Source organism: Nipponia nippon, unplaced genomic scaffold (genome assembly GCF_047370975.1).
Source record: "Nipponia nippon isolate SJK-2023a ecotype South Korea unplaced genomic scaffold, ASM4737097v1 scaffold_3, whole genome shotgun sequence".
Classification (NCBI taxonomy): Eukaryota; Metazoa; Chordata; class Aves; order Pelecaniformes; family Threskiornithidae; genus Nipponia; species Nipponia nippon.
The window spans coordinates 75,119,629-75,179,586 of NW_028262347.1; the positions used below are offsets into that span (position 1 = coordinate 75,119,629).

General features: G+C 40.3%; 1 protein-coding gene across 1 annotated transcript; it reads left to right on the top strand.

The window, feature by feature from the left end:
- The first annotated feature begins 11,740 nt into the window (after nucleotides 1-11,740).
- On the top strand, nucleotides 11,741-59,688 carry GYS2 (glycogen synthase 2). Its single transcript, XM_009465092.2, has 16 exons — nucleotides 11,741-12,311; nucleotides 21,778-21,959; nucleotides 24,778-24,969; nucleotides 25,793-25,978; nucleotides 36,657-36,801; nucleotides 41,520-41,637; nucleotides 42,041-42,161; nucleotides 44,647-44,753; nucleotides 48,025-48,084; nucleotides 48,735-48,813; nucleotides 49,463-49,576; nucleotides 51,726-51,852; nucleotides 53,702-53,797; nucleotides 55,322-55,485; nucleotides 56,624-56,704; nucleotides 58,263-59,688. The coding sequence occupies exons 1-16, from the start codon at nucleotides 12,191-12,193 to the stop codon at nucleotides 58,482-58,484; spliced, it is 2,115 nt and encodes a 704-aa protein (XP_009463367.1). The 5' UTR covers nucleotides 11,741-12,190; the 3' UTR covers nucleotides 58,485-59,688.
- Nucleotides 59,689-59,958: the final 270 nt, after the last annotated feature.

A 59,958-nucleotide genomic window follows, 5' to 3' on the forward strand; every position in this document is an offset into this window, starting at 1 on the left:
GATAACTGCTATCCTGTGCTTTAGTGAGTGTTGTGTAGTTAGTGAAACAGCATGCATGGGATGCTGGTGACAGCATTATTTACAAAGGGTGTCCCAGGGAGACCCTAGGAGATATTTTATTCTCAGTTGCAGGCTAAGTGCCAGACTTTACTGATAGGAGAGCGAAAATTATAGTTTCTGCTTTCATGACTCAGTTGGAGATCTTACTGGAAGGCTTTCCACACTTGGATAGAGTAGCTTAAATACCTGCTAAGAACTGTTCATGATCAGCTGTCATGAGGTAAATGGCACAAGCTGCTGCTGTTTGCAGGACATGTACATGAGCAATTTTCACATAAGCACATTTTGCTGGCTACCCTGCACAGTTCCTTCCGTGCTTTGTTCTTACTCTGTTCTCAGGTAATGAAATAATTCAAAGCAGGATTTTTGAGACTGATGTGCATGAAGAGGCATCAGTTGTCTTAGAGGACAGGGAGTGGGCCCTTTTCCCTTCTGATAGTGAATCTTTATTTTTAAAGATCACTCAGCTACAATATAATTGGGTTTTGTCCCTGATTGCAGCAGTGTGCATTCCTCACCCATGAAAGTGTAGGGTCATACCTTGTTCTGTGGTCAGCAAACTGAGATCCAAAGGAGGCTGGGATGTCTTGAAAGGAAGATGGTAATCGGTGCCTGAGCTGGGAAGCTACTGTCACCTAGTGTCTGTCAACTACTTTAGTCCCTTCCGAGTCCACAGAGGGGTTTTTTGTCAGTGATCATAGACTCAACAGCAGCCTTTTGTGCCTAGACATTAAGCAACCAGAAAGCTAATGACAATCTCCACTACAGAAAAGTGTGGTCTACTACAAAAAAGTATGGTTTGTTACAAAAAAGAGTGGATACAGATGAAGCAGGGAACTGAAGGACTGAGGAAAGCATATTGGTTTGCGTGATGAGCATTTTTCTTAGCACATCAGCAGCCTTGCTGCACCAACTTCTACTTTTGGGGAGATGATGTCATGAAGGAAAATTCTAAGAAATTTTAACAATGAAGTGGCCTCGTGAGTGTTATGGGGGACTGGTTCAAAATTGTTAAATAGGAATGAGTATCAGGCTAAGGGATTTTGAGATTTTATAAACAGGCTCTTCAGATTGTTTTTTGCATTTACTGATGTTTGTAAGCCCTATGCAAGCACATTCATTATATTGTAATTATTTTTATTAGGAGTCTTATCACACAATCTTGTATCTTCATTGCAGTCGCATGGCTGTAGAATAGCTTCCCTATGTATGCTTACACATCAGCCTATTACCTTCTGTTACTTGGAGTCTATGCATTATATAGTCTTATATCAACCATATAAATTCCTTAATAACTATATTGCCATAATGCTTTATCTCTAAAAGATATCTGTGGGTGTTTTTCTGAACATAATAAGCTCATGTTTATCTTGTATATGCTTTCTTTGTACAGTCCATTGATACATGAACTTTGTTCTTGTTTTATGCCATGAAAGGTTTTTAGCCACATTCCTATGTGTCAAGAGGTACCTTTGTCACTCCTTGGTCTAACAGAAAACATTGTGGTGCTGTTGGACGGAGTAGTACAGCCAGTAAGAAGCAGCACAGCAGAACACTTCAGAAAGCGCTGAGGACCAACTTGCTCGACTCACAAGAGGTAAGACCAGTAAGGTTATTTTAATTGCTGTAAGGACCTAGACCCCCTTGCATTTGCAAGTATATAGATGCAGGCTACAGAATAGAAAGTCAGTCTGACTACCCTGCAAATGTCAGACAACAGACAACAGAGAGAGGAGGGATACTACTGGCATGGTTGTGCCAGAGGACCAGAACTCAGTCCTCTGAGTTACGCTCAGCCTCAGATATATGCTGTTACCACTGTATTTGTATCACGGCCCTACAAAGAAATGTACGTGAAGGAGAGCGAGCTTGAGTTTCCCACCTGCACAGCCAGAACATTCAGATAAATGAGTAGCATCCTTTGCTTTATTATCAGTCTGCATAGCAACTGTCTGCAAGCTTAGTGGAACAACAGTGCTGTTAGTGGTAATCAGCCATCACCCGAGCAAGAGGTGGGCTTGTTCTGAACTCAGATGTAGTGGTAAATCAGCTGCTTTTTTAGTAGTCAAAGGATAAAAATGGGGCAGGGAATTGAGGGCAGGTTTAAACAGCAAAATAGCGTTAAAAAGAACACGTAGGTGTAGAGCGATGGAAATGTTTTATATATGCATTTTGCTAGGCTAGTAGTGCCTATATGACTTTCATACCAGCTAACTTAGAACTGCGTTTTATGATAAGTAGGTGACTTATGTCTTAAGCTGCTCACAGAGTTCCTGTTATCGTTGTGTTTACGTACTTCATGTCAGCCTTGTGCTGTAGAGAAATGCTGTTTTCCCCAATTTACAGATATAAATCAGAGCAAACAAGCCACAAATTCTCAGTGGAATGTAGATGCTGAACTCTCACTGATGTCAGTGTGACCAGGAGCCCAAAAACATTTAAGAGTCAGATCCTTATATTGTGCTCCAGACTGACACAATGCCATAGTGTAACAGCCTCTCGGGGCAATCTCTGATTTTGGGCATTTCTTTCTTCTATGAACAGTTCTCCTCTAATGCACATCTGTGAATCCAGCCTTATGTAAGTCAAAACTTTCAAACCTTTTCAGAGACTACAGTGGCCAAAGTCTTCCTAAAATCCACACCAATCACTGTGATGTACTACATCTTTATAAACCATTCCTGAGATACCATTGCTATGTGAGTTATTATTCTGTGCAAGCAGAGGAGTCGTGCAAATAATTAACTTAGATTGGTCTACTGGAGAGGTCAGACTCAGGAGGGCTGGATTTGCTCAGTGTCTGAAATGAATAATTTATCTGCAAACATAAGCAACAAAGCACAGTCTGGCCCAGGCAGCGGCTATGCAAAGTAAGATTTCAGGGTAAATATTTTCTCCCTTATTCTCTTCTCTTTAATAGCTCTTCGAGATTATTTAGACATGTTTACACATTCAATATCTGAGTTAAAAAATCCAGAAACTTTGTCAAAATAGCATCCACCAGTGAAGGTGGATTTCTACCAGCATTGATTTCTGGAAGGGAATATTCATCATTCTTGCTCTGTGAGATGTGCTAAATGAAAATACAAAGGGAAGAAAAAAGATATTTTGCTTGAGATACAGTTTTCTCTGTGCTGCTAATTCTGTATTTCAGACAATAAGGCAGAAAAGTAATGATTTCCAAAGTCTCTGTTTATTCAGCAGTCTCCACCAGTAATAGATACTGGAATACTCTCCCAGTATCATAATAGATACTGGAATACTCTCCCAGTATCACTGGCAATCAGGCATGATTACCATGTCTAAGAATCACATCAAACTCATTTTCCTACCCACATATGACAATAGAGTAGTCCCTGATACTCTCAGACTGAAGATCAGTCTAGAAGAATATTTGTTGACCTTCTGTTCATTTTACTGAGTTTGTTTTTCCCATAGCAACTTGTTGTGCAGTAGAAGGAAATAAGTATTTTTTAAATTCATAGAATCGTACAATGGTTTGGGTTGGAAGGGACCTTAAAGATCATCTGGTTCCAACCCCCCTGCCATGGGCAGAGACACCTTCCACTACACCAGGTTGCTCAGCGCCCCATCCAGCCTGATCTTGAACACTGCCAGGGATAGGGCATCCACAACTTCTCTGGGCAACCTGTCACAGTGCCTCACCACCCTCACAGTAAAGAATTTCTTCCTTATATCTAATCTAAATCTACCCTTTTTCAGTTTAAAGCCATTACCCCTTGTTCTATCACTATGTGCCCCTGTAAAAAGACCATCAATTACTTCTATACTTGGCTGATTCTGAATGCTGCAGTATTTTTTTTTTTTGAAAGATGAAAGTCAGAAGAAGAATAAACAGAAATATCTCTTTTGACATGCTTCAAGGGCATTCAAAGTCAGTAGAATGGTTCTCAGACAGAAAAGAAGTTAAGACCACAGTCACCTTAGATCAAGTGCCTATATTCCACTGAGTAGGATTTATGCTCTAAGTGGTTTGTTGAATGGGGTTAAATTTCAACACGTTAAACTTCAATCTTAATGCTGATCATGGGATAACCGGTTTTTTATTAAGTCCTTACTGTACTGAAATTCCTTACTATACTTACATAGCTGGATGAATGGAAATGCCTCTTTCAGCACTACAGCTTGGAGTTTGCAGCATAGTCTTTCAAAGCACAGACACCTTTGTTTGCAGCCAGAGAAGTAAAATGATGCAGTCCTGGCTACTTGAGGAGATGCAGATAAGCTCTGTGAAGCTGAGCTGCCAGCCCTGATAACAATTCCTCCAAGGTCACGCAAGATAAGAGGTGTACTAAGAATTCATAACTAGCCTGAACTTTTAACATTTCTAACCAAAAAACTCAAACCTACGAGAGTTCCCTTTAATGTAACAGAAAGGCAGAACAATTATGATGAGAAAAAGAAAAGTCCCAGAATATTGGGCAAGCGAGGCTTCAGTCTCTCTGTGATTACCACTTGCAGTTAAGGAGAAAATACCACAAGTTACACCAACACACTGACAAATCCCCATGCTAAATATGATACAAACACTGTGCTGACCACAGAAAACAAATAAATATCAAAGCAAATATGCGTGTGTATATCTAGAAAAGTGTTTGTGAGTGTCTTTGTACATGAGTCTGAATTACAGGTGGGGGCATGGCACTGTACAGTAGAAAAGACAGGCAAAACAGTGTCTTAGTCTTGCATTTTACTTTTACAAGTTACAGCCGTATCAGACATCACACAGAAAATCTTGGTGTTTCTCAGAAACTGTGTTTGCATGTCCCTGTGCATTTATTTCCCAAAAGAACTAGTGGGTTTTTTTCAGTCTCTAGCGCCTGGTGCCTGGCTGGAGATACAGAAAGGGAGGCTGTTCTCAGAGAACATGGGCTGTATGTCCATCCTTTGTGAGGAGATCACTTCAGGTGCCTGTGGTGAGGTGACTTAGAAATGGGAACATTCCCAAATCTCTACTCACATGGGAAAATGGCATACATAATTTGTAACGTAGCCTTTATGCATTTAACAGTCCTGTCCCTCAGAGGGATACTTGGTCATCGCAGCATTTATTTTAAACTTCAAATAGGACGGTAGCATTCTGATGCTTATCCAAGTTGCACGATCCAGCTTAGCGGCCAAGCTACCCTGGCATCCTTTTCCAAAGCCAAGTCCAAAAGGATTAACATTAAACTTGCCCCTGGTGAACTGACACCTGCAGGATGGCTAACTCACTCTCCTGAATGAAGCAGCAGAGGCCACAATGCTCTGCAGAGCTGGGAACTTCAGCCTCTCAGAACACCTGATAGGAATGTAATTTGTTTGGTGTGTGATGGAGTCCACGCACTCCCTGCCTATTTGGGACAAAACATACACCAAACGTCACTGAGAAAAGTCCATTGTGTCACATCACTCCCCCAAACTTAAAACATTTCATAGCCTCTTCTCCCTGCTGGCCATTTCACAGAGCCACTGTACAGCCCTCTTCTAACTGGAAGGAACAATGAGATTTGGAGCATTTTTTGGACTTGCACAAAGCAGGGGTGAAGGCCGTCGTCGCTTCACAGCTGGAATGATCTGAACTTGCTGAGTTCAGGCAGGCAATCAGGGCTGGCCCTAGGGCATTTCTGAACAACTCCCTGATCTTCCCTAAACTCTACAGTGACCCTAAATGACCAATGTGCTAGAAAATGAGCCATGCTTTCAGTGAGCTATTCTCTCTGCAAACAGCTTTGTCCTCCAACAGCTTTCTGGTATGGTGCTAACAATGCCGGGAACCCTCCGCTGACCGCTCGGGCAGCCTCACTTCTCATGGCATTTGCACAGCAAAGCTAGCAGCTCAGGAGAGCCCAGGCAGTAACAGGTAAATGGCAGCAAAAAAGGAACAGTCTAGCTGATGGGTCTGAGTCCTCAGCAGCTAAGGCCCTTATGCTCATGCCTAAAGATGGCAGCCCTTGCAAAAAGAGCGGTCAGCAACACTCCTAGGAGTTCATATGCTGTTCTGAAGCATGAATTCCTTTTACTTTCATAGGTATTCTGCTGTGGTAGGAAAATAAAATTGTTTAGCTATATTTATCATGCCATGCAACCGCTATTATTGTCTCATCAGTAATTACAGCTTTGAACAGGCAGTTTTCTCTCCAAAACTAAATTATTCCTTTCATGGCAGCCTAAATGCCACGAAGACCTGGATATTTTTGATTACTATTTTAACAGATATATACAAAATAGTTTGTAGTGCTGATATAAACTGATGTCAATCAGTCTGTGGCTTTAAGGGGCTTATAAGTATATACAATTACCCTTAATATGTTTGGGATTCAGAATTGAGGAAGTCTCTACCAATTTGGGAGTATCCTTTAGCCAGGAATTTCTCAATAACCATTTACCCTAGAATGCAGGGGTCTGAGGCCAAGTTTGAGGCTCAAGTCTTCTACCAAGGTTAGAGTGAATAATAATACATTATTTTCTAGCCTACAGTATCAGGAAAGTGAGATCACAAGGCTGATAAACACTTATGATCCCTCAAAACATCTGAAAAATCAACTAATTGGTAGGGGAGTATACATCCCCACCAACTGATTTTTCTAGAGTTCCCTTGGGTAAGCAATTTACCATGCATATTGAATGGAGCAAAATCATAGCTATGTCTCAACTAGAGAAAGAGAGAAGGGTAGCTGAGCTAACAGACATGTGTCTCCCACCTTGTCAGAACAGGTCCTGATTTTATCAGCTACTAGGACCTGGATGTAAAGTTCCCAGAATTTTTTCCCAGACACTTTTCCAATAAATTTGACTAGAATTTGACCACACGCTGAGTGCCAAATGCAACATCTCAGTCTTACGCGCACCTCTCCATCCATCATAATCCAGCTCTCCCGTTGGGTTTCAGAGCACGTGACAGCTTGGCAGCTGGCCTGCAGAGCTAAGACACCTGATCACAAAGCCTCTTTAAAAAAGGAGGAGGATGCTGGTGAACAATTTAGACACGTCACTTAGGCAGGTTTGCTTTATTATTCTGATTTTCTCTACCACTTTGTGATTTATAATGAGATTTACTGGATTCTGAAGCAAAATATAGTAAGACTTTATGCTTTTCTCGTTAGAAGGGTTAAAAACAAGTACAGCTGACATCCTGCTGTGGTTGTGTATCACAAAACCAAGCCATAGAAAATAAACATTTCTACCTTAAAATTCTGGAGAAGATTTTCTTTAATTAAGTAAAAATCTGATTTTTTTTTCTAAAATGCTTCTAGGGAGGTTCATTAGCACACATAAATTGCAAAGCTAACAAACAGCGAGGCCTTCCAGTGGGGTCAAAAAGACAGCTACACCACATGGAGATTAAAGGAATACCTTTAAAAGTTAGGTAACTGAAGACAGAAAATATCACAATGAAGTTCAAAAGGGGAAAAGAAAGAAGGGAACAAAAATCTGGGGTGAAGAAAAAAAAATAGAAATAGAATGTTATCATACCGCTTTTTTTAAGTCAACAGCATCCTCAGCAAACAAATGTCTGTAATGTGTCCTTTTAGAAGAGTGGATATTACTTGTAGGCGTACAAAATAAAGCTCAGCCTCTATCTCTAAGTTCCTTAAGATTCTTCATAAGGGTTGCTCTAGCCTTGGCAGCCCACACTGCTGGGTACTAAGAGCTCATTTTATTAAGGATCCCGTCATTGCTCTTCTTTTTCTCTCTTCCCTGTGTCTCTCAGCCTGAGGCAAGGGCTTTTCTTCCAGATGGAGATCCCCCATTTTGCTGATTGTGTTGCTGTTGACTCTGTTTCCACAGGCTTCATAAAACTAAGGTTTGTCATGAACCAGCATTTAGTGAGAGGGATAAAACAGCCTTTTGGTCAGACAAAACAATAGACACCGGCGAACTCATGTTAATACCATCAGTGCCACCTACTGCTCTATTTCTGAAGTACAGCGTGTGTACACCAGTCATTGCTACAAACCATTGTAGCTTCCTCCTGTACAATTTGCCTCAATGTGTATGAGCATTTTTAACATCTATGCTTTTTTTTTCCCCCCTACAGTTAACGTAGGCAAACCTTGAAACCGCAGTTATGTTTAGAACAAGCCAGACCTAGACAGTTACCTCATTATAAACTCCCACACGTTGAGAGCGTTTCTTCCCCTAACACGCACTTTCGCACTTGCAGCCGGGGAGGCTGAAGTTGATTTTCCAACAAAAAAGATTGTCTGAAGTGGTTCTTCTGGCGGGCCTGTGGTGTGAAGACAACATCCATGACTCACTTCCCGGGGTGATGTGCTGAGTTAGTGTTTGCAGAAAACTTTGCTCTACCCCAATAGACAGCATTAGATCAAAGCGTGCAGAGAAGACAACGTCCTGGGAGGCAAAAGTTTCAAAAAGAGTTTTATGTAGGGCAGAATGCACAGCATTGTCCCTGCATTGCTATCTCCAGAGAACTGTAGGAAATTTGGGAAAAACAATACACACTTTGTATGATTTCTCTTCAAAGACCTTGCGGAGTCAGCATTCTTATTGTCCAGTATCCTCGCAAGCAACATTATTTCACTTCTGTGGGCTGAAAAAGAATTTAGTGGGATAATAAATGATGTCTGGCAGAATTGAGTCACACTGAATAATGCATTACCAGAGGGCATTTGTATACTTTGGTGATAAGAGCAACATGGGAACCTAGATAGGCCAGACTCAAAACCAGTTTCACTGGTTTCCAGATTTCTGGAAAATATTTTAATCAATGTTATATTTTAAAACCTACTATTTTGGTCCCACTTCAGCAGTTGTCCCCTGGTTTGCTAAAAAGGAACAAACTGTACAATCGTAGCCACAACCTTTCCCTGTCTCTATGACAAAAACGACACGTTCTAGTGTTAGCAGATTGTCCCTTTCACCACTTGCACTTCACATGGAGGATAGCTAGTGGCTGCTCTTCTGTTCCTTTCTGCTCTTGGTGACTGCCCCTCCACTGTCGGTGCTAAGTTTGCCTGTTCTTGCTGTCAGAATATAGCTTTTCTCTTGGCGAGCTCATTTTGCTGTAGGCGCACAGCTACAGCCATTACCTCCTTTACGGCACTAAACATACACAACTGTGTGCATCGCAGAGACCCCACGCTTAATCCTGGCAGGCCATAAATATAATGAATAGGGCCCTTTGCCCTCTAGCAATTAAGAGCATTTGCAGGGATGAAAGTTTTTGGACTGACTGTCGGATCTAACCTTTCCTAGGCCCTTCATATGCTTTTCCCTCACTAATAACAAAAGAGCAGGAATCGGGGATGGCACTGTGTGAAAAAAAGCTTCTTTAAGACATGCAGATTGGATAAAATGAAATGTACTCTGAATATGAAGGAATACTAACATTCATAGTCCTATTGAGCACTTTTCATCAGTTCAGACACATTTAAAAAAACCCTGAGTATTATCTCCAACGTGCGAAAGATGTGTTACGTGAGTTGCCCAGGTTCACCGAATGGTGGTGTTGCCAGTGCTTGTGAAATTATCTTGTGGTATCTGACGATTCTTTCAAACCCGTTTGCCAAGGTTTAAGGGGTTATACCGTCTTTTGTCAAATTCAAAAAGTAAAAGAAGTATCCTCTCCTTATAAAAGCTGGAAAAACGTGACACCCAAGAACTGAAAACCACAGACTATATAAAGAGCTTAACAATTTTATTATTACAACTTCAGTTCATTGTTTATTTGCATGTTTTTTAGGCTTTTGAATGCTTAGGGACAGTGATCTGTCAAGTGAGCCAGTGCCACTGTTTATCTGGCATCACTGCGACAGGTTTGCTTGTCATGCCTGGAGAGGTAACTGGCGTGGGCAGTTTGACTTCAGCATCTTGAATGAGGTTCAAAGGACGGTGGAGGACAGTGGTACCCAGCCAGCAGCGACGTCGGGGCCCACGCGCCTGCAAACCCATCCAGTTTCCCTCTGGGAAGCTGCAGCTTGCCGTAGTTACTCGTAATGAGAGTGAGCAGGCACGAGTTCCCCTGGCAGGGGTCTCATTTTTGCTAAATAAAAGTTCGTATGTACCGCCTAACACTACAAACAAACCCACCGACAGCTCTGCCGGGGAGATACCCCCGCTCCTCTGCCCGCCATCATGGCAGTAGGTGCAGCAGGCCGAGGGGCGGGTGCGCCCTGACATGGCGGCCGGTGGGCAGAGGGACACGGCGCGAGGCCCAGCGGGGCGGGAAGCAGCCCCCGGCTGCGGGGCTCGGTCCGTCGGCCGCGATGAGCGGGGCCGGGCGTGGGCTAACCGCCCCTGCCGTCCCCTTCGAAATGCCTGGTTTTGTGGTGTACGCGCTGACACGGGGCTGACGAAAGCCCCTGGGATTAGGACGGGCTTGTGGGCTGCTTTGTTCTTACCGTCTCCACGTGTCGCCTGAGGTGGCGTTTGTGAGACTGGCGGCTTTCAGCCTCGGCCTCAGGGTTTCCAGGGAAAAGTGTGAAAACGAGACTCGGGCAGATTTGATGGTTCAGCAAGGAAGTGAGCCTTAAAATATTACCGTTTTTTCTTTTAAGTAACATGATTTTTAACCTATAGGATGATATGGTTTCCTACCTACTCCAGGCAGTAGGAACTACACCCAGCTGTGCTGCTCCATCCCCTCTTGCCAGGCTCTTTGCTGAGACAGCTCTAGTTCCTAACTTGGCAAAAAAGTTTTCTGCGTCCTTAGGTTAGTTTGGTGAGCTGTATCCATCAGCTCAGGGATGGGTCTGACCGCTGTAAGTGCAGAGAGGGCATGGGAAGTGAAAGTGGAAGAGCAAGTCTTTTGGGGGATGGTTAGCCATTAAAGTAGGCTCAGCTGTATTATATTATGTCTAGGAGACTTTTATGCAGATGGGTTGCCTGTCTTCTAAACCAATTGCCGTGAAGCCTTTCCCTCTGTGCTACTATGTGGTCCATGCCTGCTGGTGCAATGTTATTCATCACAGTGCCAGAGATGCCCTGGATCTCACCTGGAGATTTGCTCACTGCTGAGCTGCGAATTTGGGGCAGGTTGTTCTCTAAGCTCAGAATCAGATTCAACTTACACAGCTGTCCCAGAGCCAGTGGCCTCTCAACCAGATGCGTAAGCCCATAAGCATCTTCCAAGCAGGCAGCTGCTCTGGGGAGCTTTGAGGATCTCGGGTTGCAAGTTAGGGACCAACATCTCTGCAGATGTGTGTGCACCGCTTGCAGCGTCCCGGCTCTGTTCTGGAGCAAGATGGGGATATACTGTTCCCTGAGTTACTAGTTTCCCTGGGCAGAGGACATAGGCCCAGAGGCCAGAAAAGAGCTGTGGCATAGAAAAAGAGAAACCAGGCAGAAAATCAGGGACCAGGACTGCAGGGAGAGCTGAAGTGTGTGCCAAAGTAGGGATAGAGCCTTTGTAGCTCTGTTTGTAGAAGCTTTCAGGGCTGCGGGGTTGCTTAACAGCAGAATGAAGCCAAGAGCTTGCACAGAGCCCTGGGGATGCAGCTGGAATTAATTGTGGGGGAAGGGTATGAGGTAAAGTCATGCTTATGGACTGATTAACTGCACAAGACTAGGTAACAGTGTTTAACCTGGCGGCAAGTAATGTAAGAGACATGATGTAGGACAAGTCTACTTACGTGGCTTGTAAGTGGCCAGCGGATAGAGAAGGTTCGTGGGTGTTAATGGGCGGGTGTATCTCGAGGGGAGGACTCAGGGGCTGGACTCAAATCAGGTGGTGAACTCAAAGTGTCCTCCCTGCTGGAGTTTGCTCAGGGCAGTACTGAATTTACAACCGTTGAGTTTCAGTTGTCCCTGGGGTCGTAGATACTGAATGCTGTGGCTGAGGAGCAAAAAACCATTTTTTACCTCCCTCTAAGAGAAGAAAAAGAAAGAGGCCTGGCCCCAAAACAGTCAAGACCTTTCTCAGGTCAGTCTTAAATTCTTACTTCTGCCAGCAGCTGCTTCTCAAGCCCTGAGGATTTCACTGAGCCAATTTAATGCTGGTGGTCAGACAGTTTAAACCCATTAGCTCCCAGCTATCTGAATAAATTTTCTCCTTGGAGCCCAGCACACTGGCAGACTGCTCCAACCAGAACTGCGGAGAACCGCTACGTTAACTGGACATTTGCAAACTGTTGTGGTCTGCGTGGTGAGCATTCGAGGGCTGAAGAAAATGCCACTGGCTAGATCACTGTCCATGACTTCTCTTAACGGGCTTCCTCAGTGGGAAGATGAAGACCTGCCAGTGGAGGATTTGTTGCTCTTTGAAGTTTCTTGGGAAGTTGCCAACAAAGGTTTGTACAACACTCTTAGGAGTTGGTATTGCTGTTTTTGTGGGAGTGGGTGGAGGCATGAAGGACTTGGACATGAAAGGCATTAAGGGGAGACTGGGGAAAAGTGGGCTGCAGAGCTGTTGTACTGGAAGGAGTGAATGTGGCCTCCGTGTGTAAGCGTGCGTGCTGCGTGTGGGCTGCCTCTGCCTGTGCTTGTGTGGGATGAGCGTATAGTCGGGACGTCTGTGTGTCTTTACGGGTTTCACCACCAGGGCTAGGTTGTTTAAACAAACATCTAAATGTTACGCCTGGGTGTGCAGATGTATGGATATATAGATGTTGCTTTGTACATATTTATATTTTACCTTCCATGCAAATTCACTTGGGAATGTAATGCATGAAAATGAGCTGTAAAACAGACATCAGATTCAGAGCAGTGCAGCAGTCTCCCTCAGCCTTCTATAGCAGTCTGGAGAAGAGGCCAAATTTGAAATAGGTATAAATAAACATAGCTGCATTGAAGCCACTGAAAAAAAGCCAGATGTCAATGACCAGCAATCTTTATGCCAGCTGAAAGCCTTTTGGACTGGTCTTTGCAAACACAGGTGGTGCCAGGCAGGGACTTCACGCTTTGTGCACGTGTACAGATTGAAAATCTGTTCACTGTGCGCAGCTTCTTTGGCAAAGTGCATGCTGCTTGTTATGCTAAGATCTTTCTGCCTTCATTTCTAATTCACTCATTAAATCATCCCCTTTCAGGTAGGTGTCATTCACCAAGGGGGAAAAGGCTCTGCTTTTGCCACAAAAGTGAGTTAGTATGAGTAAATGATTGACCTCATGTGTCTTATTGTCCTGGCAGATAAATAGAGAGATTAGTCAGGAGAGGGGATCTGTAATCTGCTAAGATTTTAACTCTGAAGGGAAAATGTGTGTGAGAGGACCAGACAGTGCTAGGGTTTATCCCCATGGTGAAACTGGAATTACTATTCTGTGATAGCTTCTGGTATTTAATCTGCAGTGCAATTTTACATTGCTCTTTTATAGGGTGGTCAGGAGTATCAATACACGGAGGTAGTACAGAGTAGCTTTTGCACTTTGAATCCCTGTGGGCTTATTTTTCAGCAGCTTCAGTGAAGCTTTTTGATTTAATTTACTACTGTCAGAACTTGGAGCATGCAGCCTTTACTTTTGCAGCGTGCATGATAAGTAAGGCACTGGCAAGCAGATGGCAGCAGCAATCTAGCAAATTCAGGTGTTCCCGCTAATGTCTCTGAACTCCATAGGATGTGTATTTTCTGGTCATCTGGACCCACTGGTTATAGATACCACGCAATCTGTTTAAGAAAAAGTAAAACACGGTTAGATTTATCTGTCTTTCTGTGTATGAACAAAACGCAGTGAATCATTTAATCACCCATATAGCTCTTGTTGATTTACCTGAAGCCAAATCAACTGACACAGCTAAAATTTATTATTCTCACATTTTATGATAGAGTTAATATTTATGAGAGCGGATATTTATTCACAGTTAGTTTAAAAAAAAGGTGCTATTAATTACGCCACTTACCAAACCCATATATGCACATGGGGCTGACTGAACCTAGTCATGGCAAACAATTTCTTTATTAGAACCGGATCTCTGCGCAAAGTTTCCATTAACCAACCTTCACTGGAAACATCTGTGCAAAACCTCTTTAATAAGCCTATTTCAGCTTACTTTTCTGGTAAATTCTTGATATTGAAGGTTTTTTCCTGTATCTTCCAGGCAATTGAACGTGTAAGTCACGTGGTGAGATACTGTTCCCTGGCGACATAACTTTTATAAACAGTTCTTAGAAAATGTTAGGGCACTGTGTTTCTTAGGAGAGAGAGTAGCCAACAAAATACAGGGAGAGTCATCACAGCAGATACACAGGCTTAGGAAATAATAGCTTACACTGTATACATCCCGCCTCCTTTAGCAGAAGGAAGAACTGTTTATTTGACTAAGTAGGCTGACCCCACATAGATTTAGAACTGCTACACGTTTTAGTTTTAATGTTGCTGTATATGTTCCTAGTATAGAGGGAAAGATAAGCATTAGCTGGGTTTATTGCCTGACAAGCTAATTTTGAGCCTTTAACATGAAGATTTCTTTCTTCCTTTCTGGCAATGCAAAGGTGTATCAGAGTAGTTCAGCGTGAAGTTGGTTTGCACTGCTGAGGTGGTGGAGAGCTGCTGCTGCCTACAGGAGAGAGTTCAAGTCTTTGTGTGCATCACCAGGTGCTTGGCTATGAGTACATTTCCTCGTTGACCAGTGCCGCTTCTTAGCGGTTCCTCTATTTCTCTGTGGCAATGACAATAAGGCTGTATGTCTTCTTCCCTGTGAGGAACATGCTCCCAAAGCTCACAGATGGCTATCTATTCCCACACCTGTAAACAGTGCCCTTTACAGGTGCTGAGCTGTTTTCTGAACCTCTTAAATATATTCTTCTTTGGAGTCTGAGGATGATGAAGGGGTCCTACAAATTGGAGCACATCTGATTACGTAGTGTGAGAGGGTCTTCATGTGCCAGGCTGCCCATGCGGAGCAAGCGTTTACTGGGATTTCCCTGAAGGTGCTGGTTGATAATGAGGCATGAGATGCAGCTGTAGGGAAGGACAACTCAGTTGTAGGAGTTCAGTGCTCAGAGATCTACGAGTATCTGTTATTTCCAGAGTCTCACCGCTTCTTTCTCAGCAGCTGGCACAGTGAAGGTGTCTCTCTTTTTTAAGTCTAGATCATTTAACACATGCTCTAACAAGGCAGAGCTTTCTATTTCTCCATGCTTCCTTTTTATATTCTCTGTCCTGGCTGCTGCCTGTGCTAAGTGACAACCTCTGACATATGTGTTGGAAGGCACGGGCATCTCAGTTACTGTTCTTTCTCCTCTTCTCTGCCTGGAGCAAGCAAAGATAAGGTAACTGAAGAAGAGAATGAGAAATAAAAAAGGCTCATTTGCTGGTGTCATTCTCCCTCCCCCCTCCCTCAAGTCATCTGAACAGGAACTTGCCACCTACAACAAGCACAACATTGAAATCATCTTGCATTGAAAGTCCCCTGCCAAAGAAATGAGAAAAGTGTAGTTTGTTTTGCAAGATTTTCCTCACTTTATTTGGCTCTTCACTGATGGGCAAGACCCATACTGTGAAGTGGATCTGCTGTGTTTCTGTGGCAGAAGCAGAAAAAAGCAGGCAGGCAAGGGCCCCAGCGCACTGCAGTGCCACATGATCTGGTGGTAATCATGGAGAAGCTCAACATTTCTCACCCTTCCCCTTCTCGCCTGGCCACCATGCTCCGGTAGAGCCAGGTCTGCTCATATCTCTGTGCACATTGGAAAAGACGACTGGTTTTCTTTCCTCCATAACATGAAGACCAATAAAAACTTTAAGGACAGGAGCACAAACCATGTGGCTATAAGCTACGTAGGTCTTGCGTCTGAAGCCCGACATATAGAAATTGTCAACAGGGAGCAGCCGAAGGCCATTGCAGGAGTAATGGCAGCAGTCCTGGGCATTTTCCACAGGCTCCATCCTCTTTTAAATGTTTGCTCACTGAAAACGGGAGTATTTAATCTGGGTAGGGGGGAGCAGTCTAATTCTTTAAGTTAGAAAAACAGTTAGCTGTAGTTTAGTGGATTTTTTCATACGTTAATGAGAAGGGCTGAGAATGTTCAAGATCTGGTCTGTGCTCTATAAAAATGTCTTTAAAATCATTCCAGTAATATTTAGATTAGATTGTCCTCCTGTACTACTAACAGCTTTTAGATAGAAAATAGAAGAATGCTTAAAAATGCTGGGCAAACAGCCAGTTTGTATCATCATTCAGCTGTGAACAGATTAGCTCAAGAGTCACTGGTAGATGAATCCTAAACATTTTTTTCCATCCCTATTGGAATGAAGACTGCTAAAAACAAACCTTGGTTCAGCTCTCCCTGGAGCAGAGCTCTATGTACCGTTTCTCTGGTGAAAATTTGGACTCTTGGAAATTAAATCCTGAATCCAGTGAAGTCAGTAGGACCAGCATTTTACCTCCGTGTTAAACATCTTTCCATGATGCAAGTTCCTTGGGAGAAGGTGAATGATGCAATCTGTGACACACCTGAACACTTTGGGGAGTGGCAATGTGCTGGCATAAACTTGGCATAAGCACAGCATCAAAGCTCTGTATTTCTAGAGTGGGGTGGTATGTCAACGTCAAATCAATCTCAAACAAAATCCTGTGCATTGGGGATGATGCACACAAAAATAGCTTCTGTAATGTGGACATCTGTCATAAATTTCAGTGTTTCAGTATTATTTCAGAATATGTTTGGAATGCCATAATTTCACAGAATTTAGAGAACTACTATCGTCTGATGAATCCTGGCCACAAACATAGCCAGAAAATACATGAAAAACACCTGCTATCTGAAGATGCTGGGTTTTTTTTCACCTGTTTTACAACCTTACTCTATAAATGGCTCCCAGATAGCTCAACAGGCACTCACTCGATCAGTAAATAAATAAATAAAAATCCAACAAAACATTAGGAAAAAATAACTTCGAGCTCAATTTTGTCACATGTCTATAGATCAGAGACACATTCTGAGGGGAAGGGGCGAAAGGATAGTTGGTGTAACTAGTAATTGTGGCAGTGAAGTCAATTTGAATCCTGAATCTGGGGTCCCGCTGCTCTCTTGGATTCTGTGGCAGCCATGGTCCTCTGGAAAGCTTTAGTGCCTTCAGAGTGGCCCGGTCAGGCCGTAGCAAAGAAGCTGAAGAGCCCCAGGAGCACCCTGATCCTCTGTCTCTGTATAGTAAAGGTGTGTGGGGAAGGACTCGGCGATCAGCGACAACCTCCACTTGTCTCTGTCTCACTTGCATAGCTTCGCTTCCTGTCTCTCTCCTTCCTTTTTGGTTTCTGCTGCTCCTTCCCTCTGTCCTTCTGTAACGTGGGGTGGATGGGAGAGCAAGTAAAATGAATGGTGGGTATCTCTGGCAGTTTCGAGAAGTTTTGGCAATTCCGTGCTCAAAGGATCACAGCTCCAGAAGATGTTTTTTGTCAGTGAAATTGCTGGGTAATCCTGGAAGTCGTGGACCCTTCCTCATCAGGTTACAAAAGCATTGGGAATGCATCTTTCCATATAACAGCTTGTGGCAGAAAGAGCACACCTACATATGAGATCTTGCACAGAGATCTCCAGTTGTATGGTTAGATCTCCACTTCTGCCTAATGTTCTCCTCAGTAGTGATACAATATTGGGAGACTGTTCTTGACTCACAGACTTTTTATTTATTTAGATAGTTCTGATGTCTATCCTGGAGTGCTCTAATTGCTGCTTGGATTTTAAATATACAAAAGGAGTAATGCACCAGGACTTGAAATGAGGGAAGAAGAAAATGGCTGGAGTGATGCAGATAACTCCTTTAGACAAATTCATAGTAGTGGTAATGTATATGAAAACATTCAAACTTTTAAAAATGATTCTATGTAATATTTTCTGAAAAAATATTTTGTTTTCATCTTCTATTTTTAAGAGGTCACTAAAAAAAAGTCAAACTTCTCTTAGATCAACAAAATCCTTCTTTCCCAAACATTTTAGTTCTGCTTTCTATACCAGCTTATTTTTCCCTGGAAAAACAGGAAGAATGGAAAGGAAATAAATGGGGAAAAAGATTTGTTGTTGATTACCTTTTTAGCTTGATTTCCTTTATTCTGGTGGAAAAGTTAAAAACACGTTTTAAAAAGACATAAATAATAGAAATATTTTTCTCTCAAGGACATTTTAAAATTATTAAAACTTAAGATATTTGAATTAAGAATTTTGGTGGAGATCAGAACACTAAACTAGCCCTGTATCCACATTTTACTACTAATTCCCCATGTTTGTGATGATCCGAACCAATTCTCTGGATCTGATCTCTCCTGATTCTGCATCTATTTCCCATTTCGTCTTTTACTGTTTGTTTTTAAACCTGTTTCAAAGTACAAAACTTCAGAGGCTGCATATGGAAACTTGCAACATCATGGGAGTCCTTTTGTTTGGAAAGGTTTTCTGTTTATAATATAACCTTAAACCATCATATTAGAGAAGAATAAGGAGGTTTACCAAATTGTTGGGAGTAATTTGAGAATTCTGTTAGGCTTCAAGTGAATATGTAAACCCATACTCCATTACTCAGTAGAATATGTACTGCATTGCTTACTGGCACAGGTATTTCCAGGGAATTCAAAGTGACTGAGGAGATATAAGCTCTCTCTTAATGATATATAATGTGTTCCTTGAATTTGCTATGGAAAAGTGTAATTTCAAAGTCAATACATTATTGTAGACATTGCTCTGTTCTCCTCAAGATGTCTTTTTTTAAGTTATGCCCAACACTTTCCACACACATAGTTTCACTTGCATACTTTCCCTCCCCTGTCAATTAAAGCTTATGCAGAGACATGCTTTGTGAGTCATATTTCCACAGTAACGGAGAAGACAAAAGCAAGTTTTGGGACGAGGTAACCCAGAGGTTTTATCGCAGCTATCTTCTGAAGAGTTTTCCCAGTCCGTGAAACGTACTCTTTTGTTTTTATCCTAAGTACTTTTCATTGCATTTCAGGCAAATCAGTGCCCTGAAATGTTTTTTACCTTGCTGTGCAACAGATTACGATGGCAGAGCACAGCATACTCTCCACTCTTTCGCTCTGAACAGGCCTTCCATACGTCTTTGGCTGGGCACACTTTAGGACACACAGTGATCCTATGCAAAACGTTGTGAAAAGAAACACTCGGTTGTTGGCTATACAAAACAAAGTTCCAGGCTCTATTCAGCTCCTGAGCTGCAGCTTTCTTATGAATCTTAAAATTAATAGCTGTGGAAACTCGGCTACCTTGCTGATCCCAATGCTGAACGCCCTGCAGTGTGAAAGAGGCTGATCTCCACTCTTGTGATAGTGGGGAAAGAGCTTTGCACCACTCTAGTCATATACAGCTTTATCATGTTATTTAGTATCTTTCATCTTGCCAGCAGATATTTTCTCTTTTTCTGGGGTCACCAGGCTGCTCTGCATAAAAGTCTTTCCTTATTGTAAGCTCAGTATTTCCGCCAGTTAAAACCAGCTAGTGTCATGACTGAGATTTCTACCAAGCCCCTTATTTATCCGTGTTGGATTGCAGTGCCTTATGCCTTATATGACATACCCACCACCCCATAAGAACAGACATGTCATCGTTACTGCATCACGTTGTGGGTTGAACATTCTGACTTGTCTTATGTAATTAAAATTATATGTTTATCTGAATCCAACTTATTCAAGTAGTCTCTTTCAGCTTGTGAGCAGAGGAACTTGGAGGGCATATATACCTAAGATTTCTCTAAATCCCTGTCCAGAGCAGCTATGGTAGAATATGGTGGCTATAAGTTAGTTTCTTATCTTTCTGGTCCTAATGAAGTGGAGAAGAATAGTCTTATGCATAGATTTCCTTCTGCAGTTCCATGTCTATGTGATGTGAAACTCTTGAACTGTGAGCTTGATTTAGGAACATATACCTGGAAGATTCTTGTCATCTTAGGTCTTAAATTATGACGTAGGGTAGCAATTATATATAATTCATCATAACTCCACAGCAAGCTGGGAGATTGGGACTGCGTTTGTGTTTCTTTGTGAAATACCTAGAATCCTGATACATCTTGACATAAAAATAGTAGGGCTAGGGACCCTTCAAGCATTGAAAACAAATGGAATATTTCTAAAGAAAAGGATTTTAAGTGCACAATTTCTTTTCTAGGAGCACAATTAAAAACATAGCTCTGTTGTTCAGTTCCTCAGGGCTGCAAGGTACCAGGCTTGGCAGAAGGCTTTCTGCAGTTGTCAGGTGATACAGTTTAATTAATTTGGGAACTAATCTCCCAAAGTGCTGAGCAACTTCAGCTACTCTACTGTAAATGGTGGTCATTTGCTGTGGATTTTTAAGGAGAATCAGGTAACCTCTGAAGGTTCTTGCCATATGCAGTTGGATGCAGTGCATTGACACCTCTGGATGCCCCAGTACCTTTTAAAAAGTAAGTCTGGAGTACCTGCTGTCAGTCACTGGCAACTTGCAGTGCTCACTTCTCATGTAATTTCGATGTCATTGCTGAAAGGCATATCACAGCCTTCTGGCCTGGTGTATTACTGAATGTTTTCAGATTCAGTGGAGGATGACATTTTTAAGTAGGAACACTAATTCCCTTTCTGTTGCTTCCTTTGTTGTTTGCTTGTACCTGTTGAGCTTCATTTATCTTGCCATGCTTTAAAATCACTGGAGCTATGCTAAACTTGTCTCTGCTGTACAGCAGCTACCTAGCCTCTGATTTTTCTCTTCCCTTGCCTTCCCCTCCACTTTCTGGATTCAGGCATGCGCTGCTGTTCTTCTGAATTTGTGGTGGTGGAATGCCCGCTGCCTGGCACCGTGGGTCCTGTGGCAAAGGGGGCTTTGCAAGACTGCCCTGCCAATGCATGAATTACGAGGCTGGCTATGAAAAACTGTGAGGAAGAGCAGCCAAGTGAAGCTTGTATACCATGTGCAAGACTAGCTAGATCTGTACTGACTTGTCAGGGGATGATGTTATTGCATTCTCTTATACATTTCATATTGTGTTTATTTTTAAAATGGACAATATTTTGGTGGAAGGTGCTGCAGGCATTTATATTGACAGTGTAGGCTACATTCCTTCCAACTTTAACAACTCTTTAGAATGGTGACGGAACATGACACCTTATACTTCGAGGATGTTGGTTTAAATCAATTTTTATAGTCGGTAGTCAATGAAATCCATCAGTCCCTCAACTTCTCTCAGTGATTTGCGTAAAACAAGCTGGAAGTGCCAGCTCAGTTTTCACCACATGTATTTCCACATCACAAAAAATGTTTAAAAATTATAACTGCTGCAATAAAAAAGCAGAAGGCTGTACTTGGGATGTAGTAGAATCAAGATTAGGCATGGGAGAGTGGAAGCATGAGCCACAGGATTTGAATCCCATGATCTGAACGTAAAGATTTCAAGATCGAAAAAGTGGGGAATAACACAAGAATAAAATAATATATTGGTTGAACATTTGTGGCGTGAGTTCGAACACCTAAAAGAAATTTTAAAAAATCACAGATGAGATAAAAATAACAGTGAAAGACAGAAAGCACCCATTTGAGATTAGAGGAGAAATTCAGGGAAGCCATACGCAGTCACCTAGGAGTAAGCAAAGTGTTAAATTGTCATTTAAGAATTATACGTGGTCTGCTATCAGTGCATACTCCTAAATTGAACCGTGAAGCTCTAATTCCATTTAAGAGACTGAAGTTCTATTTATTTGATAGAGTCTCGGTTTCACTTAAAATGTGAATATGTGGAGTGATTTAACTAGAGGTGCATCTGATCCACAGGTGGGTTGGAGCTTATTCCAGAGCTTTGTGGCCTGTGCCCCTTTCTACTTTTTGTTCTTTGTGCTATTCTTTTGCAGTGGGAGGCATTTACACCGTGATCCAGACAAAAGCCAAAATTACGGCAGATGAATGGGGTGAAAACTATTTTCTGGTTGGTCCCTATTTTGAGCACAACGTGAAGACTCAGGTGGAAGCATGTGAGCCTCCAAACCCCGCAGTTAAGAAGGCAATGGACACCATGAAAAGCCAAGGGTGCCAGGTAAATCAGATGTGCTACTGCTTCCCAGGGCAACAAAGCTGACTCTGAGGAGATTACAGTTTTGGTTAATGCTCTTGCCGTTCCACTTGACACAGCAGTCCTGGTCAATGTCACAATGGGAAAGGCTCAGAATCCACTGTTAGAACAGCAAAGACAATTCATTAAAGGTTATTTTTGAGGAAGAACCAGTTTATCCAATTACAGGTTTTAACAGTCATTTATCTGCAAGTCTACTTAATTGGATTAATGACTTATTTATCCAGTCTCTAAATACAGTGAGATTTTAGTAGATATAATATGACCTTACTTTGACTGAACCCTTACTTTACAGTTGGTGTTCTTGTGCTGGAGAGAGAAAAGTATTCCACTAGCTCACAATTTTTCTTGTGTAGCTTTATATTGAGTTGAAAGCCAGAAAGGGACAAACCACAGGTGGACATAAGAAAAGCACCCAAGTGACAAAGAATCTGCTTCCTCAGATCAGTGCAAGTAGCTGTCTGCTCCCTAGGAAAAGAGGTTAAACCACAACAGAAGGAGTGAGTTCATCTGTGCTTCTTACACAGTTTTTAACCAGTGTTTTCTGTGTGATCTCAATCAAACCTCATAGCCTCTCTGTGACTCAGTTTCTCCAACAGTAAACTAGGAATAACTTCTTCCTATAAAGGTGATCTGCTGAACAGAATAGAATCTACTCTGTTGATGGGCAAGCTACTAAGCTGCAAGCAGCTGCAGCCTTGAGAACAACTGATTACCTGAAAATGGGTGGAAGATAACACATGCTCAATCTGACCTCCTTTCTTGAAGGTCCTCATCGGAGATCTAGAACTCACCTTCAGTCTGTTTCAGCATTGAGTCCCATAGAGGTGCTACTTGGCAGGAGGAAAAATTATCTGCTTGTAATGTGTGCCGAACAAATGTGAAAAGCATTGAGGCAGCAGCAAGGAAGCATTCTTACAAGGTTCTGTTGCTGAGGGGCATGACACACTTTAATGCAGAAATTCATAAACTTCTTGGACTGCCACCAGCTGTGGCACTGGTGATGTGTTATCTCTCTTTGTAACAGCAGTTCTGCTGTTCTTAGGATCTAATGCCCTATTGCATGTTATGTAGAAGCGTATTGTTGGACATAGATGTGCCATAGCCTTGGAAAGTGTCTGTTGGGGACACTAACATTGTGTGATGCTTGCATTGTTCAAGCTGAGGTTCAAACTAAAAGGTCTAATCTAACTGCCGTTTCTTATTTCTAATCAAATTTTCATAAGGTATTGATCAAGTTTTCCGTGTCGCCTCTGTTGCTTACAAAGAGATGTGTCTGCAAGCTGTGTAACACTCCTTTGTTCGGAAAACAGCTGAAGACTTGTGGGGCAGATTAATTGCAATGCTATATATACACTTCATGCTGTTCCAGCAATACATTCAATTTAATCGGCCAACTCTGCCAGCCTAACATGTGCGTGGTGCTGCTGGAGTATTCATATATAGCAGCAAATCTGTCCCAGGTACGTCAAGTATAGCTTTGATCTCTAATAATGACGCTCTAGTTTCCAGGAGCTGCACTTATCCTATTAACATTTGTGTCTGGATTTTGCTTATGCATCACAATGGATCCCTTTAAACCAGGAGACCTAGGAACGCTTCCAGACTTCTCAGGTCAGGTGTGTTCCTTGCCATAGCCTGACTCCATATTTAGATGAAGCCTGGGCTCACACAGACTCCTGGCTCTTTAACCTCATTTTCCTGAATAAGAAACCTGATAGCCTGAAAATAAGAACATAAGGAGCTGACCCTCCTTCACACACCTGTCTTTGTTCCAACCTGTATTTTTTGTGCAAACAGGCCTAAGAGCATTCATCTCATGGTTTTCAAGACTTGACCTCTATTCAGCACATTCGAACATCAGGGCTAGGTTCAACTTCTGAGGTCCCAGGCGTTGGTGAATGACAAGAGATTGAACAGTGGCATAAAAGATTCCTCCGCATGGTGTATTAACTGCACTAGCCTCCCTGTAGCACTGCGTTCTTCCTGGTTAATATGTCTCTGCTGCTATAGCCATTTTGATGGTAGAATTAATGTGAAATAATTTGACTGTGCAGACTGGTACAATCTGTAGTGTAGGCCCAGCTGTGTTGTGTCGCGTTATGACAGTTCAGCCTACTCTCCTGGTTGGGCAGGTAGGTTATAGCAGTGGAGTTCTAAATACTGTTGGAGATATTTAACTATACTGATGCAAATAAAGCAGGAAAGCTTTATTTTTAGGCTGACATGGTTTTAGGTATTATTACACCTTCTGATTGATCCTTCCGCTCTGCCAAAGGGCATCAACTGTGCTGCTTGGGCAGAATGAGGAAATGTCATGATAGATAGAGGTCCTAAGCACCTGTCCTACAAAATCTATCACCAGTAATCTAGCATAAATGGCAAAAGATTGGTGACAAATCTGACTGAAAGAAAATAATAATTTTGAAATAAGAACAAAAATGACATAGATGCTTCAATAAGAACATAAGACCTCATTATTCAACCAAGTATAGTCTTAAGTTTTTTTTTCATGAAAAAAGTTAATATTGCAATGACAATCTAAATTGAAAGTCTTAAAAACAAAATGTTCCTGAAGATCGTAGTTTTCTTTTACTCCTGCCTTTCGTCTAGTATTATTCCGTGTATTTTGCAAGGAAAACCACAAATCCTGGGTACGTAGGACTATGATCATGTATTCCTTATGTAAAATATTTAAGATTTGATGGATGAAAAGTTATGCTAACTGGCTTTTACATTCACTTTAACATTTTCTGCTTATGTCCTTGCCTCTTTCCCATAGGTCTTTTTTGGAAGATGGCTGATAGAGGGCAGCCCATATGTCTTACTGTTTGATATAGGATCAGCAGCCTGGAATCTGGACAAGTGGAAAGGCGAATTTTGGGATGTCAGCAACATAGGGATCCCTTTTCATGACCGAGAAGCCAATGATGCTGTGATTTTTGGTTCGTTAACAGCCTGGTTTTTAAAAGAGGTACAGTTTTTAAATCTAGAGATTTTCAAACCTCAGCAGGGCAAAAAGCACTGGGATGTGGTTCCTATTCTCCAGTTTGAAAATTATGATTTTAAGGAAGTTGATACCTGATGTAGATCAAATTTGTATTTAAAAATTAAATCTTAAGTGGTCATTTAACTATTTTCCTGGGGGGGAGGGGACATGCCCTGTGTGAAATCTGCTGGTTTTTTTACTGTCACATCCCCCTCTGTTTCTTCTCAACTCCCTTATTTGTTACTGGATGCTCTTACAGGTAGGATCTCAAAATCCCTTTTCCTCTCCTATGGTAGTCAAGTTGTCACACTCGCAAACTGTCCTTAAAGCCAGTCAAGCCATATCTCAGCTATTAGATACTACCTTGCACAGGGAACAGAGGCAAACAGAAAGAATTAATGACAGCACTGTAACTTCACATGTCACTCTACCACAGCCTACCTGAAGAAAGGAAACTTTCTTGATCTGCAGAATCATCTGTCTGTCATAGGTGCTCATGATTTTCTTATCCAAACAAGAGTTTCAACAGCAGAAGAGCAAGTTAAAAGAAAGAAGAGTGACTGTGCTTGCCAGAGCTCCCCAACACTCTAGGGAGGATACTGTTATGAAGCACTAGTGAGGCACATGTGCTTCTTGGGCTAAGGATTAGGGCTGATGGGAATCAAGACACACAACTACTTAGAATGCTGTACTGCTTTGTCATATGAAAGAAAGCAGGCACACAGAAGAAGGCATGAAAAAAAGAGGTTTCTGGGGCAAGGATCATAAGCAGGATAATTTCATGTATGTTCTTTCTAATTATTTTCAGCTTTCCTGTCAGTTTGATGACAAGCCCAACATAATTGCCCACTTCCATGAGTGGCAGGCAGGAGTGGGTTTAATACTGTCTCGATCTCAGAAACTTCCTGTTGCCACAATTTTTACTACCCATGCAACTCTGCTTGGGAGATACCTGTGTGCAGCCAGTATAGATTTTTACAACAATCTTGACCAGGTAAGAGACATTTTTCTCATTCCTTCTTTTTTCAGCTAATCAGCTCCTGGCTTCTTTTCTGTTTTGTGCTACACCATATATTCTATTTTCTCTCTTGTGTGATCACATATGACTGACCCACAGCTGAGTGATACATTGTCAGTTCCAGAGCACAAGAAATGGTATTTGTAAGACTATGGGGTGTCTAGGCATGAGTGCCTTTGTCTCTGTGTCATCTGACAGGTCTTAAAGCTCAGTAGAGTCTAGAATACTTGCAGTACCTTCAATGAACTTTGATTTACCAGATTTGCACTGCAAAGTACTGAAACTCATTCAGCCTCCAGTCAAGTCAGTGCCTTAGTCCAGTCCACTGATATACGGAGTAATATTGCACCAGTACAGGACTGCCAACAGAGTTTAAACCTTCTTTTCAATGGCTTGGGACGTTTTCAAAAGCAAGAGAAGAGTTACAGGCCGAGACATTGCTGCAAGTCAAGTGTCCTTGAGAATCTTCCCCTTTGTGTTCAGGAACGCAATCAACTCAAGCAATGGATGCTATGGTTTGGGAGTTACTGTTAGCAGCATGAGTAACCAGTGAATGTAAAACCTATTCAGCTGTAGTCATCATCTGACACTTCAGGTGCAGCTTCACAACACTCTTTCTTAATGAAAGGCAGTAGAAAAAATAGCCAGTAGCCCTTCTCTTGCTGAAATTCCCTGGAATGGCATTATATTTTTGTTTGTTTGTTTGTTTTCCCCAGCCATCTTCTTAATTCTTCCAAGTCATAATAAGTCCTTCTACTTTCAAGCTTTTCAGGTTAGGCTTGATGTGTAACTGGCAAATATAGGAAGTATTTTCTGAGTTCAAGACCCACATCCATTTCTTGGAATTTTTGTAAACTGTCTAGTGGTTTTGGTTTTCACTGTTTTCTTTCCACTCAAAGCATAACACAAAGCAACGTTTCAAGGACCCAGATGTCTTTAGCACTGCCTTTGGCAGAGGTACATTACATGAGCTGGGATTTCTAATATGGTTACAGACAAACTGAGTTCAAGAGATTTTTGCATTCCAGCTTTTATTGGAGGTAGAGGTAGTTAAAAGGCTAAAACAACTGCCTTATTCAATGTCCATGCATTTCCTTGGCTAAAATCGTTGAAGAAAATTATTCAGTTGGCCATTTTCAGTTGGATGTTTGTTCTGCAGTGTGTCAAGCTTCAGTGTCTTCCAAAGACAAGGCCCAAGCAGTAATGTGCTACTGGCCTTATTCAGAAGCACAGAGTAGATTGCCATTCCTTTGTACTCCAAGGAAACAGTCATTCACCTTACTCATCTTTTTTTTTTTTTTTTTTCTTTCCCACCAAAGGCAGCTACTGAATCTACTGAACACACTAAAAGACTGCCTCCACTCATTTACTCATATGCATAAAGGTTGCAGCATGATAGTGTGCAGCATGATAGTCTGCCCAATATGAGCTAACTAACATAGGTGGTTACTCCTCCTAGGCTCCCTATATCATCTGTGGAGTTACACTGGCCTTTTCACAATCAATGTAAGGCCAACATCCTCAAATTACCACCTGAAAGATCTGTCTCCATCTATCACCTAGGAAAACTAGTCTCCTAAATTAGATACGTTTGTTAGGTGCATTAATAAGGCAGCATGAATAACCCAGTCATGCTGTCAGACCTAAGTTTCAGGAGTCTAGACATTTGCACTCCCTCATATTCTCCTTATGTGTATATATGCAAAATCTATCTTTAAAGTCACATTAAATTATTTTTCTCCGGATGGGGCTAGATTGAAAGAACTAAAACCATCCAGTTTCAGGTTTAACACTTGAGAAAGTGGGGACTTTTCAGCAGTAACTTTATTCATTCACCCTTGCATTCTTACACATAATTTGTTAGTAAGGAAGCCATAGGAAAAAAAGGGGGGGAGGGGGAGGGAGAGGGGCATTTAAAATTGGAAATTAGAGTTTAAAAAAAAAAAGAATGCTGATTGTTTTATAAACTGATGCTAGAAATACTATGTCAGAGCCTTAGCTTCTTTTCGCAAAGGAAATTCTAAAAAAATTTTGGTTTGTTTTGTATTCTGGTTAATTTGGTGAGCTACAAGTAGTCTGGCAAAGTAGTCTGCTTTTCTCAAAAGCAACTTTTTTTTCCTTTCATGATAACTTTGGGGGCCTCACCCTTGTCTGTGTACTCAAAAGAAAAAGTAATGATCTTACATCTGAACAGACTTACAGATTGTAATATATTTATAATCTAGTCACAGTATTAATATAATTTTTACTGTTCACACATGACATGGCCAACTTTATATGGCAAGGTACTGTCCATCCTTCTGCAAAGCTTCGCAATTTGTGAAGTATTGGTAACTATCAGCTACGTGATAAACACAGAAATGTCTGTTCAGACTTTATTGTAAGAATATATGGAATGAAACATATGTACCAGTTTAAAGTATTATTATAAACTGCTGTAAATAATATTTGAGGGAGAATGCTTGTGGATTTCTAGACCTTAATGCCTTATGCCCTCTGTGGAGAGATTGATGTTTAAAGTTACTAATAGAGGAAATTATGCCAAGCTGTTATACTACTGTTTACCATGCTTATGGGGTGCTAAAGCTCTTCCTGACAAAGTTAACGTTTAGTAAGAGATCAGATATCTTAATGAGGGCTCCTTTGGCGGTAAAAAGCCAACCTGGCCCAAAAGTCAGTTGAGAAACGTGAGAGGTTGATCTAGAGTACAGTAATTAAATGATACAGATAGCTAAGTCTTCAGAGACTATTCTTGTTGCGAACTTCTAGTAGTAAACTATTAAGGTCAGACAAGCAATTCGTTCAGTGAAGATGATTGTCTAGGGCTTCCTAAGGTTTAATCTTTGGATGAGAAAATATATTTTAGGGCATGTCATCCCCTCCCACCCCAAAGTAGAATAGCTGGTTTTCCTGTTTCAGTGGTATTGTATAATTTTCTTCCTTTAAAGCATAATAGTAATTGACCTTAAGGTCTTACTTTTGATCAGCATTTCATGGTTAGAACACAATTTCTACCAGCTGAGGTGGGTGGAAAAGTTCTCACAGCAGCTGAGATGGGTGGAAAAGATGTAACTGTAGTATGTGCTGTGCCAGATATCAGAGAAAAAATGGTGGCAGCGCAAAAGGAACGGGTATGGCCTGGCTGCCTAGAGACAATCAGGCATGCACAGCTCCTACAGACAAAAGAGGAAACCTTATGTTCCCTTTTCTAGTCCCCAACACAGCCCACAGAAAGCTGGCTTAGGATGCTTGCTAGTGAGAGCTCTACTCAGCCCTCTGAGGCCAGGTGCTTTTCTGCAATGTGGAAGGATTTAACCGTGGGATCCACAGGCAAAACCATGACATGATTGTTTAATGACTAATAAAAGATATTTACCTGGCATCTTCACAGTCCTTTCTCTCTCTCCTTTCACAGTGCCCTGAGTGTGTGTGACCAATGTGGCGTTCCTCACCGTCATCTTCCCTGTTAGCCCTGACACTGTAGCACACTCTCAGTTGGTCCTCCACTGTCCGTCGGCCCTACCTGCTCTGTGCGCACACACACGCACGCATGTGCACGTGCCCACACAGTGCAGCACTCTTCCACTTCAGTGTTAAACCACCCCTGTAGATAAGCATGACCTGATGACACGAGATGAGCCGAAAGATCTCTTTTAAAAATATAAAGGATTACTGAGATTTTCTTTCTTTCTCTGGATTCCACAGGGGAAAATACCACTTTAATTCACCTTCCCAGCAAAGCTCAGTATGTGCCAACTGGCACAAGTGTAGAAGGTACAAACGTGTTCTCTGAAGTAAGCCGGTGAGGTCAGTAGCTTTAGACCAGACAATACTTTGGCCCAAGTCCCAGCCTGTTAGAGGTGAACGTCAGTATCAATGCTCAGGCAAAGGGCTGTGCAGCGCAGGGTGGCTGATGTTTTCTCTAGTGCTTCTATGAACAAAGAGCTCAAGTCACTAGCCCCTGTCAGGTGATAAAACTGGAAGGGAAGGCTCCATGTGGTCTTCTGATAGCCCCCACAAACACTGGACCTGTGACAACTTGACCTTCAGCCTTACTAGTCTTTGGGGGAAAAGTTAAGCATGACTTAGTGAAGCGTTGCTGCGCTGTGATGCATGATTCTTTACGGACTCCCTAAGTTCAGTTCAGAGGTCTGACCTGTAGGCTACCAAAACTCTTTGTTTCATGAGCTGAGGGCACATATCAGCCTGTGAGCTGTGAGAGGACATTTTCTGAGGGACTGAAAGCCTGGTCAACCTAGTAGATCGGAGCTGTAGATTACTGGAAGATAGGAGGGTGCACTATGGATGTAAGACTGTAATGTTGTCTGACTCCTGACCTCTTCCCGAGCCATCTGCTCTTTGCCTCAATCAGAGATAGGATCCTGGTTCTTATACAGCATTACTGTATGAGATTATGCAATTCTTATATTCTTACAGTCTTAACTCAGTTCATCTGGACTGGGAGAAATTTAGCTGCCTCTGCTGGAGTGGAAACTTGAATGTTCAACCCTTAACAGTGTGCACAGGAACATGATGAACACCAGAAGTAACACTGTTGCGTCCTCAGCAGCATGTACAAACAACAGATGGGCTATGTCTGAGCTAAGGAACCCTGAAGCGATAACCGTATAACAGCTATTCGGCGTAGGTTTTAGATCCTAGATTCACATTTAAATCACTCTGGTTCTGGAGGAAGGAAGGGAGGGAAAACAAAAAGAACAAAACAGAAGGTGGCTTGCAGGGTAACTGGTAGTGAATGATATTTTTATTTACTTTTAAGCATCTGAAGAACCCTGGGTAAACAGCTGGGTCAGGGACTGCTAACCCTACCTACGGGTTACTGGCTTGAACTCTTCCAAAGTCAACACTTTCTAATTTCAAAAACAAGCAGGGTATGTTATGAGCTTAATTCCCAACAGATGTATTATCATAGATTTAACTATGCTTAAGAAGTTTTGCAGATCTAAATAGCCCAACCAGCAATGCGTTTTTTCCCATTGTCTCCATGTCCAGTGTAGCTTTTACACTGGTGAAAGTAAGGTTATGTTTGTTGGTAAGATAAACTGAACCAAAATAGCTGATCTAGAAGGTAGGAAGTTCTGTGAAAAAAGTTCTGAGCCTGTGGAACCTTTTTCTCTTCAGGAGGAACTGACTTCTCACCTGAAGATCAAGAATGTTAATCTTTTACTGCTTTCCCCATTGTTTAAGGGGACTGGCTTATTTAGGGGTGTTGGTTGGTTGGCTGGGGCTTTTTTGGTCTCATTTTACCCTCCCAGGGTTTTAAATACGCCAACACCTTTCATAAATTGAGTGAGATCACTAATGATCCAGGCTAGTTCATAGGTGAATGGACAGTTGTATTGGGAACAGTCTTTTTGGCAAATGATCTAACGTAGAATTTTATCTGAGAGGTGACCATCTGAAATGGTTTTGTGGACCACTGGCCTGGCATAATGGAGAAGTTTGTAGGCTTCAGCCTCTGATGCTTCTTACTAAAAATTCACCTTGAGCTATAATGGAAAAAGTGCTCTAAGGAGAAGAAAAAAATACTAGTCTCATTCTTCATTGCCTTTTTCCTTATATAAGGTTGCCCTGCCAATGTTCAACACTTTTATTTAGACCTAGCAACATTTTACATTCGGCTCATACAAGTGCACCTGAATCTAGTTTGCAAAGTGGTGGAGAATTCTATCCCAGGAGGTCTAAAAGGAAGAGTACTAAAAATCCCAATGAAAATGAATGGTCAAGAGCTTTTATGCTGACAATATAGGAGCACAAGCTCTCATTCCACTTAGTACAGTACTGTCACGGCTGTCACTGAGCTCACTGTTATGCAAAGCTGATCCGCTTTGTTAGTAGAGCAGCTAATGGAAATCTGACTTAAGCCAGGAAGCGTAAATTTCATTCTTTTTTGGCATGACAGAGCTATATCAGAATGAAAGTTCTATTTGCACAAGACAGCAATCAATGGGAGTTAAGTTTGACATAAGCTGGATTTTTAAAAGAGTAATTCTTACATAATTCAGACAATGGCAACTAGTGAGATTATGCTAGAAATGAAGATCCTTCCATTCTACCGTTTGGTAGATAAGGAATTTGAACTTCAGGCCTATCTCTGACTGTTCCTGATTCCACTGCAGAATCACCTTGTGAACTTGAGTGTGCCACTGATTTTAAAGACCAGAAGAGATCATTTCATTCTCTGACTAAAACCTTCAGCTAAAAATTCATGCATCAAGCCTATACCTTTTATTTGAGGTACAAACTACTTACAAAAACGTTATCCACTCTTGAGGTAAGGTTCATGTGGTGAGGGGAATCTATATTATTTATGCAAAGCTGTCACAAAGTTCTTCGTTATCAAAACTACATTATTTTAATTCCAGTTTGAATTTGTCTTGGTTTAACTTCCATTGGCTTTCATCATACTTTTTTTTTTCCTCTTTATGAAAGCATAGTCTAGTATCAGTATCTAGAGATTATATGCAGTCTGTGATAAAACAATTTATCTGTCTTTCAGAAAAGTATTTACATAGCTAGCATAGTCTTTCCTCCTTTTCCACTCTCAAATAATTTTTGTGCTTTTGTAAATCCTTTGCAATTTGTCTTTATCATTTTGAAGTAGGAATGTCTGATTTGGATTTGTTACTTCAGTGGCTGTTTGCTGTTTCCAAGAGAAACATAACACCGGTATCCCATAACTGGTTGATATTCTCTTCTTTTTGCATTCAAAGAATGTCTTAGCTGTCTTAACCAGAATGTCATGCTGGGAGGTTCAGTGTAACCTGCTGTGCCCCCTAACATGCTATATTTTAGGACATGAATGAAATGTTATGCTCATCACATGGATCCATAGAAAGGACAGAAATGAGCTGAAATTTTTCCTCAGAATTGCATTGCAGCAAATGCAAGTTTTACTCCAAAGCTTTATGCCTCTGGAATGTCTTCCTGTTTTGCTTTGAAATTAGAGTGGCCTTATAAGGGAGGCATTTTCCCCTCTAATCCTTGCCATCATGTAAATTCTAATACTCTGCTTGGTTTCTAACAGTCAGAGTAGGAGGGGATCCTCACTGGGAGCAGTGGAAATTTACAGGGAAGTGGCTATTGAAGTCGTTAGTCTTTAAAAGTCACTGAGGGAAGAAATGGTTGGACTCAATGATCTTAAGGGTCTTTTCCAACCTAAATGATTCTATAAACAGTTAATCTGACTTAGATCTGGTTTTCTCTTGATGCAGCTTTTGTTTGTGGCTTTGCTAGTGTTCCCATTTGCTGATAACAGCAAACAAACAAAAGTAAGCATGACGCACTTCGCAGATATTGTGCTTTGCCCTCGCTGAATATGAACACGATGGAACATAGTTCACAGGTGCCTGAGTTAGGGTGGACAAGCATTCCGACAGCAGAGCCAATTGCTGAGCAGAAACATTGGTTTGGGGGTGAAAAGCAAACTAGCTGCACTGGTGTTCTGCTTCATTTTGGCATATTGGCTCAACACAGTGCCATGTCCCACGTTGCCTCTAATTCTGGAGCTAATGCTGTCACAGCAAGCTCAGCTGTCTTTGTACAGTACTGTGTGGACTAAATTTGTCTCCTGCACTCTCATCAATTAAGTTCCATTTAACCTGCCCTTCACCTTGTCTGAGGCTTATTTTCTGAAGTCACTTGTCTGGCCTGTTCAGAGGTGCACAGTGAGGTTTCTTGCTCCACGCTGTAAGTGGGGTCAAAGGTCAAGATGTTACTTTACCGATCGGTGGAGGAAACTGCTGGAGAGTGAGAGTAAATGAAATGTGAGAACTCTGTTACCTCCGTTTATACTTGCTAATAGACATGGAATTATGTGCCTTTGAAAAAGTGCGCCAAAAGTCATGCAAGCATGTGCAAAATAATACCTTTCCCATTTCCAGAAGATCAAAAAAATTAATACCAATGAAGAAATAAACATCAATATGTGTATGTGTTAAATGCTTTCATGCAATCAAAGAAATAAAAGCTAGCAAGAAATAAGCCATAGTGCTTTGAACAATCCTTTTATGAACCTTTCTCCTGGTAGTGCTGGAGGGAGTGTTTATCTACAGTTAGTGAACGTGTCCCAGATTTAGTTTTTAATTACATTTTGTAAAGAATCCATTCTTGGTGAGAAAGGGAAAAGAGAGCAAAAACCTTTTAAAGTTTGGCCAGCTATTTGTTTGCTAGCAATTTTAAAATTATTTTTAATACAAAGTCAAATGTATTGGAAAATACTTGCATAGTTTTGACTGTGCAGTGATACCCCATGCCATTTGTGTGTTTGTCCAGCATGCTAAAGAACTGTCCCATTTTGCATCTTTGGTACACAGAATGGTTGAAAAATCATAATGATTTTTGGCTTTGTTGTTGTTCAATATGCAGCTTCCTACCTTATTTATGACATGTAATTAGGATTTCTGCTCTGGAGAACATATCTGTGGTTTTCTTAAGAGGTGTTTTGCAGCATTCATCAGTGGTATCCGAGTGCTCCAGAAACATTAATTAATTAGTTTACCACGCCCATGTGAGGGGAGGTAGCCACATCATCCCCATTTTTTTAGGGAAGCTTTTATTGGAGTTAGCAGTACCAAGTGCTTTATAACCTCAGAGCGTAGGTCCAGTGGACTTCAGATGTAGCTGTGAATGCTCAACACTTCAACAGATCAGACTCAAAGATATCAAGGTAGTCTCCCAGAAAAGGAGGAACACACAGTTGAGAACTGCATGTGAAAGACTCGGTTTAGGGTAAGCAAAGCATCATGCTAGAGATCTGTGGCACTCTCAGGAGTTAAATTAATTCACCTTTATTTTTCTCTTCCTCTACCCTCCTGCCCTGTGCTTCTTCTAGCATTCAACTTCTGTGACAAATGAGATGTATGTTCTAGAGAAAAGATGTTCTTTTGTGACATGGTTGTATTTCATGCACCAAAATTCTCATGGGGAATGCGGAAAATATGATATATGAAGATACAACTGAAAAATGGTATCATAATGTATAGCATATTATGTGGTAAAACATATTTCATAGCTTTTCTAAAAATCTCTTTGGCAAGCTTAGAAACTCTTGACATACAGGATCATCAATACCAAAAGAAAGCATCTAGTTTCTCTAGAACTTTTCAGCTGAGATTTTTCAAGATTCCTTTTTTGATCACATTAAGGTGGCATTTTCAACTAATACAGTGGAAGCCACTTTTCCACCAGCAGTGTAGCACCATTGCAAAATTAGAGTGCTCAGTGGATAAAAGCAGTTAAGTTTCTTAGCAAAACAGTTGTAAGATGTCTATATCTATGTCTATATCTATACCTATCTAAGTAAAAATAAAAAAAAAAAGTTTGCTTAAATCCTGTTCCCCGAAATTGTTCACATTTGATGAGATTTCTTAAAATATGTTCTATACCAACCTTAAGCATATACTGAGCATGAAAAGTCGCGGTCTAAATAGCTTTACTTCTGGCTAAGTTCTAAAGTACTAAAAGCAACTAGCTGTGGCAAAGGTCAGATAGCCCTAACTATAGAAAGTGCTGTCTGCCCAGCCTATGATAATGGTTAAATCGATTATGGTCAATGAAGTTAGAGAGTCAAATGCAATCAAAATCAGACTGTGCACCTAGCATTAGGCAGTGATAATGACAGCTCATTGAGAATCATTGTCACTCTCTGTGTAACTCACCCGGTCTATTTGGTGCCCATGCCATTGACCTTAGGAGGTTAACACCTCTGTTCCCAGAAGTGAAACACCATGTAAGACTAAGAGGATTGTAATTTAATTGTAATCATTGACACCCCATTAGCATTATTCTTTTTTAGACTACATCGTAGCAATGTTGCAATGGATATCATTAGTGAACATTTGAACTTTTAAGCATGGGCTCAATAGGTATTGTGCATTTTCTTCCCATCAGGATAACATAAGCTCAGCAAAAAAAAGGGTGGCTGCAAGGTTTAAAGATGATTTAGAAACACTTTGGTATTTGGGATGGTCTTATCTAGCAGCTTAATTTACATCTGCCTCTAGAAATTAATGGAATTCAAATTAAAGTAAAAGAAGCAGCAAATAATAGTGGTGGAGTTGGAGGAAGATCATCTCTGAGCATCAGAAAATATCTCATTTTCTATTTTCTTTGTTCCCTCAGGATTTGTGACGGAGTTCTTGCATCCTGCCTCTCCACCACAACTCCATTTCTCTCTTGCCTACCCATGATTCCCACCATTCAACCCAGTCCCCAGGTTCTCTCCTCATCCCCATTCCTTTTTTCTACTCTCCCCTATACCTTCAGTTACAAGCAACTTCCCTGCTCTCCCAAATTTTCCAACAAGCCCAGGCAAGATGCAGCATGACATATTGCCAGCCAGCAGGCCAAGTAGCACAGATCCTTACCTTTTATGGGATCATTAATCTAGCTCTCCCCCCATTGCAAAGCTGCCATTTTTTCATGAACATGCAGGAACTGAGCACTCTCTTGCTCCTTCAAACTCTTTGAAGTTGATAAAAGTTTCAAAAAACAGAAAGACAAACCAACAGCATAATCACGTGATTCTTATTCCCTGGGGAAATCAAGCTTCACACAAGAGACCTTCTTTGTGGTAGTAAGTCTGATGAGCATATCACACAGGTGTCTTTTTGTTTGTTTTATTATTTAACAGTTTGACATTGACAAGGAAGCAGGAGAGAGACAGATTTACCATCGGTACTGTATGGAACGGGCATCTGTACATTGTGCCCATGTGTTCACCACAGTCTCACAGATAACAGCTATAGAAGCAGAACATATGCTTAAAAGAAATCCTGGTAAGACCTGAATTGTGTTCTTCTTATATTTCCTCTGAGTGCCTACGTTTCCTCAGACTGAATGAAAATAATAGAGACAGGTATACAAACATGAAGAGCAAGGACACATGCATAGGTATGTCTGGCTACACTACAGAGAATAACCAATTTCAAAAGAAAAGTGCAGATAATGTCACTTGAAACACATTCTAGTAGCATATGTAATCCAGAGAAATGAAGTTCAGCACCATTTAATACCAGCTTTCAGTACCATTTCAGGAGAGCATTAGTTTAACTCCATGGATGTTAGGCTTTCTTTGCAAGGACATCTCAGCTTCAGGAGCTTTGTCTCTAGCAGGGTTTCCAGTGATGGAATATTAGTCTAATAAAATCTGGAACTTACCAACAAACTTTGTCATGTTCCATGCATGGAGTTTGAATAAGGTCATGACCCCAGTGTGATGTGTCATTAAAGTTCTTTTTAAATCAGCACTGTGCTTTATAAGGACAAGCCACAATACTCCCATCTGCAGGTAAGCATCATGGAGGGAAAACTGCAAACCAGTTTTGAGACTATTTAGCAGGTGTGTTCACATCTTAGTTGGTTATTTTAAGTATAGCAATGCTCAGATTACTTTGGGGTTTTTTTGGTGTGCTTATTCTTTGTAGATTTTTTTTAGGTGAATTTCAGTGCTAATTATAGTTTTGGACCATTGTCCCTGTTAACTTCAATGTTTCAAGCCACATCGTGGTTCATGCATCAGGATAAAAGAGAAGTCCATTGGATGATTTGCCTCGTTCCTGACTAACTGTCAATAGGATGACAAACTTAGAAGATTTTTCCTTTTTATTTTAAATATGACAGCCATGTCTTAAATGTAATTTAAGTGTTCAGTCATCTAATCTGGGATATCTCTGAAAGGTCTTGTTTTTTACCAAGTGCAGAGCACTTGACCGCTGAAAATCAGACTTTTGAAGCTGTTTTATATTGGCATGAGGCTTCTCCCCACAACAGCTACTCTTGAAAGTCATAGTTTATGTTTGGGGATTTTAGGAGACTGAAATGAGTCTGAATCCAATTTAATTTGGGAGAGAAAATCTGCAGGGTGCTCGCAGATAGAATGTCAGTTGAAGCTGAAGAGAATTCCATGCAGAGAGATTCACAGGCCTGAGCTTTTTTTGATTATTCTTGCAACTTTGAAGAAACGAAGTAAATATATTTAATGTTTGGGTTAAGAAATGGTTGACACATATCATGCTTCATGTTGACAGAGCTAGAAAGAAATTCAATAGGAATTGGTACCCCAAATCCTAGGAGACAATTATAAGTGGAAAATATGTTCTGATGGAAATAAGTACTTTAATAGTTTCTTTGAACCTTAGACCACAAATAAACTGTGTAGGAGTCTATTCTCATACTATTTATTCTCTCTGAAGTTGTGAAATCAACATAGACGGCCGTTCAGAAAGGTCAGCAGTCCTTCAGTAGATCATTAAGCTTGAATTCTGCAAAGGAACGTGAATACTGAAAGAATTTGTACACTTCTCGATCCACTTTAAAAACAAACTTTTAAAAGGGGGATGTAGAATTGGCATAATTAACTTTTATTTGCATTTGAATTTATTGAGAGGTTAACTAACAAAGCTGTTAACTAAAAATAACTGAGGAAATGTGGTAAGTAGAGTGGTCTTTGCTACTCCTCATTAACATTAAACTTGGATTATAATTTAATTTATAAATTTCATCACTTAGAAAAGCCCAAAAAAACTTGGAAAAATTCAGTAGACATGATTGCATATAGAGCTTTTGCACCAGGACAAAGGCTGATTTGCCAGTCTAAACCTGGCAGAATGACTGCTTGCATTATGCTTTCACTTGCTGCTGTTGTTATTTGATCAATAATTTATCAAACCATATTTGCGTAAAGCTTGAGTATCTAATGTTGAACCTGTCCTCTTTGACGTATTGTGCAAGATTCTGTCAGTGATCATAAGTTATATTCCTGTGATCTGAAAACTGATATGGGATTTCTAATATTTTCATTCAGATATGAAACATATTTCTCATTTGCAGTAGAGAAAACTTTGAATCAGAATTCCAAGAGACTTAGGTATCAGTTAAGATCTAGATCTAGACTTCGTATCAGTATATATTTGGTCAAAATCATAGAAGTAAACTTTGAAAAAGTATGAGTCAACCTTGAATCTTAGTGACTTATGAACAGAAAACATCATACTGTGCTATTATTACTTAAATCAAGGCCAGTTTCTTTCCTATAAATACAGAAGTCAAATCATTCTGGTTTGACCTACTTGTGACAACTTTAAAACAAAAATATCATTAATTCATTAAACAACAAAAACCCTAAAACACTTAAAATAGGAACAAAGCTCTCTCATCACTTTTTCCCTAGGGCAAGGGCACATTGCCTCACACGTATTTAAAATATTATTGTATGCTGAGCAGAAATAGTGAACTGGATATGTCTGTTCTGTACCTCAAAGTCTTAATTAAGAGATGGATTGAGCCGCAATCCTGATGAAAGGGTAAATGAACCTGCAGTTGAATCAAAGGACATGGGAGTAGGTTATATATAGGCTGCTGATAATGGGTGAGAGTGTCCAAAACTCCCTGATAAATAAATGCAAGAGAGTGGATGGAAACTGGCCAGAAATTCCCAGTCAAGGATTTTTACTTTATTGGGAAGAGCTTAAAATGGTTGCAGTCTCAAAGCTATGTCCTGCAGGAGCCAGTTGTTCTGTGCTGAACAAGAAACAGGTCAGAGGAATGAGAAGATATGTTGTTGGTAAACACAAAGAGAAATGGAGGGTGTTTCTGCTCTGATGACCCCCCACTCATATAAGGCCCCATAGGTCTTTGTTCAGAGCAGCTCCTAGTGCTGGACAGCAGAAGATAACACAAGTTTTCCTGTCAGGCTCACCAAGACTCTCCTTTCTTGTCAGTGAGAACCAAATTCCAAGTACCTAACAAGTAAAGATTTCCTGGTAAAGGCTGGTCTTCAGTTTGCAATGTGGCATTTCAAGACAGATCCATTGAAGTTTTTGGTATTGCATGGTTACTAATAAGGGTTATATTTTTATCTACTGCTGTTTAACCTAGAGAGTCTCAAAACACTTCACAAGATAAAGAGTAATCAGACATGACTTACCTGGCAGGGAAATATATATAACTGCTAAAGCAGACTGTAAATTTCAAGGAAGTCATTAAAATTGGCTCTGGCATTTGCGTGAAAAATGTCAAGCAAGTATACTGGACAGCATATGGAGAACTGATTGTACTTATTTTAAGATCATCTTGATATGTAATCAACCAAAGGACCCATAGATATTTTAAAGACGTCTCCTTAAGTCTCTCCAGAAATAAGAGACAGTTTTGTATTAGGTCAGATGCTTAATGCTAGACATGCAAACCTCTACTTTTAGGGGAAGGGATGGGAAACCCTGAATGTCAGGGATCCTTGACTGAAAGACCTCAATAGAAGTAACGTTCAGGTCCTATAGCGGTGGCAAGCAAGAGACTGTACTCCCATCAGTAACCCTGATGTATGGGGAGGAGTTAACCATGTGCACTGACATCAAAGGAGATGCTGGTTTTTTTGCATGAACCATGTGTGGTAGGGAATGATATCTCACTGCAGGTCCTTTGGGTGATGCATAGAACTTTTAAAATTACTACGGTTAATGGTTGTGGTTACTATACACCTGATGACACTTGCCCAGAGAACAAGTATGAAATTGGCACCAGTGCATCCTCTAATAATTAGCGCGTCTGGCTTCTTTGAAGATTCTTTGTATTTGAAGAATCTCTGGTATCATAAGTTAGTATAGGTCTACCGAAGTCAGTTGTGTTAGTATGAAATACATCTGCTGACGAACTGTTCTCCCCTTTCATTTCCATACATGGCTTTCATAAGCCAACTCAAAGAAAAGAAAATGGCATTCTTTCCATTTTTTTCAACTAGATTTAGAGCAAGCCTTTAAATAGCTGCTGTGCTGTACCAGAAAGGTGAAGAGTGACTGAATTTCAGTGTTGGTTGGAACAAGCTATGTCTATCCTTATAACTCTATGTATATCCTATAACTCTATCTTAGAAGATACTGGAAATGAACAAATTTTAATTGTAAGATGCTTTGGAATCTTTGAGGAGAGCAGCCATAAAAGCGTAAAGCATACTACTCTGTGGCTATTTTTAGGAGAGATCCAACAGATTACTGAAAAGCGGTCTTTTAAAAAATGTTTCTTATATTCTTCCCTTTCTGGTAAATCCTCAGAAGTCTTGACAGAAGAGACCTCTCTTGTGCCATGCAGTAAGCAAGTGCATAGTACAGCACAGTTTCTGCTTTCAAGAGCTTTCAATCTATAGTGATAAAGCAGGAAACAGTGATATCAAGAACAAAGAGTTAACGGGCATATTGCACAAAAACCATATGGCTAAATGGAGACATTACTTAAGTCTTGACAGGACAAAAGGGCATGGGTCTATGCTAATGTTGAGTACAGGTCAAAATGGTACAAAGCCACTTCAATGCTATAGACAGTGGAGTGCCACATGTTTTGTGGAGTAAGCTGGTGGAGACCATTGTGTTAGACAGTGCTGTTCCCTACCCATGAGTAATAAGAGTACACATATTGACAACTGAAAGACATGTTGGTTCTTTCCTTAAAGATTTCTCTAACTCTGAAGATGTCTACTTCTGCCTTTTCTCTGCTTTTCCAGATGTTGTCACCCCAAATGGCTTGAACATTAAGAAATTTTCAGCAATGCATGAGTTTCAGAATTTGCATTCCATGTACAAGGCTAGGATCCAAGAGTTCATTCGAGGTCATTTCTATGGGTATGCTTTTACTTTTCAAAAATTAGCAATGGTTGTCCAACACTATTTAAAGCAAGAACCAAAGCAGGAAGACTAACAAGTACTTCACAGAGGTGAAATGTTGCCAACTTATTCCAATACCTGTCTGGGACTTCTCAGTCAGAAGCTAAAGGAATTTTAGACACCAGTTCTAACTCTGCTTAATAGATTGTGGGATCAGGCAGAAGGTCTTGATTTTTTCATTATTTAACCAAGATGCAGTTTATCAGATTAAGACAGTCAATTTAAAGAACAGCAGAAAAGCCTCTCTTTCATTATTTTCTTGGGATAATAAATTCCTCCAGAATAGAAAGCTGTTGTGTGTTTTGTTTGATTATACCTTGAGAAATACTTTATGCTTGTCTGTCTGTTTGCTTGGTTTCAGCCACCTTGACTTCAATCTTGAGAAAACCTTATTTTTCTTCATTGCTGGGAGATATGAGTTTTCCAACAAAGGAGCTGATATGTTTCTAGAAGCCTTATCAAGATTAAACTTTTTGCTGAGGGTAAGAAAGCTTCTGCAAATGTGGATAACATAGAGCTTATGCTCAAATTTACCATACTATGGAAGTCACCTGCAAGAATTTCCATGCCATACTCTGGTTTATAGGAAAATAATTATGGGATATTCAGAGTTTTCATAAAGCTCTCTCCCGGAATGATCAGAGTATGTAAGAATCTCAGGCTGCTCAAAAATAATTGATTACATAGTTCGAGAAGTTAATCCATGGTTACGTCCCTTGTTTTTAGAGAAAGATACTGAAAATATGATTCAAGAATTTACCCTGAAAGTTTACATATTAGAAGGCAAATAAAAGTAATCCTTTAATGATGCAATTTAAAAATATCTTTTTAAGCAAATTGCTTAATTCATTAGGACCTGACCATGATCTTTTAAATTTTTGAGTACTATTATCACACTGCATGGGAATCTTGCATTAAAATTCACAGTATGGCAGTGGCCTGATGAATAAGCATGAGGAAGCCACTCACTCCTCCATGCTTCTGTTTCCTCAGGTAAAAGAGTGCAATGTTTCTAAATGCCTTTGTGAAGTACTTTAATGAAGATAAGACCTAGACCTTGTCATGATCAAAGAGCAGAGCACTTACCATCTACAGATGAGGTCATTGAAAATGTCTGCAGGTGTGTCACAAAGACTGATATATTTAAAATAAAAAATAAAAAAAGTGCTAATCAGTTTTCAGTCATCTAGCAAGGATCAATTGACTGTTGTCCCAGATGCTGTCTTTTGTACTCTATCATTTAAATGCTATGAAAAATCTGGATAAAAATCTTGATACTGTATTGTCAGCAGGGCTGAAAAAATATTAATGTTCAAAGCCCTAAGTACACTTGTTCTACTGCAACCTTCTGTTAATACACCATTAGAGCCTGTGGACTTTCTGGAAATACTTAATCCATTCACTCACACAAGAGGTCACCTCACATAACTTAAGTGTTTCTTCCACAACTTTGCCAAACAACTGACTTCGTTGTTTGGTAATGCCATGCAACATCCTGTTAATGGCATTTACATAGCTATTAACTATAAGTGCTGATAATGTGGAAGGTCTTATGCTTGAGCAATGATTGCAGCAATCTCTTGTTGTATCTAATGATTTACATGACATCAATGACAAGCTAGGCTGATGGAAAGTCAAAGGAAATTGAGGGTTAGTTTTCCAAAGCTCTCTAGAACAGTGTACTGGGACTTGCTTCTCCCATAAGCTGAGGCTGGCTTTAATGCGTTACTGTTCCAACATGCATGCCAGCACTTGATTAGCTGTTCAAAGAACACTCGCTCTGTAATTATTTCAAGAGGTAATTCCACTGGGGACAACACTGTACTACTTGTGAATCTGGGAATGATGGTGCTTCTTAAACAAGTCCCAGTGGTGTACCTGAACCTAAAAAATACATAGCATTGGATGGAATTATTTTATTTTATAGAGTCATTTTCCTTTTCTACCTGAAAACCTTACTAACATTTCGGAAATAAAATACGAATGTTGGGACAGATTGTTAATACACACTGAGATCATAGCATGATGGACTTTGAACCCGCCTTGAAGAGAGGGAAGGGAAGAACCTTAAAATGACAGATGACTCCCATAGGTTGTTTTATACTATACGTTTCCTTGTACTTCGATCTGAGACAAGGCATGCTAATAGCATGTTTGTGTGTCTAAAGTTTAGAATGGAGGCAATTCAAATTAATTTGATTTTTACAGCTCTGAACAGAGTTCACCCTTAGCTTTTCTTTAAATAGTTACTGACAGGAGTACAACCTCATTCTGCTCCATGTGAGGAATCGCTCAGGGACCTGGTATTCTGAATCTTGTTAGCGCACAGGAGAAACCAGCAAGTGAAACCATCTATAAGTAAAGGGTCAGATTTTACAGCAAATGCTTTTTGCCTTTGCAGTAGCTGGATGTGACAGATGAGCAAGAAGTTACTTGCAGCTTTTTGTGTGTCTGTCACGTTCTTTGCCAGGGATTCAGGTAGACAGTGGTTGCTATCATGCCTCTTTCTGCCCATACCTCTGGGGCACTATTGCTATAGAAGGTAGTTCTGCTTGCTCCTGTAGGGAATCCCTCACCCCATGTCTGGGCATACCGCAGCTAGTAAACTAACTGCTCGTTCCTTTGAGCCAACAAAGTTTGTGTCAGATGAGAAAATGTGTGTAGGGTTTTTATTTTCTGCAGTTTATATTCACATCCTAAGCCATGGCCTCTCAACCATGAGAAGTCAGGAAGATCTCTATTGCCCAAACTGGAATTGGGTGACATCTGTTTACCTGTATCTATCCTCAGCTATATCTCTGACTTGACAAAAACTTCATAGCTAAAGGGAGAGGTATAAGATCAGAGCCTTCCTGGACAACCGATCAATGTGCATTGGCTGTTCCTGTGACTAATTCTTACTGTTAAAGATGGCTGTGATACCTTGTAGTGAGATTTTTTTTTTCTCTCCGTCTTGTGTCCATGTAGGTTCATAAGACTGATGTTACAGTTGTTGTGTTCTTCATCATGCCAGCAAAGACAAACAATTTCAATGTGGAAACCCTGAAAGGGCAAGCAGTCCGGAAGCAGCTCTGGTAATTGCCATTCTCACTAAGGGCCCCGTACAGTGAATTGAGCAGACATGCAAAAATTTCTGATGAAGAATCATGCTCTTTCTTTTTTCTCTGCTAGAATCGAGGATTATGGGTAACTAGAATGTATTTGTGGGGGTGAAAGAGATGGGAATGATAAATAAGAGCAAATATTTATCTTTTTTTTGTCCTAGGTTATTTTTAGTAAATTTGCCTTGCCATTCTTTGTAACAAGTTAGCAAATAGTGCTTGTTTTGCAGTGACAAAGTCAAAGGATCTAGAAAATCCCGTATTCTGGATGCCTTCTGACTTTATAATACTCCCTTTGGACATGTCATTGAGCTTCCACAAAATAAGGACCACCTGCTAACTTATCAGAGTGAGCTTCTCTGCCACTGGTGGGAAAAAGAAATTAATTACACGTTCTCTTTTATTTAGAAATATGGAAATTGTCCTGTCTAATCCAGCAGAATAACAGTTGATAACAATTAGGTATAATTTTCTATATAGCCAACAATAAGCAATGGCCATACACAAGCAGTGAAACTTACAGTTATAAGGGGAAGATTGTCACAGCCCTTCTCAGTTATACAGTTTTCATTTTACAACTTCCTGAACAAAAAAGCAAAGCAGAAGCAGACTTAACCTTCACCTCACTTTAACTGCTATGTGATTCTACGTAGGAAAAGACACGTGTTGTGAGGCACTTCTAAACTGGGAGACCTGGCAAAACTGAAGTTTCAAATCCGTAAAGAAGATCAGTGGTGGGTTATCAAGGATGAATTTTGTTTAAAAAAGTGAAAAATGCCATTTCACTTAACGTATTTACAGATTAATTATCTAAGCAGGGATATGGAAGTGTGTACCTTATCAGGTGGCTAGAGCAGTTAAACTCTGATGCAGAAGTAAGGAAGCTGGTCTTAAAGCTAAGGGACTAAAACCCACAAGACCTAGCTTCCGCTTTTATGCCTGTGTCTCACTGTGTTTAACCTCTTTCTGATGCCAGTTCTATATTTATAAAATGATAGAAATCTAGACAACTTAGAGATCTGTAGATGAAAGGCACCGTGTACGAGAAGGATACTATTTTTCTTGTTATCTCATTAACTGCCTCCAGCAGGTGATCTCTGGCTCAGTTTCTGGATATCAGCAATCAAGTTGAAGTCTTTGATAAATGGATACTAAACCTGCACAAAAACAGTGACAGAAATAGTTTAACAAGGATCATTGAAATCATTTAGCTTTTGCCATATCTGGAAAAGAAGACAGATATGAGAAACCTATCTACTCTGTAGATTATATCCAGGGCCATCACACAGTAACTTCTTGGGACTTACAGGAAAGATTCTACCTGGTTATCACTCTGGAAACAGGTACCAAAAATGCAGAGGTTGGAATTAATTGTCCAACTCTGGCTTCCTAAAAGTAATGCATCTGAGCTGCCTTCACTGCTAGTGGAGACTGATGGTTTACTCCAAATGATGTTTCATCCTATACCACTTCAGGAAGTGTCTAAGATGAGTGAAGGGAATCATCCTCTGAAATGGACTGTCACCCTCTGTGGATGTGTGGAGGATCTGCACAACTAGCTTAAACTGTAGATGGCTAAAACGGGGTAACATAGCCAGAGTTTTTAATGAGAACTCTATGCGCAAGAACTGTAGGAAAATAATGTGAGTGCAGTGAGAAACAGCCATGCTTGCAACAAGTGCTTTTGGCCTCTGCTTTGTCTTTGATACAAAGTATGTAATGTTTGAATGTAATACAACAGGTACATATTAATAAATAATATATGGATATTAGGAAAGTTTAAATTAAGTGAAATATGCAAAGGTTTCTCCCCGTTGTATCTCTACTACATTGTTATTTCTCTGGCACTCAGTAATGCAGGCACAATAGTAACAGTAAAGGTAAACGTAAAGATGTGAAATCATGCAAAAAATGCTGTTTCCGGCTGTTCTTCCCACCGTGCTCTGTGAAAAGCAAAAGACCCTCTGCATCATCATACGCAGCATTATCATGGTCATAATCTGGAGCTCCTGGATAAAACCACCTGATATCAGTATTACATAATGGTATTAGATGATTTTAAGGATGCCACAGAAATTACATACAAGAAGAGGTTGGCACTTGTAAAGGAATAGGTGATGGCTCATCTGGGATATAAAACCCCTTGTTTCCTTTGCTTCTGGAAAAGCAGTCTGTCCTATCTGTGTTTAAGTTTTGGAAATTGTTCATGGCATGAGTCTATGAAAATATAGTCATGAGGGGACTAGCTTGCTGGGATTTGGATCAATTTGGTTTAATATTTAGCTGCTTTACAACTCATCCAAAATTAACTCATCCACTATCGTGACTATGTGAGTTGGGAGAGAGCAGCTAACAGGTATGTGGATTCTCAGCTTGGTAAAGGTTAGGATTTCACTTAACAAGTTTTGTCTTAGCCCAAAGTATAATTCTTAGAAATCAGAAAGGCAGGAAAAGTTCCATGAATTGGGTGTTTTACTGAAATTGAAAGTGCATTTGCTATTTTGACAACAGCACTTCCAGCTGTACTTTCAAGTTGTTTCATCTAAGAGCAGGATAATATAAATGGCTCTTTGCATTTAGAAGAGTTGTTCACTGGAGTTCTTTCTTAGCTAAAATATAACATTTTTCTGGCACAGGCTTTACTATGAGCTTAAAACATGGCCTTGAGCTTAAAACATGGTCAGGAATTTTGTTGGTTTGCAAACTAATTTATGTCAAACTATCTTTTTGTCTAACATTTGTTTTCAAAAGTCTTTGAGTTAGGAAATAGGGCAGAAAGTGAAGGGAGAAGCTTGCTTTAAAATCTCTATTTGTTTAACTCTTACATCTTTCTACTAGGTCAAGTTAAATTGGAGACGTCTCAGTCTTGCTTAGTGTCCAATGTTAATGATCATGTTTCTCTACATAGAGTCATATATATGCTCTCTTTTTCATAGCTGAGATGAAAGTGTGGTCTACTGATCAGAGGAAAATATTAAAAGTAATCACTAGTGAGGTCTGCTCCTGGCTTTCACAGTGCATTCATCTTTGGACACAGGTCAAATCCTCAGTTGTGTTGAAATCCATCAGTATGGCTGCCGGCTGGATAAAAGAACCTTGAGAACCAGACCTCTATCTGCTGCTGCATTCTTGATTCCATCAGTATACATGAAAGCACAATTTAATTCCAACAGCAGGAATCTCTTTTATTCTGTCTTTGTCCTCGATTCTCCTGTTTTATACATATATTTATTTATTTTCCTAGGGACACTGCACAGTCTGTGAAAGAAAAGTTTGGAAAGAAACTCTACAATGCCCTGCTAAAGTGAGTGTATAGGTTACTTTGTTCTGCCTTGCAGAGCCACATATTCAGCTAGCTTACCTGTGGTGTGTCTGTGCTTCTACTCTTTGTGTAAGACATCTTGACATCCATAGGAAGGGCACAGGAGAAGCATATGGGACCCTCTGTTCCATATACATGTTACTTGTTCAATAGGCAAATCACAGAGAAAAAATTTAAAGGTACTAGTACCCCATTGTGGAAAGAGTCTTACAAGACATGGGGGATGTCTAAGTAATACAAAGGCTTACTCGCTGTCAAAAATGAGCTACCTCAGCTTAAAAAAGCACCAGAGACAAAGTAATATGTATTGGTGGCTTAGTCATATCCTGTCAAAAGACAGTTGGAAGTGAATGACCCAAAGCACAGATGAGATGACTGGAACTTCAGCAAAAACAAGGTGTGTCTGAAAAACAGAAAAAAAGAATTCTTTAGCTTTTTTGGAAGCTATTTGGAAGGTCAGCAAGTGTATGGGAGAACGAAATGTAGGGAACATAGAAGGGCCATGAAGACAAAGGAAAGGTTCATGTTGACATCAGCAGACTTCAGATCAGACCTTGTTTGTTGTTTCTTCATTTTCTTTATCAACTCATAATAAGTCATTTGGTAAAACAGGCTCTGTGTTGCCTCTGCAGAGGAGAAATTCCAGACTTGAACAAGATTTTTGACCGAGATGATATAACCATTATGAAAAGAGCCATCTTTTCAACTCAGGTCAGAAAATATATTATTTACACAAACATCTAGTCTAAATAATAAACATGACTATGTACAAGGATCGTGTATGACATATAGTGATATGCATGCATTGAAACAGAAGTTTTCTGCAAATATACTTCTCATTGGTGACATTTAAAGATCAACTGTCTTTTTTAATGAGAGTATGACCCAAACTAATTCTTTTGAGGATTCCATTGATATTCCCCCAGTCACATGCAGGACACCAAAATTCCTGATTCTTTTCTTCTGCACTAAGTGTGAATTTTGCTTTGTTCCTGAAGCCTGGATTCTTGCATTTTTATTAAATATATAAAATCAGTCTCTTAAGGAAACATAACGTATTGACTAGAAACCTTTAAAATTAAGTGGTGGGCCTTTCTAAAAGTTAGTACAAATACATTTATTTTGAGGTAAATGAAACAAGTCCTGTGACAGATTTTATGGTCTCATTCGTGGCCTTAGTTATATAGAAGACAACATTATATGATCATAATTTTCCTTTCTTACCTTAAAATGAAAGGGTAAAAACCTATCCACATCAATGACAAAATCTCCCACTGTCTTCCACTAAGCTTAGAAAATGATAACAGGACTCTTTGCCAGCAGTTTTGTCTGGCTTATGGATTGCCTTTTTTCTCTTTAGCGACACTGTCTGCCTCCAGTGACCACTCACAACATGATTGACGATGGCAATGATCCAATCCTCAATACCATCCGACGCATTGGCCTTTTCAATAACCGGACAGACAGAGTAAAGGTACATTCTGTCATTTTCCTTTTAGATATAAAATGGAATTTCTTTAAACAGTCTCAGTCTGGATGATTAGCATGGGGAGTGCAGTCAAATTCTCGATAGGCGGTATTATACTGGTAGAGTACTTCTTCCCTCTTTCTCCCTTTCCAGGAATAACAACTAGTCACTTCACAGATGTCCTCTGTTGCTGTTTAACCAAGTTAGAAATCTGATGTTAGGGAATTGTTTTCATTGTTGCCTCCTGTACTGAATGAGGAGCTACTACTCCTGAAATCCAGAAGGTGCCACAGGTCGTTTGCACCCAGATGTAAAACTCTGTAATAGATTCATTTGCTTAAAACTGGAGGTCCAGAGTTTGAGCACAGACATTTCTGGAGTTCATTTCTTAAGAACAGCACCCTAACACTCAGCATTTGCTGTAGAAGGTAACCAGGGCTTCAGTCCTGAGCAGAAATACTTCCTGTTCATACTGTGCTCATGTTTACATCAAGGGTTGAAGGTAAATGTATGTAAATAAATCCTTTCCTTACTTCCATATCTATCTTGCCAGACCACAGAAATGATCAGCTCCCACTTTCACAAGTCTGCCAAAGCCTTTTTTGGTCTGGCAATCTCTGGCATTCTGTCTGTTAACTATGACTATGTCATCATCTATCTATTCAAAGTAGAACCTAAAATTGCAAATTCTTCCTCTTCCAAACCTTCTTTTTAAAGTCAGATCCATAGAATCTCTGACAATGACATATCACTTGTTCTCAGTGTTTTGGCTTTTAAACTCATGATGATAACTGAGTAAACATTTTCCTCGGCTTCCTAGTTGCTTCTTCCTGGCTTAACATATTCTCCGCTAAGTGTATGTCTCCAATGAGCTCTGAGAACATAATATGGTAATAATACACTAGATGTAAGAAAAGTAGGGTGGAAGGATGCACTGTATATAAATGTAATAAAAAATTCCTCAGAACCAACTGCTTGAAGTCATTAGAAAGCAGATAGCATATAACACAGCAGACACCTCTTCCTGCTTCTCAGCGGACTTGATTGGCTAGGTATATGTCAAATTTGTACAAAACTGTCATTACCACTGGAAAATTACCTGCTGCATGAATAGGATTAATACTTAATGAGCTGAATGTCATTGACAAAAATTCTCTAAACTTCAAATGGAAAGTAATTTTGAGAGATGTATGACATATCCATGCAGACACAGGTGGCATGTGAAAAATAGCCTCAGCAGTGCCAGTGAAAAATCTTATTTGATTCACTGGGATCAAATAAGCTTGCATAATGAGTTTACAGGCCATTTACTGGTTGAATATATTCATGTGTTGATTTACTCAAGTGAGTAGCATGACTATATTACTAAGAAAGGATAAAAGCATATCCTTGACATGGAATAATGGCTGCAGTATGTTTACGTGGGGAAAAAAGCCCAGAGAAGGTTAAACCCTTCCCTCACACTTCTTCCTGCCAAAGTTGACTGGACAGCACACACAAGGCACTTCTCTACTTAGCAGTGGAATATGGGGCAGTGACCCCAAGCCCTGCAGAGTCATGCAGATAAATTAGCTCGGGTTGTGAAAGCGGGACATTACCCTAAGTTAATAAGCTTTGTCTTTCAGCAAGATTAGTTAGCGTAGGTACAGGGTTGCAATGATGGGGCTGTAATATGTCTGGTTTCACAATTCTCTCAGTTCTTGAGAGCTCCATTGAGCTCCATAAGCATTCCTATATTTCCATTGCATGCTGTGAAGCTCAGAAGTGCTGTATCCTCCTGGGGCCTCCTCTGGAACAAGAGATCCCAATACTCTGTACCTTGGTACAACAGACCAAGAGAACCAATGTAGTATTGCTAGATGCCACAGCCTTAGGCATAATTCTCAATGCACATGGTCTTCCTTGATCAACAAGGGTAAAGCTGAAGACCTGTCCAGAAAAATGGTTCATTATCAGTACTATTTCCAGGACAAGACTACACATAGGCAGGATACATTTTAGTGTGGGAAGTGGACTAGATAACAGATGGGCAAAGGAGGTTTTGTCCAGATACTTAGGAAAAGACCAGAGTGAAGAAATTGCTTAAGCTTATTGATAGTTAAAATGTATTGATGATGGTTTTCTTTCACCTCTAATGTAAGTTTTGAATATCCAGGTGATCCTGCATCCAGAGTTTCTTTCTTCAACAAGCCCATTGCTGCCCTTGGACTATGAGGAGTTTGTTAGAGGCTGCCACCTTGGTGTATTTCCGTCTTACTATGAACCCTGGGGTTACACGCCAGGTAGGCAATCTGTACACTTAACTAGTATCGAAATATGAATACCCATTCTGTTGATGCAGAATAGCTTTGCAGCCAGTTTCTTGTGGAGTGCTGAAAAAACTCTTTTGGCTCTGTTTCCTCTGCAGCACAAAGGTCTTACTGCTGCCAAATTTGGGGGCCAGGTGGTATAAAATGGCATCTACTGACTGACAACTACTCACATTTGTCCCTGCGCTGGACCCTTTCCCATACTAACATGTAATCTTTTGATTTTCTGTGGCTTTAGAACAAAAAAATCATTTTTTTTAAACTTAATTCTTAACTTGATTCAAGGATTTTAAAAGAAGATTTAGAGGAATGTACATATTGAAAAAAGTAGGGCAAGAAATCTGATGCTACCAGCCGACATACTTCAGTGGATTTAATTCAAGATAACAATTAAGTTTGATAGAATCATATAACACCATATCTAAGATAGTTGCCACAAATATATGCAGTGGTAGAGAATCTCACAGAATTAAATGGAAATTTCTAAAGATACAGAAAGCATGTAGTTTCTGACTTTAAAAAATTGGCCCAGGTTTACAAAAGGCACTTAACACCTGATGAAATCAGTGCAAACTATGACTTTGAATACCTATGAAGATCAAAGCCTAAGTGCCTGGGTTTTTTATGTCTTCCAAAATACTTTCTGTAGTCTTGATACACATATGAAAGTTGGGGTGCCCCTCTGAAGAGCATTTGTTTTAAGCCAATGAATCAGAATAGAAATTTTGCGAATTTAGTAATTCTCCAGAGCTATTTCTGTCCAACTAAGACAGCTATTCAATCCCAAGAAAGACAACTGTCTTGCATTCCAGCAATTTCTCTTCCTGTTCTAATCTCAGCTAAGGTATAAAGAAAGTGTGGCAGCCAGGGATGATTTTGAAGTGAACATTAAAGTAAACCTGGTCAGAAAAGTTAGACTGGTACTTAGTTTTGAGGAAAGATGTGCTTTACACTAGTTAAAAGTGTAATTTCTCTTTCCTTTACTAATGCAAAAGTCATTCTTTTTGTTGATACCCATTTAATTCTGCCAGAAACAAAAAGTGAATTTTTTTAAGGTAGATTTATAGCTCTATTTTATAGACACCAGTTTTATTGTCATATGAATGAAGGCCATGTAGATGGCTTTCAGCATTTCAAAGACTAGAGTATTTACTTTATCTGCATGCTGTCTTAGGTTAGGCTTAAGTTCAGCTGCAAAAATTCTTTAAGCCTGAGTAAACAGTTATCCTTACTCACAGCAGTGATAGAAATAACTACAAAAGATGCATACATTTTCTAATTTTATAAAAGTAGCTCTGCATCTACTTTGAATGCAGTCCTGAGTTAATAATGGAGCTTGTTGTTTGTTTTTTTTTTCTTGCTATAGGGACCAGTTTACAAACAATGAATATAAAAATACAAAGTTTAACACACTCCTGCACTTAAGAGGTTCAGTTTTGTAAATAGTTGTGAACAACTAATGAACATATGTGTACAACAGGCTTCAATTTAAAATCCAAACAAACAGTCCAGACTATATATTGGGGTTCTCTGTTTCAACACTGGACTCCCAGAAAGTTTTCAGTTTAGCTGCTGGAAAACACAAAGATATGTTTGCAAAAACAGTGTACAATTTTCTCTTTAAAATGTCTTTTTCTTTCTTTCTTTTTTCTTTTTCTCCAAATCCACAACAAAGCATAATAGTTTTCACTTCACATTTTCAGAGCAGCTCTAGTGTTATGGGACCTTCTGTCTGCCTGTTTCTTTTTCTTTTTTTCTCTCAAGGTGAAACCATTCAAAGCATATTGCCCTGAAATGCTTTTTGTCGTGTTTCTTTTGGCAGCTGAATGTACTGTGATGGGCATTCCCAGTGTAACCACAAACCTTTCTGGATTCGGCTGTTTCATGCAGGAACATGTTTCTGACCCAGCAGCTTATGGTAACATTTTTAACACCATATCAAAATACCTCCTCTGAGTTAGGAAAGCAAAAAGCACAGCAACGATGCAGTTACTCTTCAATTTCATGCTTTCACTAGTGCAGTGGAGTTCATTGGGGGAATATATTCAGAGCTCTGAATATCTCGTTATGTTGAACCAGCATTCAAGCTTTCATATTTATCCAAACCCTTTCCAGGTTCTCTCTCTTTTGTCTCCCTTTAACCTTTTGTCTGCTTTATCCTTCCAAACTCAGCGCTCCTCATACTACTCTAGAGTCTCCCAGCACTTCCCGTTAATGGCTCTGGTTACAGTGTAACACTTCAGTGTTACATTTACATTACAGCAGTGAAAATCTGCTTCTCTTTGAATAGTCCAAGAAGAATGTACTGGGACTTTGAGGCCAGTGAAACTAGCCCCCACCAAACAAAGAGTAAATTATCACCTACACTAAAAAATAAGCCTGTGAAAATAAAAGGAGCCTACTTACAAATAAGCATCAGCTCATAAAGATTTAGAAATGGTTCATGATTGGAGTGTGGTGAGGAGGAGGGTAGCCAACTCCTGGTGTGTCAAGACAATATTGAAAATGTGCCCAAAGTAGGGCCTTTTTCTAAGTATCTAGGCTTGTCTGCACAGTCAGGCAATGACAGTTCCACACTAGTACCAACTATGCCCTGACCTAGGGGCAGGGCTAGAGCTAGTTGCAAAATACGCTTGCCTGGGTAGACATGTCTTTGAGAGCCTTCAGAAAGGTCACAGACCAAGAGCACAGGTCACTTGCTCTTCTCTGCCAAAACATAGATGTGAACATTGATTTAACTTACTGTACATTCCTAGGGGACACCGGGCACTTCAGTTAAGGTAGTTGTCCGTCTGTCTTGTCCATTAAGATAGCTGAGGTCTAGTACCCTCTTCTTCCCAACACCCTGGTGTAAGGAAGGTGGTAAGAATAAAGTATTGATCTTCACAGACTACATAGAGACAAAGTTTACCCTGGCCCTCTCTCTGCCAGAACTGTATGTTAACTAATGTATGTGAGTTAGCTATCTCTATGGAAACACTTGTATTTCTACAGAAAACACAGCCTCTCTCCTACAGGCTGATTCTGACCATCCACACTTCTAAATTCTACTGCAAACTAGGAAAGCACTAGATTTTTTTTTTAAGCAATCAGTATTTTAAAAATTATGGCAGACAAAAATGATATGTCTTTATCCAGAAACTCTTGAATCCTTTTGGACATACTTACACAACAACAAAAAAGCCTCAGAGTTTTGAATAATTTGCTGAATTTCAGCCTGAAAGGTAAAGAAAATTAGCATAAAAAATACATGTTTCTCTTCATCTTTCCATTCCATCAGAACAGTAACAAATGCTACAGTTATAGCTTCCTTCTAACATTAAAAAGAACATATAATACATGTAATGTTTGTAAGACTATGTGACAGAAGGTAGAATGGAAATGTAAGAGGTCAGATCCCATTTTCAGTTCCACTCACCTTCACCTTTTTTGTGTACTTCAGGCATCTACATAGTTGACAGGAGGTTCCGCTCACCTGATGAATCATGCAACCAGCTGACTCAGTTCCTGTACGGATTTTGTCAGCAGTCCCGTCGCCAGAGGATCATCCAAAGAAACAGAACTGAGAGACTCTCAGATCTGTTGGACTGGAGATACCTAGGCAGGGTGTGTGAAACTATGTAATAGAGGTATTAAAAATTCCAGACACATGGGTCTAACTAGCGGTCTTCAGCGTCATGCTACAATGCAAGGAGACATCCCTGTTCTGAAAAGCACCTCTTAAAGGTGCTAAAGGCAAAGCCTGCCTTTACACTTCACTGTAATGCTTCCATTCTCCAGTGGTAAAGACGTGACTTGACTGAATAGGTTAGAGCAGAAGCCAGTCACACTGAGGTCTTTGTACTCCTCGTGCTAAAGACAATGTAAAAAGCTTGGGTCTCTGACAACACTGGCAACCCTACACTAAGTAGGATTTGTGCTCCAAAGTCATCCAGACTCTTTCCAAAATCCTACCTGTTCTTCCTAAAATGCTGCTGGGCCTTGTGGCTCCTCAACACTCCTAAACTACCTCTATGCCTTAAAGGCAAAATAGTGTTTTTAATTTGACATAGAAAACACTGCAGTACCACCTACTAAGAAGACAGTAGCAAAGCAGTATTCTCAAGTCCACAGGAGCAAAGAAGTGAATGCACATATATCAGTTTTGTAACTATTTTGGACCTTGTCCTGCTCTGATATCTGTGTGAGAACCTTTCTGTTTATATGGTTCCCAACACAGCATAAGACCCTGACACAACAAGCCATCTATAAATATTTTTGCCAAATTCTTAAATACCAGGCCTCAGTAAACTCATAAATGTTACTTCTATGTAACTGTTACACATGCTTCCTATGCAAGGATGAGTCCAAAGTTTATGTGTATACACATGAACACTTAAAGATGTAAATTTTCCTGGTTAAAAAAGAGCCATGAGGGATAAAGAATACCTGTCACTCAATAAGAACTACACTGACTGAGACAAATGCTGGTTTCCATCTTGATACATCTTAGTCTTACAGAAACCTCATTCAGCTTCTGTTCCAGATTCTACTTCAGTGTGAATCTAACATGAATGGCTCACTACTTCACAGCAATGTGTTCATTATAAGCAGTGATATCAGTTGGATTCTCCTTAGCTGAAAACATGTTTAGCCTTTGTTCAGCATCATCTTTTAGAAGATACTCATTTTATGTTCCTTTTTTTCCTGCTTAAGTCTACCCAAGACTTCCTTGACTTGTAAAGGCTTCTTTTTTATGTTGCAGTATTACATGCACGCCAGACACCTGGCCCTCAGCAGAACATTCCCAGATAAATTTGAGATGGAACCAAGTGCTCCACCAAAGGTAAAGTCTGCTTTTGGAGATGAGTTCATCTGCATTTTAGTTACTTCACAAAGAGAGAGAGAAAGAATGTGTGTGTGTGACAGAAAGAGAGAGAAGAGAGGTAGCAAGTTTTGTTTTAACTGAAGGGAAGTAGGAACTCATCGTTAAAAGCTCAACAAGTTATAGACCCAAGCTCCAGTCAGGAGTTGTAATGATATCAGATGCAAACACTAGGGGTACCAGGTGCAATACAGGAACAGTTCTTCAGGTGATTTAGAGATCTGGGTGGGACCATGCCACTTTAGACCACCTGAGGAACTATCCCTTGAAATTCCTATTTGAAGAGCGGCAGCTTCTAATTTTGCTTCTGCTTGAGGTGCTGGAATGTGTCCAAAGAAGGGCAACAAAGCTGGTGAAGGGTCTAGAGCACAAGTCTTATAAGGAGTGGCTGAGGGAATTGGGGTTGTTTAGCCTGAAGAAAAGGAGGCTGTGGGGAGACCTTATCGCTCTCTACAACTACCTGAAAGGAGGTTGTAGCGAGGTGGGTGTCAGTCTTTTCTCCCAAGTAACAAGTGATAGGACAAGAGGAAATGGCCTCAAGTTGTGCCAGGGGAGGTTCAGATTGGATAGTAGGAAATTTTTTTTCAGTGAAAGGGTTGTCAAGCATTGGAACAGGTTGCTCAGGGAAGTGGTTGAGTCCCCATCCCTGGAGGTGTTTAAAAGACGTGTAAATGTGGCACTTAGGGACATGGTTTAGTGGTGGATTTGGCAGTGGTTAATGGTTGCACTTGATGATCTTAAAGGTCTTTTCCAACCTAAATGATTCTATGATTTTGTGATTCTATGATAAGTGCCATGGAGATGTTCTGCACAAAGCAAGTAGAAGGGGAGCCAGAAAGGATGTTCTAGGGAAAGCAAGGCAAAGTATTGCCTTCATCTAAACATGGTATGTGAGGAGGAGGCTCTAGCTGGAACTGAAAGGGGTCAGTTTAAAGGCACGCCTTCAAACAGTTCTTGCAAAGTGCATATTAGCACTAATTTGAGAAGGGAAGCTACTCAGATCCAATGTAAGAACAATGTTATTTGAAACCAAGCTCCAGACACCTCCAGAAAGCAACTCATTTTTTTAAATAAGGAGAAAGAAGGCTCAGGCCAAAACCCCTTGCTTCGTTCTGGTTTTGCAGATATTGACATAACTAGAAAACTGTTCTAAAACTTCAGACTGAGTTCTGAATTTCAATAAGCATATTCTGACTACAGAGTACAGAAGGGTTTTGTGTAGTGTTGATGGTTTTAAGGCGCAATAAAGATACTCATATTTTTGCAAAAAGCAGTGCTGGAAGAACAGCATATTGTTTATGGCACAGGCTAAAGATCACTGCCATGCAACTGTGTACTTAGTGGCAGAGAAGGACTGAGGGGATCTGGGTTCAAGGGAGTTTGATTTTAGAGTGCAGAGCAGGTCTAGCTTGCATCCCACCATTGGTTTCCTTTGAAGTGTTGATAGCCTTAAATTGCTGTATACAACCAATTGAGGAACACTGTGATAATATATACAACTTGCTTCTCTCTCTGCCAGACGGAAGGTTTCAGGTACCCCAGGCCTTCATCAGTGCCACCATCACCTTCTGTCTCTCAGCATTCCAGCCCTCACCATAGCGAAGGCGAAGATGAAGATGAGGATGAAAGATATGATGAGGATGAGGAAGCCGAAAGGGATAGGCAAAACATCAAGTCTCCCTTTTCCCTTGGAGTATTGCCGCAAGGGAAAAAGAAGCAGCATGGAGAATACAGGAACTGAATTTGTTGCTCTCACCCTGGCAGGGTCTCTCCATCCATTCAACAGTTTCTCCTGTAGGCTTGGCAAGCTTTGTGTTAAGGACAGTGTGATATAATTAGGGGAATCTTAAATGTTGCTTGAGCTACACTGTTGGAAAGCCTAATATTATTTCACCTTGAATGTAGTTTAAATGACAATTCTTCTGTGCCCCTTGAGGTAGAAGGGATTTCTCAAGCTTAATAAACCTAGAGAATGCGACAGTCCCCTCAGGAGCTTAAACAAACTGCAGATGATACCTTTGTCTACGTAATCATCTATATTAATCATAGTCTATGCTGATAGCTCCATTATGGGTGTTCCAAATATATTCCTGCTTCATTTATGTTCCCCCTTTTCCCCTCCTAAACTACCATGAACTTTAAGACAGAGCTCAAAAAATTTAGAGAAAAAAGTGTTACGCTGGGGAAACCTTGGCAGGGTTAAAAAAGATACACTGAAAAGAAAATGGTCTTTCTTTTTTCATATGCTGTTTATTGTAAGCTTACATCATTTAAAACATTTTTTTACAGCACACAAAAGTGTCTTGATCCAGTGGCAAAACATACTTCCTGTGGAACAATATAAAGTCTTATGCAGTGGGCATTTGAATTTGAGAGACAAATGAAGTCATCTTTCTGAAGTCATTTAGACCCACAATAAACAGCAGACCGTTTATTTTCTGATTCCTCTGGTATGTCCCTTTTACTGTTTTCATCTTGTCTGAGATTCTGAGTTTGTTAACAAACTAGTTTGGGAGGAAATTAATGTGACTTGGCTACAGAGAATGGCAAAATTTCCTTAAGTAACACCTTCCCCTGCAGACAAACCTACATGCCATAGGGCAATGTAACAACATTCAAAGATGAGTAACTCTAGTTCTTCCAATTACCCCGTTAGTCCATGGTCTATTTCACTTCTTCTAGAAGAGACCTAATCATAACAAAAAATGCTAAAAGAATTCCAAGAACACATCTACCCCACAGACATAATTTTGAAAAGCACCTGAAACTTCAAAGTGCTTGGGGAATAACTGAACTTGACAACGAGAACTAGATGTTTCATTTGCCTTACAGAAGGCTTTCAAAAGTATTTCAATTCCTAGAGATGCAGAGAGCGCCTGAACATGCTCTTCAGAAGTAGATCTTGACATGAAGACATTAGGAAGGAGATTTATCTTTTATTTTAGAAGTTCATGCATAAAGAATTTCTCATTCTGTTCAAGAAAAGACATTTCCAGGAATTGGTTCAGCCTGTTCTTCAGCAGGTAGGATGATGTAACCTTTGGAGATATTTACCTTCACTGTCAATCCAAGGGAGAGCCTAGATGTCCAACTTTGATTAGACACCTACCTTTCAAACACTGAACTAACATTTGATGATGTGCTTCTTACTATAGGCCATACCGAATAAAAATGATTAAGTGCCTGTTTGCATTTTTGGCCACCTAAAATCAGTT

Coding starts and splice junctions, on each gene's coding strand:
- GYS2 (XM_009465092.2), top strand. CDS start 12,191: ATGCCACTGGCTAGATCACTGTCCATGACTTCTCTTAACGGGCTTCCT. Junction 44,754..48,024: donor GCAGTCCGGAAGCAGCTCTG/GTAATTGCCATT, acceptor TTATTTTCCTAG/GGACACTGCACAGTCTGTGA. Junction 55,486..56,623: donor ACTGGAGATACCTAGGCAGG/GTGTGTGAAACT, acceptor TTTATGTTGCAG/TATTACATGCACGCCAGACA.